This window comes from Mustelus asterias, chromosome 9 (assembly GCF_964213995.1).
Source record: "Mustelus asterias chromosome 9, sMusAst1.hap1.1, whole genome shotgun sequence".
NCBI classification, from domain to species: domain Eukaryota; kingdom Metazoa; phylum Chordata; class Chondrichthyes; order Carcharhiniformes; family Triakidae; genus Mustelus; species Mustelus asterias.
In genome coordinates this window covers 110117334-110183381 of record NC_135809.1, presented here as the reverse complement: position 1 = coordinate 110183381, position 66048 = coordinate 110117334, and the positions used below count along the sequence as shown (strand labels likewise).

The 66048-nt window shown below is 47.5% G+C and overlaps 2 protein-coding genes across 13 annotated transcripts in view; one reads left to right on the top strand and one right to left on the bottom strand.

The window, feature by feature from the left end:
- Positions 1 to 6118: 6118 nt before the first annotated feature.
- LOC144498915 (chaperone Ric-8A-like) lies at positions 6119 to 49745 on the top strand. Of its 2 annotated transcripts, XM_078220816.1 has the most exons (11): positions 6120 to 6280; positions 13289 to 13336; positions 24443 to 25048; positions 28304 to 28398; positions 35893 to 36043; positions 36953 to 37048; positions 37509 to 37653; positions 39322 to 39466; positions 41159 to 41278; positions 42331 to 42480; positions 47155 to 49745. In XM_078220816.1, the coding sequence occupies exons 1-10, from the start codon at positions 6197 to 6199 to the stop codon at positions 42449 to 42451; spliced, it is 1611 nt and encodes a 536-aa protein (XP_078076942.1). In that variant the 5' UTR covers positions 6120 to 6196; the 3' UTR covers positions 42452 to 42480; positions 47155 to 49745. The 2 variants fall into 2 exon arrangements, with proteins under 2 accessions (XP_078076941.1, XP_078076942.1); XM_078220815.1 differs by lacking the exon at positions 47155 to 49745 and having other exon boundaries at positions 6119 to 6280; positions 42331 to 46808.
- A 4145-nt stretch (positions 49746 to 53890) lies between these two features.
- Positions 53891 to 66048, bottom strand: part of sirt3 (sirtuin 3) — a 23605-nt gene continuing 11447 nt past the window's right edge. For 7 of the 11 annotated variants that reach the window (XM_078220809.1, XM_078220806.1, XM_078220803.1 and 4 more), the window contains 5 exons: positions 62599 to 62831; positions 60581 to 60681; positions 58214 to 58375; positions 54447 to 54659; positions 53891 to 53994 (listed from right to left, as the gene is read on the bottom strand). In XM_078220809.1, coding sequence (XP_078076935.1) covers positions 53962 to 53994; positions 54447 to 54659; positions 58214 to 58375; positions 60581 to 60681; positions 62599 to 62831 — 742 coding nt within the window. In that variant the 3' untranslated portion in view covers positions 53891 to 53961. Of the gene's footprint in view, positions 53995 to 54446; positions 54660 to 58213; positions 58376 to 60580; positions 60682 to 62418; positions 62832 to 66048 lie in introns of all 11 variants that reach the window. The other 4 variants (XM_078220810.1, XM_078220812.1, XM_078220811.1 and 1 more) reach the window with 2 other exon arrangements.

Genomic DNA, 66048 nt, shown 5'->3' with positions numbered 1-66048 from the left:
AGCCATGGGGCGGGACCTCCTGCCACTGTGGGGTGGGGCGTCCTGTCAATCAAATTATGGGGCGGGGCCTCCTGTCAATCAATGTTCCATCACAGAAATAGCCCATTCACCCCATCAGGCCTGTGCTGGTATTTTACACTGCCTGAGTTTTTATTTTAGTTGATTTATTTAGTGTCACAAGTAGGCTTACATTAACAATTAAAGCTTGGATTAGTACATGGAACTATGATGTTCTGGCAATTACGGAGACTTGGATGAAAGACGACGGGCAGCTTAGCATTCCAGGATTCAGATGGTTTCAGGCGAGGTAGAGAGGGTGACAAAAGAGGAGGGGTGTTGCTTTCACTGGTTAGGGAGAATGTCATAGATATACAGAGGGAGGAGACCTTGGTGGGATCGTGCAGTGAGGCTATGTGTGTTGAACTCAGGAACAGGAGCAATGCAATTACACCGTTGAGGTCGTACTGCAGGCCTCCAACAGCCAGTGTGAAGTGGAGCAACTGATGTGTCAGCAGATTATGGGAAGATGTAAAAACAACAGGGTTGTTGTGATGGACGATTTTAACTTCCCCAACATAGAATGGGATTTCATTAACGTCAGGGGCTTGGATGGGGCAGAGTTTGTTCAGTGCGTCCAAGAGTGCTTCTTGAGGCAATATGTAGATAGTCCAACCCTGGAAGGGGCTATCTTAGACCTGGTTCTGGGAAACAAGCCCGGACAGGTGATTGGTGCCTCAGTTGGGGTCCATAGTGGGAACACTGATCACAAATCTATAAGTTTTAAGATACTTGTAGAAAAGGATAGAAGTAGTCCCAGAGTGAAAATACTAAACTGGGGGAAGGCTAACTACGACAGTATTAGGTAGGAGCTAGGGAATGTAGACTGGGGCGGTTGTTTGAGGGTAAATCCACATCCGACAGGTGGAAGTCTTTTAAAAATCAGTTGTTAACAATTCAGGAGAAGTATGTTCCTGTAAAAATGAAGGATAAAGGTGACAAATTTCAGGAACCTTGGATGACAAGAGAGATTGTGAGCTTAGTGAAAAAGGAGGCATACATAAATTTCAGGAAACTGAAAACGGATAAGGCTCTTGAGGAATACAAAGATAGCAGGAAAGAGCTTAAAACAGGGAATTTGGAGGGCAAAGGGGGCCATGAAATGTCCTTCGCAGGCAGGATTAATGAGAATCCCAAGGCTTTTTATACATATATAAGGAAGAAGGTAGCTAAGGAAAGGGTAGGTCTACTCAAGGACAGTGGAGGGAATTTGTGTGTGGAGCCAGATGAGGTCCTTAATGAGTACTTTGCATCTGTATTTACAAAAGAGAAGGATGTGGTGGATGGTGAGTGTAGAGAGGAGGATGTTGTTACTCTCGGACAAAAGGGAGGAGATATTGGATGTTTTGAAAAACATTAAGATGGACAAGTCCCCAGGACCAGATGGGGTCTATTCCAAAATATTGAGTGGCGAGGGAAGAAATTGCTGAGGCCTTGGCTAAAATCTTTGTATCCACTTTAGCTACGGAGGGGAGGGGGGGGGGGGGAAGGGGGAGGGGGGTGGTTACCAGAGGATTGGAGAGTAGCTAACATTGTTCCTCTGTTTAAGAAGGGCAGAACAGACAATCCGGGAAATTCCAGGGCTGTGAGCCTTACATCAGTGGTGGGGAAATTATTGGAGGAGATTCTAAGGGACAAGATGTACTCACATCTGGAAGAAAATAGTCTTATTAGTAATAGGCAGCATGGTTTTGTGAAGGGGACATTGTGTCTCACAAACTTGATTGAGTTCTTTAAGGAAGTGACAAGAAACATTGACCAGGGCAGGGCAGTGGATGCTGTATACATGGACTCTAGTAAAGCCTTCGTTAAGATTCCTCATGGCAGGCTGATTAGAGTCTGTAGACTGGTCAGTATTTAAAAACTCTGCGACCAGCCTGAACGAGTACGCCACTACAGTAACTGACTTCATTAGTAAATGTGTAGAAGACAGTGTGCCAAAGAAGCAAATCCATGTGTTTCCCAACCGGAAATCTTGGATGAACAGGGATATCCACTGCTTGCTGAAGTCTAGATCTGAGGTGTTCAAGTCAGGCGACCCTGACCTATATAAGAAAGTACAGTAAGAAGTTTAACAACACCAGGTTAAAGCCCAACAGGTTTATTTGGTAGCAAATGCCACTAGCTTTCGGAGCGCTGCCTCTTCGTCAGGTGGAGTGGAGAAATGCTCACAAACAGGGCATACAGAGACACAAACTCAATTTACAGAATAATGATTGGAATGCGATTCTTTACAGATGATCAAGTCTTAAAGGTACAAACAATGTGAGTGGAGAGAGCATTAAGCACAGGTTAAAGAGATCTCTTTAACCTGTGCTTAATGCTCTCTCCACTCACATTGTTTGTACCTTTAAGACTTGATTATCTGTAAAGACTGCATTCCAATCATTATTCTGTAAATTGAGTTTGTGTCTCTGTATGCCCTGTTTGTGAGCATTTCTCCACTCCACCTGACGAAGAGGCAGCGCTCCGAAAGCTAGTGGCATTTGCTACCAAATAAACCTGTTGGACTTTAACCTGGTGTTGTTTAACTTCTTACTGTGTTTACCCCAGTCCAACGCCGGCATCTCCACATCATGACTATATAAGAAAACCAGATATGATTAAAGGAGATCCATCAAAGATGCCAAAACACAGTACCGGACCAAACTAGAGTCCCAGGCTAGCCACACTGACTCCCGTCGACTACGGCTATGAACTTCCAAACTCACAGACCACAATCAGTAAGGATAGGCAACAATACCTCCTCCATGATGATCCTCAACACAAGCCCCACAAGGCTGTGTTCTCAACCCCCTACTATACTCCTTATACATCTATGACTGTGCAGCCAAATTCCCCTCCAATTCAATTTTCAAGTTTGCTGACGACACGATTGTAGTGGGTCGGATCTCAAACAATGACGCGACAGAGTACAGGAATGAGATAGAGAATCTGGTGAACTGGTGCGGCAACAATAATCTCTCCCTCAATGTCAACAAAACAAAGGAGATTGTCATCGACTTCAGGAAGCGTAAAGGAAAACATGCCCCTGTCTACATCAATGGGGACGAAGTAGAAAGGGTCGAGAGTTTCAAGTTTCTAGGTGTCCAAATCACCAACAACCTGTCCTGGTCCCCCCCATGCCAACACTATAGTTAAGAAAGCCCATCAACACCTCCACTTTCTCAGAAGACTAAGGAAATTTGGCATGTCAGCTACGATTCTCACCAACTTTTAGAGATGCACCATAGAAAGCATTCTTTCTGGTTGTATCACATCTTGGTATGGCTCCTGCTCTGCCCAAGACCGCAAGGAGCTACAAAAGGTCGTGAATGTAGCCCAATCCATCACGCAAACCAGCCTCCCATCCATTGACTCTGTCTACACTTCCCACTGCCTCAGCAAAGCAGCCAGCATAATTATGGACCCCACGCACCCCGGACATTCACTCTTCCACTTCTTCCTTTGGGAAAAAGATACAAAAGTCTGACTTCATGTACCAACCGACTCAAGAACAGCTTCTTCCCTGCTGCTGTTCGACTTTTGAATGGAGTTACCTTGCATTAAGTTGATCTTTCTCTACACCCTAGCTATGACTGTAACACTACATTCTGCACTCTCTCCTTTCCTTCTCTACAAACGGTATGTTTTGTCTGTATGGCGCGCAAGAAACAATACTTTTCACTGTATGTTAATACATGTGACAATAATAAATAAAATAAAATAAAATCAAGGTTTGCAAGACAAAACAGGCTAAAGATGAAGGCGTGTAAAATCTCCGGCTCCAACGCATCCCTCCCTGATGAGCTCAATGCATTCTACACCCGTTTTGAGCGAGAGGTCAGTGAATGTATGCCCTCCACCCTGGAAGCCCTGGATGAAGCTGTATCTGGGGTCACCATTGCAGATGTCAGAGCTAACTTTCTTGAAGGTCAACCTACAGAAAGCGACTGGCCCGGATGGGGTACCCGGACGTGCACTCAGATCCTGCACGGATCAGCTGGCGGAGGTATTCACAGACATCTTCGACCTCCCTTTACAACAATCTGAGGTCCCTGTCTGCTTCAAGAAGACGACCATCATCCCGGTACCTCAGAAAAACCAAGCAGCGTGCCTTAATGACTATCGGCCGGTGGCTGTGACATCCATCATTATGAAGTGCTTCGAAAGGTTAGTCATGGCACGAATCAATTCCAGCCTCCCGGACTACCTGATATCCACTACAGTTTGCCTACCGCCGCAACAGGTCCACAGCAGACGCCATCTCCCTGGCCCTGCACTCAACCCTGGAACACCTAGATAACAAGGACACCTATGTCAGACTCCGATTTATTGACTACAGCTCAGCCTTCAACACTATTATTCCCACAAAACTCATCTCCAGCGTGGTCTAGAAGAGAGGGTGTGGCCTTCTTGATAAAACTGAATGGTGGGCGAATGGATGGGGCCGGGTGGAGGGGGAGAAGCCAAGGGTGGGGCTTCTCTCTAGGGTGTCTTGGGGCCTGGGAGCGGGGCTTCGGGTTTGGGGCTCATCCCTGAGAGTGGGTCGGGGGGGGCAGAACCGCGTGGCTGAGGGCGGGGTCTCAGGCCCGGGGACTCTGCCCCGAAGGGAGCGGGGCCTGGGGGAGCAGGCTCAGGGGCTTGTTGCAGGGTCTGCATCTTGGGGCTCCCCCCTGAGAGGCGGGGTCTCAGGCCCAGGGGCGGAGTCTACGGGCCTGGGGGGGCGCTGTCTAGGGAGCGGGCCTGGGGGGCGGGGCCTGGGGGTGGGCTCAGGGCCTGGTCTGCGTCTTGGGGCTACAACCTGGGGGCGGGGTCTTGGGCCCGGGGGGTGGGGCTTCCCTCTGGGGGCGGGGAGTCGGGTCTGGGGGGCGGGGTCTCGGGCCCGGGGGCGGGGCCTGGTTGCCGGGTCTGCGTCTTGGGGCTCCTCACTGGGGGCGGGGTCTCGGGCCCGGGGGGCGGGGCTTCCCTCTGGGTGCGGGGAGTCGGGCCTGGGGGCGGGGCCTCGGGCCCGGGGGCGGGGCCTGGTTGCCAGGTTTGCGTCTTGGGGCTCCTCCCTGGGGGCGGGGCCTCGGGCCCGGGGGCGGGGCCTGGTTGCCAGGTTTGCGTCTTGGGGCTCCTCCCTGGGGGCGGGGTCACGGGTCCGGGGGGCGGGGTCACGGGTCCGGGGGGCGGGGTCCAAGAAGTGGCTGATGAAATTCAACGTGGGCAAGTGCGAGGTCGTACACTTTGGAAAAAAGAATAGAGGCATGGACTATTTTCTAAACGGTGACAAAATTCATAATGCTAAAGTGCAAAGGGACTTGGGAGTCCTAGTCCAGGATTCTCTAAAGGTAAACTTGCAGGTTGAGTCCGTAATTAGGAAAGCAAATGTAATGTTGTCATTTATCTCAAGAGGCTTGGAATACAAAAGCAGGGATGTACTTCTGAGGCTTTATAAAGCACTGGTTAGGCCCCATTTGGAGTACTGTGAGCAATTTTGGGCCCCACACCTCAGGAAGGACATACTGGCACTGGAGCGGGTCCAGCGGAGATTCACACGGATGATCCCAGGAATGGTAGGCCTGACATACGATGAACGTCTGAGGATCGTGGGATTATATTCATTGGAGTTTAGGAGGTTGAGGGGAGATCTGATAGAAACTTACAAGATAATGAACGGCTTAGATAGGATGGACGTAGGGAAGTTGTTTCCATTAACAGGGGAGACTAGGACGCGGGGGCACAGCCTTAGAATAAAAGGGAGTCACTTTAGAACAGAGATGAGGAGAAATTTCTTCAGCCAGAGAGTGGTGGGTCTGTGGAATTCATTGCCACAGAGGGCTGTGGAGGCCGAGACGTTGAGCGTCTTCAAGACAGAAATTGATAAATTCTTGATTTCTCGAGGAATTAAGGGCTATGGGGAGAGAGCGGGTAAATGGAGTTGAAATCAACCATGATTGAATGGTGGAGTGGACTCGATGGGCCGAATGGCCTTACTTCCGCTCCTATGTCTTATGGTCTTATGGGTCACGGGTCCGGGGGGCGGGGTCACGGGTCCGGGGGGCGGGGTCTCGGGCCCGGAGGCGGGGCTCCCCTCTGGGGGCGGGGTCTCGGGGGCGGGGCCTGCCCGCTCCCGCTCCGCTCGGCGCTGGGCTGTGCCGCTGTGAAGCGGGCGGGGATGGAGCTGAGCCGGGTTGTCGAGCGGCTGGAGAGCGAGGACCAGGACTCGGTACTGGCCGCGCTGCAGCTTTATAACGCGGAGGTGAGTGTGAACCGAGCCCGGAGGCGGATGGGTGGAAGCGGGACAGGTTCCGGGATTGAGCTGGAGGCTGGTTCACCACCGGGAGAAATGTCAGAGCCCAGCCGGGCCCGAGCCTGCGGGCGGAGAGCGGGGATCCCAGCGTTAAACCCGCACCCGGCCCTGGCCCGGGGTTCATCAATAAACACCAGGCAGCTGGGAGCCCCGCCCCCCCCACAGGCCCCGCCCCCTCCTGTCAGGGTCTTGTTGGGGTCCATGTGGGTTTGGGTTGGAGTTTCCTGAGTGTCAGGCTGGGTGCAGTGGGGGAGATGTTTGGGGAGTGCAGGGTGGGGGCTGGGGTCCGACCTGGGTGTCTGCATGTATTGTCAGTGTTGGTATTTGATACTGGGCGCCCTCACAGCGCCAGGGACCCGGGTTCAATTCCTGGCTCGGGTCCCTGCCTGTGTGCACATTCTCCCCGTGTCTGCGTGGGTTTCCTCCGGTTTGCTCCCACAGTCGGAAAGACGTGCTTGTTAGATGCATTGGCCATGCTAAATTATCCCTCAGTGTACCCGAACAGGCACCGGAGTGTGGCAACTAGGAGATTTTCACAGTAACTTCATTGCAGCGTTAATGCAAGCCTACTTGTGACGTTAATGAATAAAACTCAAATCAATAGGTTCACCATTCTGGCTTCTGATAGCCCCGGACTGAATGCTGGTTTGAGTGTCAGGATTGGTAGCTTCCTCTGAATTACAGCTATGGGGTGGGTTGGTGTCCAGGAGGTAGGTACCATGGAACTCTGACAGAGGCGTCTCGGGCTCTGGAGGGGTTCCCAGCATGTGATGGAGAAGCCTGCAGTCTACTCTGTCTGTAATGCCGCTTTTGGTCACTGTTGTGTTGAGTCCTGGATAGATCTGGGGGATGGATTACTGATCAGTGTATTTTCACACATGCTGAAGCCACACACTGGTCTTCAGATTTGTATTGGGAGTGAGGGTGAGTGGAATATTTGTGCAGAGGTTGCCCCTCTGGGATTGAAACATGAGATTAATTTTAGCTGTTCCTGTGATCTCACGTTTGTTTTCCTTCAAACTTCCAGCTGCTCGCACAGTTATTCACTGTATGAACTTCAGGCAATAGCAACATTTTACTCTGCATTAAATCTCCAACCCAAAACATGACTACAGCTGCAAAATCAATAGAAAATACATTTCTCTCCCTGTTTAATGGGAGCAGACAGAGGTTTGAGTGAAGATTGGGAGGGTGCTTGCAAAGGTGGAGGGGGAAGAGGTTGGTATAGAGATTCCGAGGTAATTGGGGAGAGGTGTGGGTGTAGAGGGACGACTGGAAGTTCTGGTCTAATACTAGGAACCCAAAGGTTCAGATTCCATCCTGGCAAATTGTAAAATCAAATCCAACATATTTGGTAATCCCAGAAAAATAATGACCATGAATCTGTTGGACTATTTAAAAATCCAAATGGTTCATTAATGTCCTTCAATGAAGGAAACATGTTTCTGACACAGATTGATTTATATGATGCTCTTTTCATACCATTGAATCATAGAAAAGTTGCAGCATAAAAGGAAGCCATTGGGCTCATCTTGTCCATGCCAGCCCAAGGACACCCAGGTGCCCATTCTAATTCCCACCTTCCTGCACTCGGCCCATTGCTCTGTAGTTTACAGCACTTAAGGTGTAGATCCAGGTACTTTTTAAAAGAGATTAGGGTTTCTGCTTCCACTACGAACTTGGGCAGCGACTTCCAGACCACCCACCACCCTCTGCGTAAAATAAAGTTCTTCCTCGTGTTCCCTCTACACCTACTGCCACTTATCTTGAATCTGTGTCTCCTGGTTCTAGAATTCTCCACCAAGGCAAACAATTTTATCCTGTTTTAACCGTCGAAAGGCTCTGCTCTGGCCAGTGCCACTTTCTTGGACCTGGCAATGAATATGGTTCTGCAGAGTTGCTCACAAATGAGGGACAGAGGACCATCTAAGCATTGCTGGTTGATATAAGGTGGCAAAGTTTGAACATGAAGTATAACTTGGAAATATCTTCCTGGGCAGATACACATCAGCTCCTCATCCACCAATTAAAATCCTCATTTTCAAGCCCCCTCCACAGCCTTGTCTTTTTTCCCTAACACAAAAACAGAAAATGCTGGAAAATCTCAGCAGGTTTGACAGCATCTGTGGGTAGTGATTAGAGCCAACGTTTTGAGTCTGGGTGATCCTTCATCAGAGCTTTGAGACTTTCCAGCATTTTCTGTCCTTGTTTCCGATTCCAGCATCCGCAGTATTTTGCTTTTCTCTCATCGTTCCCTAGCTCTGTGATCCTTTTTGGCCTCACAACCTCAGAGATCTCTGCGCCCCTCTAATTCTGGCCTCTTACAATCCCTGATTTTAATTGCTTTACTCTTGGTGGCTGCACCTTCAGTTGCCTGAATCCTAGGCTCTGGAACTCCTTCTCTAAACTTCTTGACCATTCTCTCCTCCCTCCTGGTATGGCCCTGCTGATGAGCTGAATGGCCTCCTTCTCTACAGTCAGGACTCCATGAATCCTCCTTTAAGATGTTTCTTAAAACCATCTCTCTAACAGGTTTTTTGGTCACCAGTCCTAATATCTCCTCCTGCTGCTTGGTGTGAATTTTTAGTTGACAATACTCCTGTGAAGCACCTTAAAGCTACTTTGGAAATGTTCTTGCTCAGTACTAGCGATTAGATTTTCTTCAGGTGCTTGGCTTTCAATTGCTTTCCAAAGGTCTGAGGTTCAGAACTGAATCCATAGATCATAGCGTGTATTCCCTATGGTATGTGAGGTGCTGCGGCCCCTGTGCTGTTATTCTCAGTTCCAGTGAGGTGCTGGTAAATCTACATTACAACAGTCCTACTGAAACTGGTGTAATGTAGATTACATTAATCCCAATTGCCCACGTTTGGCCCATATCCCTCAAAGCCCATCTTACCCATGTAACTGTCTAAATGCTTTTTAAAAGACAAAATTGTACCCGCCTTTGCTACTGCATCTGGCAGCTTGTTCCAGACACTCAACACCTCTGTGTGAAAAACATTGCTCCTCTGGTCCCTTTTGTATCTCTCCCCTCTCACCTTAAACCTACGCCCCCTAGTTTTAGACTCCCCTACCTTTGGGAAACAATGTTGACTATCTAGCTGATCTATGCCCCTCATTATTTTATAGACCTCCATAAGATCACTCCTAAGCCTCCTATGCTCCAGGGAAAAAAGTCCCAGTCTATCCAGCCTCTCCTTGTAACTCTTTGTGGAGCCTGATGCCAGGAGAGTTAGGACAGGGATGTATTTTTTCCAGATTTCCACAATCTTTAACCTAGGCAGGATGAAAATAAAGAAGCATAGTACTTAGAGACACAACAACATATCCAAACTGATAACTGGGGAATGCAGTGGACCATGTACAGTCTTGTGAGTCATCCTGGAATCCTTATACCCATTCAAGTTGTGCATTTAAAATAAGTTGTGTTTTTATTCAACTATTTTTCAAGATGTGGGCATTGATGGCAAGGCTGGCATTTATTGCCCAACCCTAGTTGACCCGCTAAGTGAAGTGAGCCGCCTTTTTGAACCACCGGTTCCTTGCTAGGCCACCTCGAAGATCAGCTAGCAGTCACCCCCGGTTGTGTGGGTCTGTGCTCTCATACAGGCCCAGTTTGGGTAAATATGGCAAGGTGGCACAGTGGTTAGCACCACTGCCTCACAGCGCCAGGGACCCAGGTTCAATTCCGGCCTCAGGTGACTATCTGTGTGGAGTCTGCACATTCTCCCCATGTCTGCGTGGGTTTCCTCTGGGTGCTCCGGTTTCCTCCCGCATTCCATAGGTGTGCAGGTTAGGTAGATTGGCTATGCTAAATTGCCCCTTAGTGTCCCAAGCTGTAGAATAGGGGGGGTTAGCGGGGTAAATACTTGGGGTTACGGGGAATAGGTCTGGGTGGGATTGCCCCTTAGTTTCAGGTGGATTACGTGGGGTTACGAGGATGGGGCCTGGGTGGGATTATTGTCAGTGCAGACTCGATGGGCCAAATGGCCTCCTTTTGCACTGTAGGGATTCTCTGATTCTTCTATGATTTCCTTTCCGAAGGGGCATTAGGGAATCAGATAGGTTTTTATGATAAACTGACGGCTTCATGGTCATTGTCCTTGGGCCGGCTTTATTTTGGGGTGAAGAGGGTTGTGGCTGATGTCATTCCCCCTGCCCTCTGCCCCCGCCCGTCCTCTGCCCCCGCCCGTCCTCTGCCCCCGCCCGTCCTCTGCCCCCGCCCGTCCTCTGCCCCCGCCCGTCCTCTGCCCCCGCCCGTCCTCTGCCCCCGCCCGTCCTCTGCCCCCGCCCGTCCTCTGCCCCCGCCCGTCCTCTGCCCCCGCCCGTCCTCTGCCCCCGCCCGTCCTCTGCCCCCGCCCGTCCTCTGCCCCCGCCCGTCCTCTGCCCCCGCCCGTCCTCTGCCCCCGCCCGTCCTCTGCCCCCGCCCGCCCTCTGCCCCCGCCCACCCTCTGCCCCCGCCCGTCCTCTGCCCCCGCCCGTCCTCTGCCCCCGCCCGTCCTCTGCCCCCGCCCGTCCTCTGCCCCCGCCCGTCCTCTGCCCCCGCCCGTCCTCTGCCCCGCCCGTCCTCTGCCCCCGCCCGCCCTCTGCCCCGGCCCGCCCTCTGCCCCCGCCCACACTTCACTCCTTTGATTTGCTCCTGCCTAATATTGAAATCTGACCAGAACAAAACTGCAAACTTGAATTTTTCAACACTTCACATTTGAATTTTCAGAGGAAGTTCATTTATAATCCAAAAGCAAAAAATTGCTGGAAATCTGAAATCTTACCAAAACAATCTGGGAAAGCTCAGCAGGTGAGGCCGCGGAGAGAGAAACAGAGCTGCTGTTTCAGATCAGGACCTTTCATCAGAACTGAAGAAAGATAGAAATGTATGAGTTTTTGAGACGGTTCAAGGGGGGAGTAGCAAAAAAACCCCCCAAAAAAGTAAAATACTGCAGACTCTGGGAACCTGAATTAAAAACAAAAAATGCTGCAACAACTCAGCAGGGCCGAGAGAGAGAGAAACAGAGTTAACGTTTCAGGTACTTGTGACTTCTTTCAAAGAGAGGGTGATGTGATGGATTTTACAGTGTTTAAGAGAGGGTAGAGCAGGTGGTGCGAAGGTCAGGAATAGGTGGGAGCGCAGGAGAGACTTGACAAAGATGTCATGGAACACAAGACAAAGGGAGTGTAAACAAAAACAAAAGTGGTGGCACAGTGGTTTAGCACTGCTGCCTCACAGCGTCAGGGACCCGGGTTCGATTCCCAGCTTGGGTCACTGTCTGTGCGCAGTCTGCACGTGTCTGCATGAGTTTCCTCCGGGTGCTCCGGTTTCCTCCTACAGTCCGAAAGACATGCTGCTTGGGTGCATTGGCCATGCTAAATTCTCCCTCAGTGTATCCAAACAGGCGCTGAAGTGTGGCGACAAGGGGATTTTTATAGTAACTTCATTGCAGTGTTAATCTAAGTCTACTTGTGACACTAATAAATAAACTTAAACTTAACTTAGGTGTGTGGCAGGGTGGAAGTCAGGAGAGATTAAATGTCAAAAGGTTACATGGTGCAAAAGCCAAAGAGAGTGGCAATGGGTTTGGAAAATAAACGAAAGATGTCCAGATGAGGTGTGAATGGCCTTCATTGTTTCTTTTGTAGTTCTGATGATAGGTCACCTTAACCTGAAATGTCATCTCTGTGTCTCCACAGATGCTGCCTGACCTCCTGAGCTTTTCCAGTATTTTTTTGTTTTTTATTTCTACCCCGGCTGTTAGTAAATGTTGGAACTGATCTGCGGTGTTCCTGCTCTGACTGTTACTCTGTGACCCTGTCCTCCAGCAGGGAAACTCTTTGTCATTGTATCTCTGAGGATGTGTCTCAGAGGGTTGTGGATCTTTGGAATTCTATATCGCACAGAGTTGTGGATGCTCAGTCGTTGAGTATATCCAATACAGGGACCAACATATTTTTGCTATTGAGGGAAATGGGGTCTGTGTGGGAAAGTATAGCTGTGGTATAAGATTTGCCTTAACCCTGTTCTATTGCTGAACAGGTGTGAGGGGCCAAATGGTTTACTCCTAATCCTCCTCCTTGTGTTCTTATTTGATTTGGCATTCGCTCCAGCCCCTACAGGACGTTGAAGGTGGGGATGTGATTGTATGGTATTGATTGCCAAAGGGAGGTGAGACCCTCTCTTGTGAGAAGTGGTCATTGCCTGGTGCGACTGTTACTTCCCACCCATTAACCCAAGCCTGAACATTGTCGAGGTAAAGTTCCTTACTAACAATCTATGGGCAAGAAGACCTGTTATTTCACTTGCCATTGACTTTTATTCATAGCTGAATCATTTCATACAATGAAATGTATGTACATTTCATACAATACAAGGCGATGGCCTAGTGCTGTTATCGCTAGACTATTAATCCAGAAACTCAAATAATGTTCTGGGGACCGGGTTCGAATCCAGCCATGGCAGATGATGGAATTTGAATTCAATAAAAAAAAACCTGGAATTAAGAATCTACTGGTGACCGTGAAACCATTGTCGATTGTCGGAAAAACCCATCTGGCTCATTAATGTCCTTTAGGAAAGGAAATCTGCCGTCCTTGCCTGTCTGGCCTACATGTGACTCCAGATCCACAGCAATGTGGTTGTCTCTTAAATGCCCTCTGAAATGGCCGAGCAAGCCATTCATTTCAAGGGCAACTCGGGATGGGTAATAAATGCTGGCCAGTCAGCGATGTCCATGTCCCACGAATGAATTTTTAAAAAATCCTTAATTCTGACTGGAAATGAACAAAGTACCGAATGGTTTGTGAACCAGGTCAACATTGATTGGACAATGGAGCTGCAATCTTCTCAGCATGTTCACCTGTACATTCAATTCTGTTCATCATTTATTAGTATTTTTGTAGAAGTAATCACAAGAAGTTGTTTCTGCTCCATTGCAATTTCTATTTCTCATTCATCTCTTTCAGAATTCCCAACGTTTCCTGTTTGATGCGGAGGACAGAGAGTTAAGACAGGTAAGGTGTTGAAGAGAGCGGGGACAGTGGGATGGTTGGGAGGGCAAAGGGACGGGACAGGCAGAGGCACAGGGGAATGGAGAGAGACGGGGATAGGAGGAGGGTTCAGAGGGATAGGGGTGCAGAGAGATGGGGACAGTGTCACGAGACGGCAGAGGACTGAGGGAGATGCGGTGGCTGGGGAGTTTTGTACAATTAGGATTACTGCGACAGTTTAGAAAAAAAAGAGTAATTGTGAGGCCCATGCGGAGTTGTTTCAAAGATGATGAACAGCTTTTATTGAAGTTCATAATCCACAGGATCCCAAAGCAAATTGAAGATAATATCAGACAGCTTCTCCCTTCAGGCTTCACCATGGGTGCCTCATTAATATTTCAGTATCCTTTACAGCAGAACTCTGGTTAGGGAAGTTGGTTCTCAATGGAAGCAACAAGGCAAGCTTTGAAATCTAGTCATTTGCGTATTCTGTCCAACTTTTCCCCACCAGCAGAGACGCAATAAGCCTCCACTTTTGTCCATTTAAACAGTCACATTTTCACAGTGGCCTTTCGGTGAGTTTTTGTACCTTTTCAGAGAATAGTGAGATTAATTTGAAGATGTTTTATTTTTTGTCAGTCTGCTAACTGTTTAGAGTGCTGGTGATATGCTCAGGGAAATTGGTTTGAAGGAGGGCGTGTGCTCGGGACAACATCACTGGCCAGAAAAGGCTTGTCAATCGTCAGTTTAACCGAGCTTGTCTCTTCAAATCCCTCACTGTTAGTCAGGTATCCACGTACGATCCAGCCCCAGTTACAACACTTGCTGTTTAAAGGTACAGTATTCTGGACGTCAGCGTTTTGCCTTCATTTAGTACTACAACATGATGGCTTACTCTCCAAAACAAGTTCACTCAGCCAAGATCATCATTAGTCAAACCAACACCATGAATGATTGGGTGAGGGGAGAGACTTCCAGCTGGTTTCCTGTTTTAATATATTAAACGAGAAGCAAGTGAAAAGAAAATAAAAAGCAGAGAAAAGATTGTCATGATAATGGCCACAAATGGGAACAGCTTCCCCCAACATTCTCAACCCCTATCCCTGTCATCCCACATCCTCAAACCCGGCTACTGTATTTATAATCCCTCAAGCCAACCAACTCCCCTCTCCCCAATCCCGCTATCTTTCTACCTACCCTATTCCCAATCCCCCAAACCCCAAAAACCTACACTCTGTCCAATCCCTCAACTCCATGGACTCACCCTCTCCCCATTCCCTCAATCCTATCAACCCACCTTTTTCTCAATCCCTGAACCCCATCAATCCATCCTCTCTCCAATCCCTCAACCCCATCGATCCACTCTCTGCCAATTCCCTCAACCCTATCGACTCAAACTCTCCCAAACTCTTCAACTTCATTGACTCAACCTCTGCCCAATCTCTCAACCCCATCGACTCAACGTCTCCCCCAATCTCTCAACCCCATCGACTCAACCTCTCCCCAACCCCTCAACCCCATCGACTCAACCTCTCTCCAACCCCTCAGCTCAATTCACCCGCCCTTTCCCCAATCCCTCAACCCAACTCACCCATCCTCTCCCCAATTCCTCAACACCATTGATCTACCCTCTCTCCAATCCCTCGATCCATCGATATACCAGTTCTCTCATCTCTCATCCCTCATTCCCGTCGATTCACCGGTTCTCCAATCCCTCAATCCCATTTACTCACCCTCTCGCCAATTCCTCAAGCCCATCGACCCACCCTTTCCCCAATCCCTCAGCCCAACTGACCCCCCTCCTCCCCATCCCTCAACCTTTCCACCCACTCTCTCCCCAATCCCTGAACCCTATAGACTCACCCTCTCCCCAATCCCTCAACTCAATTGACCTGCCCACTCCCCACTCCCTCAGTGCCATCGACCTTTCCTGTCTCCAATCCCTCAACCCCATCAACCCACCTCTCCTTGACTTCTCAACCCCATCGACCCACCCTCTCCCCAATCCCTTATTGCATTTAATACCGATCAGTTCATTGGCAGGTTAGAGGGATTTCTTTCAAAGAACAATATAAGTTTTATAAGTAAATGAGATGCAATGTATATCAAGTTTGGCAAGCTTGGGAGGAACTGGTGACAATGGACCGATGGTTCCCAAAGTTGTCCACCAGTGGGGGTTTTCCTCACCTCTTGTCCACACCTGTTGTAGACTCATTGATAGTGATTGTTCTCTGTGATTAGTCAACAACTCCATTATCATTGATTCATGTTGAAAATGTCAGTTGTCGAAAACCTTCTACAAGTCTGTAAGTCATTAGCTGGTGTAAGAGATGGTCGCAACAATAGCAAAGAAGGTGTTTAGAGACACGAGGCAAGACTAGAATGCTAAATGAGTTCTTTGCACCAGTGTTTACTAAGGAAGAGCATGCTGACAAAATATTGGTAGATGCGGAGGTGGTAAAGGTAATGGATAGGGTGAAAATTGATAGGTAGCATGTACTGGAAAGGCCAGCTGTGCTTAAAGTGAATATGTCACCTGGTCCAGGTGGCTGGCATCCCATGTCACTAAGAGTGAAGATAGTGGAAAGGCTTGCTGTAATCTGCTTCGCTACATGTGGGAGAGATGCCAGAGGATTGGTGAGTGGCAAATGTGACACTGTTATTATTGCAATAGAGCATATGCTCGCAGAATGGGCAGGCAAGGGGCAGGTGGGATTTAGTACAGTGAGAGTGATGTAGTGCAATTATTGCAGGGGCAGATGGACCTAAGGGTTCTGTTGCATGAATCTTTGAAGCTGGACGGTCATACTGAAAGAGTTGTTACGGGGAGCTGGCGCTTCATGGATCGAGTTTTTGAGTGTAAAAATAGAAACGTTATTCTGAACCCCAGTGAAGGGTAGACTACATTTAGAGTATTGTGTCCACTTCTGGTCACTACCATATTGGAAGGTTGTGAGGATCCTGAGATGTGACAGAGGAGATTTTTCAGAATGGCTCCAGGGATGAAGGATTTTACCTACAAGATTATGTTGGAAAGGTGGGAGTTATTCTTCTTATAACTAAGGAGATCGAGGGGAGATTTGATACAGGTGTACAAGATTATCACAGGCTTAGATAAGGTAGGCAAAAAAGAAGCTGTTCCCATTAGTTAATGTTACAAGGGCACATTTTTAAGGCTTTGAGCAAGAGATGCAGAGGGGAGGAGGGTGATAACTTACTTATGCATTTTTTTTCCCCTGAAACTCACTGCCTACAAGGGTGGTGGAAGCAGAGATGATGATTTCAAAAGAAATTTGATAAGCATTTGAGTGAAATAAACCTAGAGGGCTCTGGGAATAGAGCAGGGGAATGAGATGAACTGAATGAACTGTGCTTACAGAGGGCTGGCATGTACTCATTGGGCCGAATGGCCTCCTTATGTGTTGTATTGACTCTTTGGCAACCAGGATAGCAAAAGACAAACTGGTAAACATTGGTCTTTAATTCATTCAGGAATTGTTCAGTTCTCTCCGTTCCAATCTTTCGCTTCTTTACTCTCGTTAATCCAGCCCTATTCGAATATTCTCTTCCTCCCTTCTGAGTCTCCAACTCAAACTTAAAAGTTGCAGATCTGCTCACCTCTCCCAGTTCCCAGTCTCCGTCCATCACAGGGCTTTAACACCCAAACTTAGCAACTGTTGATGGCTGTTCCCTGATTTATCTCCCTGATCCTTCTCTACCTAGCTTTTAAATCTAAGCTTCTCTGCAAAATAAAGGCTCCTTACAGGATTGAGTAGCTCTTGGCAAATGTGGCAGCTCACTGATCCCTGAACAAGTGCTTCACACTGGGTCATTTATTCCAAGGTCAGATACACAGACATTGGACAGCACCTTCCAGGAATGTACCATGTTCTCCTTCAGAGAGTCAAATAAATTAGATTTACAAGAAGATTCGCACTGGCCCGTCGCTCAACAAATCACAAACAACAGAACTGAGCTCACGTAAAGGGCAACAGAGGCAGGAAAGGAGCAATTCAGTAGTGAGTATTGTGTGTCACTGATTCTACAGTGAGTGCAGTTTACTCCTGGTTCCAGTGAATCCAGTGTCAGCGCCCCCACAGGGCGGCACGGTGGCACAGTGGTTAGCACTGCTGCCTCACAGCTCCCGGGACCCAGGTTCGATTCCCGGCTTGGGTCACTGTCTTTGTGGAGTTTGCACGTTCTCCCTGTGTCTGCGTGGGTTTCCTCCGGGTGCTCTGGTTTTCTCCCACAGTCTGAAAGACGTGCTGGTTAGGCTGCATTGACCCGAACAGGTGCCAGAGTGTGGCGACCAGGAGATTTTCACAGTAACTTCATTGCAGTGTTAATGTAAGCCGACTTGTGACTAATAAATAAACTTTAGCTGATCTGCCAGGCTTCACCCTGGAGAGTCTTTCACCGACACTGGAACACTCCAGCTTCCTCTGGTTGTGTATTTGCAAATCTCTCTCCCAAGTTAGTGATGTCCCAGTCCAGAGGACTGCAAGCTGGGAAACAGTGTTTGACTTCTGGCTTGGATTGAAGGATCAGAGCCTTGGTTCTCTTGGGTCCATTGGGAGAATTACTGTGCCCACCTAAAGAACCCTCAGCAATGCTTCCTTTCCCAGCCTTTAGCCCTGATCCTCAGGTATCATAGAAATCATAGAAACCCGACAGTACAGAAAGAGGCCATTCGGCCCATCGAGTCTGCACCGACCACAATCCCACCCAGGCCCTATCCCCATATCCCTACATATTTTACCCACTAATCCCTCTAATCTACGCATCCCAGGACACTAAGGGCAATTTTAGCATGGCCAATCAACCTAACCCGCACATCTTTGGACTGTGGGAGGAAACCGGAGCACCCGGAGGAAACCCATGCAGACACGAGGAGAATGTGCAAACTCCACACAGACAGTGACCCAAGCCGGGAATCGAACCCAGGTCCCTGGAGCTGTGAAGCAGCAGTGCTAACCACTGTGCTACCGTGCCGCTACCGTACCGTATCTGGAACTAGTTCAGGGTTTGATTTGATTTGATTTGTATTGGGATACAGTGAAAAGTATTGTTTCTTGGGTGCTATACCGACAAAAACATACCACTCATAGACTACACAGGGGAGAAGGAAAGGATAGGATGCAGAATATAATGTTACAGTCATAGCTGAGGTGTAGAGAAAGATCAGTTGAATAGGTTGATTAGGTTGATTGGCCATGCTAAATTAACCCTCTTGTCAGGGTGATTAGCAGGGTAAATGTAAGGGGTTGGGGGAATAGGGTCTGGGTGGGATTGTGGTTGGTGCAGACTCGATGGGCTGAATGGTCTCCTTCTGCACTGTAGGGATTCCATGAATATATGGTAGGTTCATTCAAAAGTCTGATGGCAGCAGAGAAAAAGCTGTTCTTGAGTCAGTTGGTAGGTGATCTCAGTCTTTTGTATCTTTTTCTCGACTGAAGAAGGTGGAAGAGAGAATGTCCGGGGTGCGTGGGGGTCCTTAATTATGCTGGCTGCTTTGCCGAGGCAGCGGGAAGTGTAGACAGAGTCAATGGATGATGGGTTAATTGCATTGAATCCTCTGGAATACCAGGGGATTTATCTTTGGCTCCTTGTACGTCTACACAGTAACACTGTCGAGGCAGCTTGATCTGTTAATGATTGCCTTTCAACAGCAACGGAGCAGTGAAATATCATTCACTCTTAATAGGTTCAGAGTAAATAAGCTGATGTGGAGTGAATCAGGATTGGAATATCTGATGGTGAACAGATGGATATTTGCCTTTCTCTGGCACATCACAAATAGGAAAAACCTGCGTTTTGACATTAATCTCCACCTTGCGACATATAGTCAGGCATCTCGGAGGCATTATAGACAATCTCTGCTGCTGGTAACATTTACAACAGAGCTAATAGATTACATCTTGAAGGAATTGACATAGATAGATATAAAGAAAGATTTACATTTATATAGCACCTTTCACCTCCTCAGGAGGGGCTGACGTTCTTTAAAACTAATGAAGCAGTTTTTTGAAGTGTCACCGCTGTTGTAATGAAGGAAACACAGCAGCCAAAGCAAGCTCCCACAAACAGCAATGTGATAATAACCAGATCATGTGCTTTTTCTGATGTTGGTAGAGATATAACTGTTGACCAAGACACTGGGGGGAACTCCCTAGCTGCTCCACAAATAGTGCATTTGGATCTTTTATGTCCAGACTCACCCTGGAAGTCGTCCCCTCTGACAGCACAGCAGCCCCTCATCCTGCCCTCTCAACAATGCAGCACCCCCTCAGTACTGTCCCCCCAACAATGCAACATTCCTTCAGCGATGCCCCTCCGATAGTGCAGGACTTCCTCAGTACAGCCCCTCCGGCAGTACAGGGTCCCTCAACTCCAGTCCCTCCGACAGTGCAGTGCTCCCTCAGTATTGATGCTCAGTGCAGCGCTCCCTCAGTACTGATGCTCGGACAGTGCAGCGCTCCCTCAGTACTGATGCTCAGACAGTGCAGTGCTCCCTCAGTACTGATGCTCAGACAGTGCAGTGCTCCCTCAGTACTGATGCTCGGACAGTGCAGCGCTCCCTCAGTACTGATGCTCAGACAGTGCAGTGCTCCCTCAGTACTGATGCTCAGACAGTGCAGTGCTCCCTCAGTACTGATGCTCAGACAGTGCAGTGCTCCCTCAGTACTGATGCTCAGACAGTGAGATGTTCCCTCAGGACAAACCATCTCTGAATTTGTCATTCTCTCCCCATCCTCTCCTCCCCACTCCTCAAACCTGTCCCCTGACTCATCAACAGGACTTGACTGTTCTCTAAAGCTATTTAACCATAATAGGCTTCACCTTGTTCATAATAGGCTGACCTCGTGTTGGAGAAGTTGACCTCGCAGTAGAGAAAACATGTAGAAAGCGGATGCCCCTGCCAATTAATCCCCTCCCCACAAATGTATAATCCCTCTATCTAAATCATCTCCCAATATACATCTCCCCTAATCAATCCCCTTCCATGGGCAGCACGGTGCTAGAGTGGCTAGCACTGCTGTTTCACAGCATTAGGGACCTGGGTTCAATTCCAGCCTCGGGTTACTGTCTGTGTGGAGTTTGTGCGTTCTCCCCGTGTCTGCATGGATTCCTCCGGGTGCTCTAGCTTCCTCCCATAATCCAAAGGTGTGCGGGTTAGGTTGATTGGCCATGCTAAATTGCCCCTTAGTGTCAGGGGGACTAACAGCGTAAATACGTGGGGTTACGGGGATAGGGCCTGGGTGGGATTGTTGTTGGTGGAGGCTCGATGGGCTGAATGGCCTCCTTCTGCACTGCAGGGATTCTATTATAGCATCTGCTCCCCCACAGATGATAGAAGAAACATTTCTCACTGAAATGATGAGAAAGGATTGGGATAGTCTCTGGATGTGAGTGATTGAAGATCGGAGAAGCTGGAACTCGGTTACTGGGTGGTGTGATCCATTGCTCCGACAACATCTTTCTGAATGCTGAATATCAATTGATTTTGGAGCTGACTGTCTGGACAGTGCCTCCCTGGGAGCTGTACCGCCTCCAGGCTCGCTCTGATCAAACACACAAACCCCAACATCTCCACTGGCTGAGAGTCAAATTTTATAGCTTCAGAGTTTCTTCACCAGTGACCACCCCCCCCCTCCACACTCAACCACCGTGGTTATCTTCCGCTCCACCACCCCTTCCGCCACCATTTCCTGCTATCCCTCCACAGTTACGTTCGGCCACTTCTGATTATATTGCAGCGTTGAATCTGTATGTAAGGCTGAAAAGTAAGCTGGGAACCACAAACACAGCAATCTGAACAAAATGAGAGGTTATTTGGAACAGGAGGAGGCCATTCAGCCCCTCAGGCCCATTACACAGAAACATATTATATTTTCAAGAAGGAGTTACATAAGAACATAAGAAATAGGAGCAGGAGTAGGCCATCTGGCCCTACGAGCCTGCCCCGCCATTCAACAAGATCATGGCTGATCTGAAGCGAATCAGTTCCACTTACCCGCCTGCTCCCCATAACCCCTAATTCCCTTATCGATCAGAAAACTATCTATCCGTGATTTAAACATATTCAACGAGGAAGCCTCCACCACTTCAATGGGCAGAGAATTCCAGAGATTCACTACCCTCTGAGAGAAGAAGTTCCCCCTCAACTCTGTTCTGAACCGGCCCCCCCTTATTTTGAGGCTGTGCCCTCTGGTTCTGGTTTCCCTTCATCAGTTAGATGTAGCTCTTGTGGGCTAAAGGGATCAAATGTTATGGGAGAAAGAGGGGACAGGTTGCTGAGTTGGATGATCCGCCATGATAATAATGAATGGTGCAGCAGGCTCGAAGGGCCAAATGAACTACTGCTGCTCCTATTTTTCTATCAGGTGAGTGATGGGCAGCGCTCCGAAAGCTCATGCTATCAAATAAACCTGTTGGACTTTAACCTGGTATTGTGAGACTTCTTACTGTGCTCATCCCAGTCCAACGCTGGCATCTCCACCTCATGCCAATCAGTTAGGTCATGGCTGGTCTGTATCCTTTCCTCCATATTCTTTAACAAGCATGGTCAACATTGAGCAAAACATCTGTCGAACTGGAAAGCTCTGACTGAATCCCAGGGCCTGGTGTTTTCTGGGGATAAGGTTCCAGATTTCCACTCTCCTTTGGGTGAAACCCTTACATCACCCTGAACTGCCTGGTTGTAATTTTCAAATTTCATCCCCACCTTCTGGATACCCTCCAACAACCCCCGTGGTCATTTTAATCAGCTCACTCGTCATTATTGTGAGAATTAATGAGGATTCTCCATCTTTCCTGAGGTAAATTCCACACAGCCTCAGTATTGAGGATGGGGAGGAATACACAACTTTATGTTCAGAAGCTTGCTCCACTGTGTGTCTGCTTTGAGAACAGCAACATATTTTGTTTACATCTGCTGACGGGTCCGTGGAGAGAGAGAGAGACAGAGTTGTTTGTTGTGAACCTATTTCTGGCTGCAGGCTCTCAGGAGTTCCCATCCATTTCTAACCTGTTTGTGTGATGTCAGGTACAGTGGCACCTGGACTCGATATAATCTGTTTTGTGGGAGAGGGACTGTCAGGTACAGCTGTAATAATGTGTGTTAATTCAATAACATCTCCCTACGTTCGCACAACTACCTTCACTGAGCTCCTGCTGTCACTGAACCTCCCACAGAAATACAGGTCGACACTTTGTCAGTACGATTCCAGTTCCAATTAACTTGTTAATTGTTAGGCACCGGAATCAGAGGAACTGGATCAAACAAAGCTCCTCCGTATAAACCAGCGTTAGCTCAGATTTGACAGCAACGTTCCTTTGACAACATCTTATAAACTTCCAACCTCTATCACTTAGAATGTATGGATTTGATTTATTATTTGGGATACAGTGAAAAATATTGTTTCTTGTGCGCTATGCAGACAGAACATATCGTTCATAGACGACATATGGGAGAAGGAAAGGACAAGGTGCAGAATATAATGTTGCAGTTACAGGTAGGGTGAAGAGAAAGATCAGCTTAATACATGATAGCACCATACAAAAGTCTGATGACAGCAGGGAAGAAGCTGTTCTCGAGTCGGTTGGGATGTGTTTCCAGACTTTTGTAACTTTTTCCCGACAGAAGAAGGTGGAAGAGAAAATGTCCGGGGTGGGTGGGATTCTTAATTATGCCGGCTGCTTTCCCGTGGCAGCGGGAAGTGTGGACGGAATCAATGGATAGGAGGCTGGTTTGTGTGACGGACTGGGCTATGCTCACAACCCTTTGTAGTTTCTTGCGGTCTTGGTCAGAGGAGCCACACACACACACACGCCACAGCAGCCTCGGGGGCCAAGTGGCCTACTGCTCCTATTTCATATGTTTATATAACACTGCTAAATTCCTCTCCAAATGATACACCATCCTGACTTGGAAATATATTGCTGTTCCGTCACTGTTGCTGGGTCAAAATCCTGGAAATGTCTCACTAACAGCACTGTGGGTGTACCTACACCAAATAGACTGTAGCGGTTCAAGAAGGTGGCTCAGCCTCATCTGTGGGGAATCTAAAGATGCCCAATAAATGCTCGCCTTGCTGAAGAAATAGAAAATGGGAATTGGACAGATAATTCTTTGCAGGGTTCTGGGGACGAGTTAGGAGTTGGATAGCTCTTTTAAAGAACTGACACAGGAATGATGGACTAAATGTCACCCCCTGGGATGCACAATTGGACCATTCTAAGAATGAAGAGATTTGGGTTAAATGTTTTTACAGCAAGAATGCTTTCTCAAAGGGAAAACAGAAGTAGAGGCGGAAAGACTGTTGATACAGGAATTAGATAAGGATTGGAAAGGCAAATGTTTAAATAGATGCAGGAAAAGGGAATTGGGAGTTAGAATCATAGAATCCTACAGTGCAGAAGAAGGCCATTCGGCCCATCAAGTCTAAACCGACCACAATCCCACCCAGGCCCTACCCCCATAACCCCACGCATTCACCTTAGCTAGTCCCCCTGACACTAAGGGGCAATTTAGCATGGCCAATCCACCTAACCCACACATCTTTGGACCAGAACAGGTGCGATGGGCTGATTGGCCTCTTGCCCTGCTGTATTTTGTGAATCTGAGGTGTGACAAAGCATCTCAATTTTAATCCAGATAATGTTCACGGAAGTAGAAAGGCGAGGTCACCTGTCCCCTATTGCAGACACTCTTCATTACGAGCTGCTTTGTGATGGCCACAATGAGTACGTGATTATGAAGACATGAAAGGGGTGGCACGGTGGGACAGCAGTTAGCACTGCTGCCTCACAGTGCTAGGAACCCAAGTTCAATTCTGGCCTTGTGTGGAGTTTGCATGTTCTCCCTGTGTCTGTGTGGGTTGAGTGTTCTGGTTTCCTCCCACAGACCAAAGATGTGCAGTTTAGATTGATTGGCCATGCTAAATTGTCCCTTAGTGTCAGGGGGATTAGTTGGGTAAATACACGGAGTTACAGGGACAGGACCTGAGTGGGATTGTTGTGGTGTGGGCTCAATGGGCCAAATGGCCTCCTTCTGTACTGCAGGATTCTATGATTCTATGAATAACTTCAGTTGTGAGCTGTTTCCTCACGTGATTCTTTTGTTTCCAGAAACTTGGCAAGTTGGTGATCCGGTTTCTGGAGCGGGATTTACAGCCAGCATGCCAGGTGGCCTGTTTGGGAACAGTGCGCATTCTATCCCGGGACAAGAACAACCTGAGGCCATTCACCACTAGGGGAGCCATGGGGACCCTGGCCAGACACGCTGGAATTGATTATAGTGAAGAATGCGTGGATGGGATGCCTGACTTTGATGTGATAGTCGAGGCTCTGAAATGCCTCTGTAATGTGGTGTTCAACAGCCCCGCAGCGCAGGCCATCGGTGCGGAAAGCTGCATGGTGCTCGGTCTCGCCGAGCGACTCAAACTTTACAACGGGCGGAACCTAACGCACGACATCAAATTCTTTGACTGCCGCCTGCTCTTCCTCCTCACCGCTCTGAGGCTGGACATCCGCAGGCAGCTGGGTCACGAGCTGCGCGGTGTGAGTCTGCTGACCGACGCTCTGGAGAGCACACTGAGTGTCAGGTGGTCAGACATGTACGAGGTGGCCACTGATGGACCCCCTCTGGCCCGTCAGCAAACTGACTGCGCAATGGAAATCCTGAAGATCCTCTTCAACATCACTTTTGACTTGAACAAGAGAGAAGTGGATGAGGTGACTAACTCTTTTTGTTCCTCTCACTCCAATCGTTCCTTCCTAGAAGGTGCTGGAGACTGAGATAAGGGCGAAAATGAATAGTTAAGTAAATTAATACCAGCCAATATAGCTTTATAAAGGCAAGGAAGGGAAGTGGTGTTCCCTAGGCTCAGTATCGGGGACATTGTTCCTCACCATTTACAGAAACCATTTGAATTGGGTGTGAGGATTACAATTTCAAAATGTATGGGAATGCAGTTAATGCAGAGGAGGACCATGACAAAATATAGGAAGATCTTGCAGAATAGCATGTAATTATTAAATGTTTCCAATATGCGTTGGAACGAGCTGGCACATTTTAGCAAGAAGACTAAAGAGACAATGTCTTCTTCAGGAAATAAGAATTTGAGTGGGGTAGAAGAAGCAAAGGATCCAGGGATACAGATACAGAGATCACGAAAAGTAGCAACGCAGGTTAATAAGACCATTTGAACAAGTCAAACCAAGCTCTGGGGTTCATTAACAGAGAAAAAGAATTGAAAGCAGAATTATGTTAAACTTGTATCGAACCTTGGTTAGATCACACTTGTAGTACTGTCCATGGGTGGTGGCACAGTGGTTAGCACTGCTGCCTCACAGCGCCAGGGACCCGAGTTCAATTCCTGGCTTGGGTCATTGTCTGCGTGGAGTTTGCGTGTTCTCCCCATGTCTGTGTGGGTTTCCTCCGGGTGCTCCGGTTTCCTCCCACAGTCCGAAAGACGTGCTGGTTAGGTGCATTGGCTATGCTGCATTCTCACTCAATGTACCTGAACAGAGTGTGGCGACTCGGGGATTTTCACAGTAACCTCATTGCAGTGTTAAAGTAAACCTACTTATGACTCAGAAATAAACTTCTAACTTTAACTTATGGTTCAGGCCTTCAGATTATAAAAGATACATTGGAATTGGAGAAGATGCAAAAAAGGTGTCAGGATGAGACCAGAACTCGGTGATTACACCCATCAGGGATAAAATGAGCAAGTTGATGTTCTTTTCTCTAGAAAAGAGAAGGCTGAGAGGTTACCTAATAGAGACTTTAAAAACTATGAAGATATGTAATTAGCTTGGCACAGAGATGGTGTATCCACTTGTGGCTAAGACCAATATTAGGACGTCATAAGGGAGCATCGATATATGATGGTCACTAATCGGCCTTTTGGCTAAGATCAAGTGTAGAATAAGCATCAGACCAATATCGCAATGCCTTTTCTTATCAGCTTGGATCTTGTTTATCTCTCTTCAGGGACCATGAATTGGTTTCACTGTGAATTTGATTTGGTTTTTGGAGAAAGCAGTGAATGGACTAAAGGTTTTACCCGGTCCATTCTGCACATTAACTTTGTAACTTTAAGAATGGAGTAAAATTTTTTTTAAAATGAGGTCACTAATAAATCCAATCAGCAGTTTGGGAGAAACTTCTTTATTCAGACAATGTGAGAGTGAGGAGCTCATTACCAGAAGGAGTGGTTGAGGTGAATAGTATAGATACATTTTAAGAGGAAGCTAGATAACAAGAGGGAGAAACGAATGAAGGAGAGAGGCTGCTCTTGAGGAGCACAACATGGAGATGAACTTGTTACCTGTTTCTGTGATGTTACATTCTATGTAAATCATGTCTGATGTTGTCCACACAGGGAAGAACTCTCTTGCAATTCCTTGATTTACCTGAATACGCACATAGGACCTTGGTTTAACATCTCATTAAAAGACAGCACTTCAACCGTCCAATGCTCCTTTGGTGCTGACCCTCTGACAGTGCAGCACTCCCTCAGTACTGACCCTCTGACAGTGCAGCACTCCCTCAGTACGGCCCCTCTGACAGTGCAGCACTCCCTCAGTACTGACCCTCTGACCATGCTGTGCTCCCTCAGTACTGACCCTCGGACAGTGCAGCACTCCCTCAGTACTGACCCTCTGACAGCGCAGCACTCCCTCAGTACTGACCCTCTGACAGTGCAGCGCTCCCTCAGTACTGACCCTCTGACAGCGCAGCACTCCCTCAGTACTGACCCTCTGACAGTGCAGCGCTCCCTCAGTACTGACCCTCTGACAGTGCAGCGCTCCCTCAGTACTGCCCCTCTGACAGTGCAGCACTCACTCAGTACTGCCCCTCTGACAGTGCAGCGCTCCCTCAGTACTGACCCTCTGACAGTGCAACGCTCCCTCAGTACTGACCCTCTGACAGTGCAGCGCTCCCTCAGTACTGACCCTCTGACAGTGCAGCGCTCCCTCAGTACTGCCCCTCTGACAGTGCAGCGCTCCCTCAGTACTGACCCTCTGACAGTGCAGCGCTCCCTCAGTACTGACCCTCTGACAGCGCAGCGCTCCCTCAGTACTGCCCCTCTGACAGTGCAGCACTCCCTCACTACTGCCCCTCTGACAGTGCAGCGCTCCCTCTGTACTGTCCCTCTGACAGTGCAGCGCTCCCTCAGTACTGACCCTCTGACAGTGCAGCACCCCCTTAGTACTGACCCTCTGACAGTGCAGCGCTCCCTCAGTACTGACTCTCTGACAGTGCAGCACCCCCTTAGTACTGACCCTCTGACAGTGCAGCGCTCCCTCAGTACTGACCTTCTGACAGTGCAGCGCTCCCTCAGTACTGACCCTCTGACAGTGCAGCGCTCCCTCAGTACTGACCCTCTGACAGTGCAGCGCTCCCTCAGTACTGACCCTCTGACAGCGCAGCGCTCCCTCAGTACTGCCCCTCTGACAGTGCAGCACTCCCTCACTACTGCCCCTCTGACAGTGCAGCGCTCCCTCTGTACTGTCCCTCTGACAGTGCAGCGCTCCCTCAGTACTGACCCTCTGACAGTGCAGCACCCCCTTAGTACTGACCCTCTGACAGTGCAGCGCTCCCTCAGTACTGACTCTCTGACAGTGCAGCACCCCCTTAGTACTGACCCTCTGACAGTGCAGCGCTCCCTCAGTACTGACCTTCTGACAGTGCAGCGCTCCCTCAGTACTGACCCTCTGACAGTGCAGCGCTCCCTCAGTACTGACCCTCTGACAGTGCAGCACTCCCTCAGTACGGCTCCTGCGACCATTCAGCCTATCCAATCCACTGTTCTTTCAATGATTCCCAGGTTTTGAGGCTCCCTCTGGAGATCACTCTACCTGAAGCAGGATCTTTTGACATGGGTCAACCCTTATAGAAGGAGACTGTAATATTTAGAGAGGTGTCGGTTTGGATTGCCGATGTTTGGCTGTGATATAACACATTCCTTGTACTGACAGGAAGATGCTGCTCTCTATCGCCATCTTGTCGCCATCTTGCGACATTGCCTCCTGGTCAAAGCAGATGGCGAGGACAAAACGGAGGAACTGCACAGGTAGGATCAATGATGTGGGGGTCACTGCACTCCCAATCTCCCCCTCCAGCTTGTGACCTTCTGCTGTGTTTACCCTTTTCTGAAACCTCATTGTTATTTTCAAAAAGGGATTCTATGTTTCCTTCAGGCTTTTTTTGTTCATGGAATGTGGGCATCGTTGGCTAGGCCAGCATTTATTGCCCTTTGGGAATGTGGTGGTGAGCTGCCTTTTTGAACCGCTGCAGTCCATGTGGTGTAGGCACACCCACAGTACTGTTAGGGAGGAATTCGAGGATTTTTGACCCAGCAACAGTGAAGGAATGGGGGGGGGGGGGGGGGGGGGGCGGCAGCTTCCAGGTGTTTCCATGCAACTGCTGCCCTTGTCCTTCTTGGTAGTAGCGGTCGTGGGTTTGGAAGGTGCAGTTAACGAACGGAGCATTGGTGAGTTGTTGCAGTGCATCTTGTAGATGGTACACAGTCCTAACCACTGTTCACCGGTGCTGGAGGCACTGAATGTTTTAGTTGGTGGATGGGATGCCAATCAAGCAGGCTGCTTTGTCCTGGATGATGTCAAACCTCTTGAGTGTTGCTGGAGTTGCTCTTGTCCAGGCTGTCAGAGAGTATTCCATCACACTTGTGCCTTTTGATGGTGGCCAGAGTTGGGGAGTTCGGCTGGTGAGATACTCGTAGCAGAACCTCTGATCTGCTCATGTAGCCACAGTGTTTATGTGGCTGGTCCAGTTTAATTTTTGGTCAATGGTAATTTCAGAATGTTGATAGTGGGGGATTTAGCGATGGTAATGCCATAGAATGTCAAGGGGAGATGGTTGGATTCTCTAGTTAGAGATGGTCATTTCCTGGGATTTGTTTGGCATGAATGTTGCTTACCACTTATCAGGCCAAGCCTGAATGTGATGTTGGGGACCTTGGGAGGCTGAGATGGATCATCAGCTTGGCATTTCTGGCAGAAGATTGTTGCGAATGCTTCAGCCTTTTCTTTTGCACAGATGCTCTGGGGTCTCCCATCATTGAGGATGGGGATTTTTGTGGAGCCTCTTCCTCTTGGTAGTTGTTTAATTGTCCACCGTCATTCAGAGCTGGATGTGGCAGAGTTTAGATCTGATCCATTGTTTGTGGGATTGCTTAGTTCTATCTGTTGAATGCTGCTTCTACTGTTTGGCATGCAAGTAGTCCTGTGTTGTGGCTTCACCAGGTTGACACCTCATTTTTAGATATGCCTGGTGCTGCTCCTGGCATGCCCTCCTGCACTCTCCATTGAACCAGGGTTGATCCCCTGGCTTGATGGTAATGGTAGAGTGGGGGATATGCTGGGCCATGAGGTTATGAACTGTGGTTGAAAACAATTCTGCTGCTGATGATAGCCCACCAGCACCTTGTGAATGTCCAGTTTTGAGTTGCTAGAAATCTATTCCATTCAGCACAGTGGTAGTGCCACACAACACAATGAGGGCATTCTTAATGTGAAGATGGAGCTTCGTCCCCAGGAGGACTGTGTAGTGGTTATGCCTACAAATGCTGTCAAGGATAGATGCATCTGCAACAGATAGTACGATGAGGACAAGGTCAAGTGGAATTTATTTCTTTATTCTTTCATGGGATGTGGACATCACTGGCAAGATCAACATTTTGTTGCCCATCCCAATTGCCCTCATTCTGAGTGGCTTGCCTGGCCATTCAGAGGACAGTTAAGACTCACATTGCAGTTGGTCCGAAGTCACCTGTGGGATAGATGAGGTAAGGACAGCCGATTTCCTACCCTAAAGGGGAAGGCATTGATGATAGTTGTCATGGTCACCATTACGAAGACGAGCTTTACAATTCTGGATTTATTAATTCAGCTAAAATTCCACCAGCTGCCTTGGTGAGATTTGAACCCATGTCCCCAGAGCATTATCCTGGGTCTCAGGATTACAAATCCAGTAACGTTACCACAACGCTACCATCCATCCCTCTTTTTCCATCTCTCATTGGTTTCCTCACCACCTGCCTATGGACTTTCTAAAGGTTATTGTTAAGGTGCCATACAATAAACTTGTGATGAGGGTTAGAGTGCATGGGATCAGGGGGCAGGTACCGGAACGATTTGAAAGATGCATGTCAAACAGAAAAACTGTGAATGTCAGTCTTGAAAGCTTCAATTGAGTCCCAGGACCCACAACATTGTGTGAAGAGGTGCTTCCTGACATCACCTCTGAATGACCTAGCTGTAATTTTAAGGTTTTTCCCCCTTTTGTCTGGGATCCCTCACCAGAGAGAATAGTTTCCCTCTATCTACCCCGATTGAACCTCCTTTTAATTTTAAACACATTGATCAATCGCCTACTCAACTTTTTAACCTGATGTAATACAAGCCAGCTTATTTATACAAGCAGACCTCCGTTAAGCTGCACCACAACATCCTTCCCGTTTTAATTCCAGATTTGCTGAGATGAAGGCCTAGAATCTCTTTGTCTTTTTAATTATTTTTGGAACCTGTCTCCTAGTTTTTAATAATTTGTTTACCTGGCACCCTGAGACTTTCTGCTAATCCACAGTCTCTAGTCTCCTACCATGGAAAATACTCCAATCTGTCTTTTTCCGATCCAAACAGGATCCACTTCCCCACATTGAACTCCATCAAGCACTGTTTCACCCACTTATTTAATCTATCAATGTCCCTTTGCAACGTTTTGCTCCAATCTATACCAGTTAATGTGCTCCTAACTTAGTGTCATCAGCAAATTTGAATAAACACCTCTCTGTTCCTTCAACTATGTCACTAATACAGCTGAGGCTACAGTACAGATACCTGTGGGGCCACCTCTGGTCACATCTCAGCAATCAGAGAATATTCACTTTATTCCCACTTTACATCTTCCACTCAGTTACCGACCCATTTCACTATTCCATACACTTTAATTATACCTAATAATCTCTTCGAACCTGTTGAAGGGAGAGATGAACAAACCAGGTAGATCAGTTTATGAAAATTCTGGAAATTGTAGAATCCAAAATCCATGATCAAAGTGTTTAGAAGTGGATCAGCTACTCGGACAGCTGCTATGGATAGACTTTTCAAAATTCCTTCAGGGGATGTCAATTAAGATGTCAGGTCGTGAATGTAGCCCAACCCATCACGCAAACCAGCCTCCCATCCATTAACTCTGTCTACACTTCCCGCTGCCTCGAAAAAGCAGCCAGCATAATTAAGGACCCCACGCACCCCAAACATACTCGCTTCCACCTTCTTCCTTTGGGAAAAAGATACAAAAGTCTGAGGTCACGTACCAACCGGCTCAAGAACAGCTTCTTCCCTGCTGCCATCAGACTTTTGAATGGACTTATCTTGCATTAAGTTGATCGAGCTTACACCCTAGCTATGATTGTAACACTACATTCTGCACTTTCTCGTTTCCTTGTCAGTATAGTGTGCAAGAAACGATACTTTTCACTGTATACTAACGCATGTGACAATAATAAATCAAATCAAAATCAATGTCACCAGCAAAGATAGCATTTATTGCCCATCCTGAATTGCCCTTGCGAAGGTGGTGCCTTGAACCACTGTTCACAGGTTTGATACAACAGAGTGCCTCCAGCCACTTTGGTGCCAGTTAAGTGGTCACCATGTTGCAGAAGGACATCAGTGAACCATTTCTCAAACTGCTAAAACTCCTGTTGTCTGGATTATTAGTCTAGTAACAGAACAACTGCACCACTGGACGCCGATTTATTGAAGTTAAGTTATGTCTGATAAATTTGAGTTTTTTTCAGTTGTGAGCAGTGCCAGGACACAGGAAGGGAAAAGGGTGCAGTATCTATGTGTTTTCAGATTGTTAGGGCGTGATATATAAACTTCTAGAAAAACTCTGGCATGTGAGGAGAATGTTAGCGATGAACAGGAAGCAAGAGTTAGGATAAGGAGGTGTTGCTCATACTAGAGAAGGGTTCAAAATGATGAATCCCCATGGTCAGTGCTAGGAGGGGTGAACCTCCCACCTGTTCCTTCCCCAGCGTCACTGCTGGGATGGGTGAGCCTTATCCCTCACTCCCCTGTGTCAGTGCTGGGATGTTGGAACCTTCCCCCTCACTCCCCTGTGTCAATGCTGGGATGGTGGAACCTTACCCCTCATTCCCCTGTGTCAATGCTGGGATGGGTGAGCTTTATCCCTCACTCCCTTGTGTCAGTGCTGGGATGGGTGAACTGTACTCCTCACTCCCCTGTGTCAGTGCTGGGATGGTGGAATGTTCCCCCTCACTCCCCTGTGTCAGTGCTGGGATGGTGGAACTGTACCCCTCACTCCCCTGTGTCAGTGCTGGGATGGTGGAACTGTACCCCTCACTCCCCTGTGTCAGTGCTGGGATGGTGGAACGTTCCCCCTCACTCCCCTGTGTCAGTGCTGGGATGGTGGAACTGTACCCCTCACTCCCCTGTGTCAGTGCCGGGATGGTGGAACTGTACCCCTCACTCCCCTGTGTCAGTGCCGGGATGGTGGAACCTTCCCCCTCACTCCCCTGTGTCAGTGCCGGGATGGTGGAACTGTACCCCTCACTCCCCTGTGTCAGTGCCGGGATGGTGGAACCTTCCCCCTCATTCCCCCGTGTCAGTGCCGGGATGGTGGAACTGTACCCCTCACTCCCCTGTGTCAGTGCCGGGATGGTGGAACCTTCCCCCTCATTCCCCTGTGTCAGTGCCGGGATGGTGGAACTGTACCCCTTACTCCCCTGTGTCAGTGCTGGGATGGTGGAACCTTCCCCCTCATTCCCCTGTGTCAGTGCCGGGATGGTGGAACTGTACCCCTCACTCCCCTGTGTCAGTGCCGGGATGGTGGAACTGTACCCCTCACTCCCCTGTGTCAGTGCTGGGATGGTGGAACCTTACCCCTCACTCCCCTGTGTCAGTGCCGGGATGGTGGAACCTTCCCCCTCATTCCCCTGTGTCAGTGCCGGGATGGTGGAACTGTACCCCTCACTCCCCTGTGTCAGTGCTGGGATGGTGCAACCTTCCCCCTCATTCCCCTGTGTCAGTGCCGGGATGGTGGAACTGTACCCCTCACTCCCCTGTGTCAGTGCTGGGATGGTGCAACCTTCCCCCTCATTCCCCTGTGTCAGTGCCGGGATGGTGGAACCTTCCCCCTCATTCCCCTGTGTCAGTGCCGGGATGGTGGAACTGTACCCCTCACTCCCCTGTGTCAGTGCTGGGATGGTGGAACCTTCCCCCTCATTCCCCTGTGTCAGTGCCGGGATGGTGGAACTGTACCCCTCACTCCCCTGTGTCAGTGCTGAGCTTATTTTAATTCTTGGTATAAATCAGTGCTTATTTGGTATTTGGCGCTGGGAGAACATTCTCTGAATTTGCGAACAACACGTAAAAAGCAAGTTTGATGGCGAAGAAAAGTGTAAAACGCTGCAGAAAAATACAGCGAATTGGTGGAACGTAGGTGCCAGATTATGTTTAATGTTGAAGTGTTAAATTTTGAGAAGAATAATAAATACTGGGAGAGAAGCAATCAATAGAAAAGACACCGCAGGCTGAAGATGAAAGAGAAACCTAGGGTTCAAGTAGAGAATTCCCTGAAAGTGTAATTGCTGATGGATAAAGTTATAAAGAATGTTGGGCTCTCTGAGTAAGGGCATGGTGCACACGAGGTAATTATGAATTTGTATATGACTCTATGTGACTCGGCCCGGTGGCACAGTGGTTAGCACTGCTGCCTCACAGCGCCAGGGAACTGGGTTCGATTCCCGGATTGGGTCACTGTCTGTGTGGAGTTTGCACATTCACCCCGTGTCTGCGTGGGTTTCCTCCGGGTGCTCCAGTTTCCTCCCAAGTTCTGAAAGACGTGCTGGTTAGGGTGCATTGGCCATGCTAAATTCTCCCTCAGTGCACCCGAACAGGCGCCTGAGTGTGGCGACAAGGGGATTTTCACAGTAACTTCATTGCAGTGTTAATGTAAGCCTACTTGTGACACCAATAAATAAACTTTAAAACTTTACTTTAACTATGACTATTAAATGGGATTAGTATAGATTGGTATTTGATGGTGGGCACAGATATGGTGCTGTATGACTCTATATATAAGGCAATGTTTGGGCCGCTGTTGGACAGTGGATACGGGTTTGAGCCCCGTTATAGAAACCAGGTTGAAGCCAGGGAGTGGGATCAGTGTAGATTCAACAGGATGATGATATCTTGAAGTTAGATGGAACCTCAGACTCCTGACTCTGGGAAATCAAGGATGAACTATCATTGAGTGTGGTGTTAAAGTGCGCAACATGTCTGTCCATATCTGTGTGTTATAAAATAGTAGGAATTCCATGCGACTTCATTTATGAGTTAAGAACAAAGAAAATGACAGCACAGGATCAGGCCCTTCGGCCCTCCAAGCCTGCACCGACCATGCTGCCCCGACTGAACGAAGTTCTGCAATCTCATTGGTCAGGATGAATTGACTCCTGCTCATGTGCTTGTTTTTAAACTGCCTGCAATTTTTCTAACTTTAGAGAATCCCAGGGTAATGAACGGAGATGCTGCAGTTTATTCCAGGAGTCGCATTGCTCCCTCGGTGGCAGGTTTCAGGCAGTTGATATTTCTCTCAGTCCCAGGGTGATGTAACCGGGTCTCTCCCTTAGGCATTCGGCACATGAATATACTTTCCTCTGAAACTTTGCAGCCAAATATGTTTGTGTTGTGTTCCTATTATTAGATTATTTTAACCTGTTGCAAACCAGTTCTAAAATGAATGGGTAAAAACTTGCTAAGTAACAGTGACCAGTGTACAAGTACGGGTATGAGAGTGAGGAACGTGCAAGATTATGCCACTGGTCAAATATAGATCCTTTGATGATTACTGCTACCTAGAATCGAACAGAACAATGGAGGCCATTCAGCCCACTGTGCCTGTGCCATCGCTTTGAAATTCATCCCAATCCCTCTGCACTTTCCCTATATCGCTGTAAACAATGCTTCCTGCAAGTAACCTGACGATCAGTCCTACTGAAAGCTAATCATAGGGTCATTTCTCACCACATCCACACAGGGTATTGTTTACAATAATCCTGCAAAGAAAGTCCACCCTTCAAAACACCTTGAGATGCAAACTGCACACTTGGAAAGGGCCAAGCTGGGGTGATGATAAATTGGGTAGATACTAATCCGAGTGTATGTGAGAAAGGGGCATGCGGGCGAGTGTGTGTAATGAGTGTAGTGTGTAGTGTGCACTGGGTATGTGTGCGCGTACATGTGTGTTGAGAGTGGCCGCACGTGAGAACCAGGTATGCAACCGTGTGCCGGAGCTGGGTGCACCCGTGTGTGCTCGCAAGAGAAGCGTGTGCACATGCACGTGACATCTGGGTGTGCAACAGTGTGTGTGTGTGTGCATGAGTCTGTGTGCGAGAGCAGGCTCCAAGCTGGGCTTGTGCACACGAGAGTGTGTGTTTGTTGGGCTTGTGGGTGAAAGCAGGGTTTGAGCTGAGTGTGCAGTCCTCCCACCTGTTTCCTGTTTATTTCGACAGTCACACGGTGAACCTGCTGGGGAATCTGCCACTGATGTGTTTGGATGTCCTGCTCACTCCCAGAGTGCAGCTGGGTTCCGTCGAGTATCTGGGGATGAACATGGATGCTGTCAATGTGCTCCTGGAATTCTTGGAGAAAAGATTGGATCGGGTGAGCCTCGGAATGTCGAGATAATCGAAACCTTGGTAGTAAGAAAAAGTAGAACATCTTTTAAAAGTTGTGAAACTGTTGATGTGAAGGGAGACTTGCGTGCACTTGTAGAAGGAATACAAAATGTTGTTATTCTGGTACAAGCAAGCAATTGGGAAAGCAAATGGGATATTGGCCTTTATTGCAGGTACATTGGAGTACAAGAATAAAGAATTCTGGCTGTAGTTGAACAGAGTTTGTTGAGATCACATCTGGAATACTGAGTGCAGTTTGGTCTCCATATTTAAGGAAGGATATACTTACATTGGAAGGGTGCAGCGAAAGCTCTCTGGTTTGGTCCCTGTGATGAGAGGGTTATCCTATGTAAATTGGGTCTGAATTCTCTGGAGTTTAGAATAATGAGAGCTGACCTCATTGAAACCTGCAAGATTCTCGCGATCACAGGGAGGTGAGTAGCATAGATGGATTTAAGGGAAACTAGATAAACACATAAGGGATGAACACTAGCATGGACCAGTTGGACCAAGTAGCCTCTTTCTGCGCAGTAGGCTGTGTAAATTACTGGCAAGAACAGCAATTCCTAAAAGAATTCTCAAGCCTGAAACAGTCAGAGTCCAGTTTGAATAGGCAAGTGGCAAAGGGATAGTTTCTGAGGTGACCCCCACAAGCTCTCGCTACCTTGTGAATCTTAGCAAGAGGCAAGCACTTCAGGAGGGAAGAGCAGTGAGGTGGAAGGACGGATATTTTATCAGGAGCTGCAAGGTGTAGAGAGAGCTCAGACATAAGGCAAAGCTTCACCTGAATAGCTGATATTGGGAGTTGGTCAGACAATCCCTGATGGTGGTGAATCTCTCAGTGAGTGTGAACAACATTCCTCCCTGAATCACCAAGGATTTCTCTTCCCTACAGGGTCACAAGCTGAGGGAGACACTGACCCCTGCTCTCAACCTGCTCACAGAGAGTGCCCGGGTACACCGCGAAACCAGAAAATTCCTCCGCATGCGGGTAAGATTTCCTTTGGACAGTAAATTCATGACGCGGTTGCTGTTTGTGACCCTGCCGCGACTCTCACCCTGCCGCGTCCTGACCCTGCCGTGCCCGCGCTTTCACAGCCACCATCTGACCACACATGCCCTGACGTCAGTACACTTTGACCCTGACTGCGACCTGCACTGTCACTTCATGCTGCTCCATAAACAGAAGCCTCGTTAAAAAGACTCCATTTATGTCATTCAGGGCAAAGGTTTCTGTTGTTGTTACACAAACGTGTGCGTGTGTCATTTATGTGCACAACCCATGTTGTGTGTGACCCTTGCATGGCATGTGGCATGTATATAATGTGTTGCATGTGTGTGTTTGCTGCTGACTGATGCAGTTCCCTTCTGGCTCGGTTGCTGACTGGGTGGCCTGTGTAATTTGTGCTCTGAGCATTTACAGCTGGGATTTTCTTTGACCCCCCCTCCAGGTCCTCCCTCCGCTCCGTGATGTTCAAACACGACCTGAGGTGGGGAACTTACTCCGGAACAAACTGGTCCGACTGATGACTCACATCGACACGGATCTCAAACACTGTGCTGCTGAGTTTCTCTTTGTCCTGTGTAAGGAAAGTGGTAAGAGTCGCAGTGCCTCTGATTTTCCTCATGTACTTGCCTAGGCTGGTTTACAAGATTAAGCATGATCTATTTGACTAAAGTATTTGATCAGGCAGTTAGACAGAAACTATTCCCTTTGGTCAATGAATCCAGACAAAAGGGGGCATAACCTTAATTGGAGCCTGGCCCTTCAGAAGTGATGTTGTGTAGCATTTTGTCACACACAGGGTAGTGGAAATCTGGAACACTCTCCGAAAAAGCTGTAGGTGACTGGGGGCTCAATAGAGCTTCCAAGACTGAGATTGATAGATATTTCTCTGGTTAGGGTATTATAGAATGGTTGCAATATAGAGATTCAGCCCACTGTGACTCTGCTGGCCCTCTGTAAGAGCTACTCAACTGGTCCCATTCCCCCAACCTCTCCGATAGCCCTGCAAATCTTCTCCCTTTTGAAAGCCATGATTGAATTTGCCTCCACGACACTCTCAGGCAGTGCGTTCCAAATCCTAACCACTTGCTGTGCAAAGATGTTGTCCTAAGTTCTTTGGCCATTCACCTTGTAATCGGTGTCCTCTGGAATGGTTTCTCCCCATCCACTCCATCCAGACCCCTCATGGCTTTTCAACATTGTTACCAAATCTCCTCTCAACCTTCTCTAAGGAGAACAGCCCAGCTTTGCCAATCTATCCATGTAACTGAACTCCCCTTATCTCTGGAATTATCCTCATAAATTTTCTTGTCACCTCTCTCTAATGTCTTCTTATCCTTCCTGAAGCGCGGTGCCCAGAATTGGACACTATACTCTAGTTGAGGCTGAACCAGTGATTTATGAAGGTTCACTTGCTTTTGTACACTATGCCTTTGTTAATTAATCACTTTCTTCACCCGCTGTACAACTGACAAGCAAGCAGGTGAGGAGCGGACCATGGAAATGTCCATTGACCTTGGGTGGAATTTTACGGTTTCGGGACGAGTCTTAGGATAAGGGGTGGCAAATTTAAAGCAGAGTTGAGGAGAAACCACTTCTCCCGAAGGGTTGTGAATCTGTGGAATTCGCTACCCCAAAGTGCGGTGGATGCTGGGACAGTGAGTAAATTTAAGGAGCAGTTAGACAGATTTTTAATTGGTAATGGGTTGAAGGGTTATGGGGAGAAGGCAGGAAAATGGGGATGAGGAGCAAATCAGACATGATCGAATAGCGGAGCGGACTTGATGGGCCAAATGGCCAATTGTGCTCTTGTATCTTATGAACTTATGAGTGAGACTGTAAAATCCTGCCCAGCATCCCCTGCACATTGTATTCTTTGTTTTATATTACTTCCTCTCACTTTCCCCAGCCAGGACTGCTCACAACATCCTCTTTTATCCCTTTCACTCAAGTTCAACTCCAATAAATGTTTGAGACCTTTTCCTGTTTGAAGTTAATTAAAAAGCTTCTTAACGGTTTATTACTGAATGCATTGTGCAATATGAGTGGTTTAACAGGTTGCCTGCCCAGAGGTCGATCTGCGACCCCTGTTGGGTTAGTGGCTGGCTGACCTGTTTCCATGACGACACTCGGGCTAGCAGAGCTGGAGTTGGGACAAGGCTGGACAATGGTGAGGTTATCCCAGCTCCATGCACTGACTCACCTTGTGTCTGAGTGCACTCTTTCACTGCTCCCTGTTTCTTTATATTCTCATTTAGTGGCGAGATTTGTTAAATACACTGGCTATGGAAATGCAGCTGGCTTGCTTGCTGCCCGAGGACTGATGGGAGGCCGGACAGCGGAGGGAATGTATTCAGAGGATGAAGACACTGACACCGAAGAATATAAAGAAGCCAAACCCAAGTGAGTCAATGTCAATGTAATACCACCAACTTGCATTTATATAGCAGCTATAGTGTAATAATACGTCACAAGTGCTTCACAGGACTGATGATCAGATAGAATTTCACACCGAGTCACACATGAAGATGCTAGGGACAGGTCCAAGAGATTTAAGGGGGAGGGCAATAGAGATGTGTAGAGTGAATTCCAGAGCTTTTGGGCCTAAGCAACTGGAGGCACAGCACCCCCCCAATGGCAGAGCGATTAAAATCAGAGATGCTTAATTGGCCAGAATTGGGGAGCGCAGAGATCTCCTAGGGTTATGGGGCTAGAGAAGATAACAGACATAGGAAGGGGCAAGACCATGATGGGATTTGAAAACGAGGCAGAGAATTTTTAGTTTTCCAATGGTATATTCTTCATAACGTGGGTGTGAAGGCTGGAAATAACTCGTTAAATTCACAAGCACAGGCCGGAAACACAACTGGAGTCTCAACTTAATTCCAGGATCTTCCTCCTACTCCCTAATCTGTCATTGCCTAGTGACCTGGAACAAAGTTTCATCAGAGGTTTGGATGTTTATTCCTAATAGGGGTGGGAATAAATGGCGACCTTGCTGGAGAATGTTATACAGAGTGATTTAATTAAGTGTGAAACTAAGGTCTTAAATCTAAACAAGTAGAACAAAAGGTATGATGGTAGACGAGCAATGGAAGAATTAATACATAATTTCTTATCAATGGAAATTCCTTTCAGGTGCAAAACCTCCACAGAAAAATGGTCCAATTGTGGCTATCAAGAGGAGTTAAAGATAATGGGTGAAAATGGAAAAGTGTCAGGATCTGACTGCAAACTGGCGTGTTTCTCTCCAGAGAAACAGGCAGGTTTTCTCTCCAGACACTTGGTCAAAAAAAAAAGCAGGGGGGCATTTTTCACACTGTCATTTTGAGGGGCTTGGGGATAAAGATGGCAGCAAAGCCGGCTCCACAAAAATCAGGCCCCCATTTTTAGGGTCAAGGCAAAATACTGCAGATGCTGGAATCTGAAACAAAAACAAAAAATGCTGGAGAAACTCAGCAGGTCTGACAGCATCTGTAGAGGGAGAATAGAGCCAACGTTTCAAGTCGGGATGACCCTTCACCAGATAAAAGCAAATTACTGCGGATGCTGGAATCTGAAACCAAAAGAGAAAATGCTGGAAAATCTCAGCAGGTCTGGCAGCATCTGTAAGGAGAGAAAAGAGCTGACGTCTCGAGTCCAGATGACCCTTTGTCAAAGCTTTGGTGACCCTTCATCAGAGCTCCCAGCTCAGCCTCTGATGGAATTGGGGAACAATAAGTCAGTTAGCTAAAATCAGTAGAAAGCAAAATATGAGAATCTATTATAGGTGTGTGGTAACAGGGCAATTAGAATATCATCATACGATTAAGTAGAGTCAATATTGATTTGTAAAAGGGAAAAGCATGTTTAAGTATTTTACTTTTTTGAGGATGTACCTGGCAGGATGGATAAGGGGAGCAAGTGGGTGTAGTGTATTTGGATTTTCAAACTGCGTCTAATAAATTGCCACACAATATGTTATTACACAAAATTAGGACTCATGGTATTGGAGGTAACACTAGCACGGATTGAGGATTGGTTAATGGACAGAAAACAGAGTAGGAATAAGCGGGTCCCTGAAACCTTTCCCCTCATGAACTGCGTGTTTTGCAGCATCAATCCTGTGACGGGTCGAGTGGAGGAGAGAGCGGTGAACCCCATGGATGCAATGACAGATGAACAGAAAGAATACGAAGCCATGAAACTGTTTAACATGTTCGACAAGCTGTCCAGGTAAGATTGACTCAGTGCCAAGCTGTGGAGCAACTTTTTTTGATCCGCCTGTGTTAATGCTGCAGGCAATTTTACACAACTGAAATTAAACCCAGTCGTGGGATTAAAGTGCCCAGCAACAGCAAAACCTCGAGAACCCCAAAACAGAGAGAGACAAGGCAGTAGAATGGGCTGTGAATAGAATTTGTGTTCAACTGTCCTGTACTTCATAAAATCTGATCCAGCCTTTCTCAGAATAATAAAACTCCTTTAGTCCCTTAAAGATGGAAATAAAAAGCCATCCGATTCTTACCATTTCCTAACTTAAGAAGGAGCGTTCAAAATTAACCTGGGAGATATTAACAAGAAATTTGACACAAACTCAATCTGTTTGAATAGAATTCCAATCATGATGTTTCAAATAAACAGACTCTGTCCAGTCACAGAGAATTTGATCCACTGAGTTAATATCGCGGGTGAGACTTGAACTGACGATTTCTGGGCTGCTTTCATTCTGACTTTCAGCACATTTCTGTCTTCATGTCAGATTTATGGGGTTGCGACATGGGGTGGCAATTATTCATTTCCAGTTGTCGCTTTCCCGCTTTTAAGTTTCCTGATATCAAATTGAAATAACAACACTGGAGAGCCTCGGGGTGGGGGACCCGGCCCCGCCCCGGGTGGGGGACCCGGCCCCGCCCCGGGTGGGGGACCCGGCCCCGCCCCGGGTGGGGGACCCGGCCCCGCCCCGGGTGGGGGACCCGGCCCCGCCCCGGGTGGGGGACCCGGCCCCGCCCCGGGTGGGGGACCCGGCCCCGCCCCGGGTGGGGGACCCGGCCCCACCCCGGGTGGGGGACCCGGCCCCGCCCCGGGTGGGGGTCCCGGCCCCGCCCCGGGTGGGGGTCCCGGCCTCGCCCCGGGGCAGGACAGATAACATTGGCATTTGCGTTGATCCTCACGTCCAATGAGAGCACTGACTGACCAGTTGCGGGTTTCCTGAGTTCAACCTTCTCTTATTTTGCTCCCTTTCTGAGCAGAACTTTGCTGTTAACGCTGTTTTCTTTGATGCACAGGGAACAGATAATTCAGCCAATGGGAGTGACTCCAGATGGGAAACTCGCTCCACTGGAAGAGATGGTGCAGCACATTGTGGAAGTGCAAGAGACGTCAGACTCTGACTCTGATTCAGACTGAAAGATTGGAGTGCGAGGATGCCTGTGGAGGTGACTCACTGCTCGATGAGTTTGTTACTGATAGTTCCACACTGGTAGATACATGGCAGGTAGTTTAGTGTAGTCTGTTGTCCCAGTAAAGGGTCTGGGGAGTCATGGACAGACCTGAAGCCTGAGATGTTTTGTTGGCAGAATACTGAGGTGCCTCCAAATATTACACTTCTCCTAACAAATTGCTGAGGTGACTCCTCCATTGGAGCAATAAAAATGCACTCGATATGGTGAATATTTATAATTGTTTTGTTGAAGGTACAAGAACAAACATTGAGAGGTTATCTATGTTGGGCAAAGAATACTTCCTGCTGGGCCCTCACCATTAGCATCAGAAAGCCCTGCTGCCAGTGTCATGAGGCTGTGGTGGGACACACTAGAACTGTCAGTGACAGTGTGAGCCCTTCCCTCGGGATGCAGTGTTAGCTCCTTCACTCTGGATCCAGTGTTAGCTCCTTTACTCTGGATCCAGTGTTAGCTCCTTTACTCTGGATCCAGTGTTAGCTCCTTCACTCTGGATCCAGTGTTAGCTCCTTCACTCTGGATCCAGTGTTAGCTCCTTCACTCTGGATTCAGTGTTAGCTCCTTCACTCTGGATCCAGTGTTAGCTCCTTCACTCTGGATCCAGTGTTAGCTCCTTCACTCTGGATCCCGTGTTAGCTCCTTCACTCTGGATCCAATGTGCACCATTTGCTATGGTTGCAGTTCAGGCCCTTTGCTATCAATCCACCAAGAGTCTTTTGACCCAGTGCTATCCCTTTGACATCAATCCCGTGTGAGCCCCTCACTGTCAATACAGTGCAATCTCCCAGCTGTCGATCTAGTGTCAGTCCTTTATTGAAGATCATAGAATCACTACAGTGCAGAAGGAGACCATTTTGGCCATCGAGTCTTCACCGACCCTCCAAAGAGTATTCCACTTAGGCGCACCCCCCGCCCCATCCCCACAAACCAGCACATCCATCATAGCTAATCCACCTAATGAATCATTGCTTTTTATTGTGATGTTAAAGAAATGGGAGGACACTAATTTCGCTATGAGCTAGTACAGGTGCTAGAGGCCAAATGGCCACCACCAGTGCTGTCACAGACCTCTGGTAAAACATGGGCAAATGAAATCAATGGGCAGGAAAATCCCCAACTGGTCCATCAAGTGGCCCCAAAGAGGAGGTGGAGCATGGTGACTAAACACTCCCTCTTCCGCCCAGCAGCAGCCGTCCCTCCTCCACTCCCTCTCATTGCCAAGTGGGAACCTGGGTGAGGTGAAAGCAGTCAGCAATTTTAAAAACTCAACAAGAGGTGCCCTGGAAAATTCCTCTCCAGCTTCCTCAGGAGATGGAAATGCAGTTCAGTTCAGGCGATTGCAAGGACCGAGTGATCACTGTAAAGATATTCTCTCAACCAGGAAACATTCAAACTCCCAAATGAAGGCAAAGAATCATCACCCAACATAGCAGACAGCAACACACCCTGGGGAAAAGATACCCAGACTATTCTTACACAGTTCAATCTCGCATCTCCTGGTCTTACCCAATCTATGAAACTGGAATAATCCATCAACAGGGTCGCTATCCAGCTTTTTCATTATTTTATTCACCTCTATCAGGCCTATGTTGCACTGGAATAAATAGGCAAAACCCTTGAGCCTGTCTGTCACAATTGCTCCACCCCTGTGCTGAGCATGTGACTCAGGTTGGATGAATCAACCTGTAGCATTTGTCTGAGTAACTTCTCCAAGATCCACGTAGATTTTTACAAATAAAGACATTTCCGTTTTTATATTTGGGATGCAGGTACTTGGACATTAAGAGTCAATCTCATTGCTGTGGGTCAGGGGGCCATATATCAGAGAGGGTAAGGGTGGAAGGTTTTCCCCTTCTAAAGATGGGGGTTTAATGGCGATTAACAATTTTCTTTTTGAGCTTAATTTCACAACTTAGTGAGAACATGATAGGCGCAGAAGTAGACCACCATTAATCCTGCTCTGCTATTCAATATGATCATTGTTGATTTGGGCTTCAACTCCACTTTCCCGTCTCATATCCCTTGATTTCCTGAGAAACCAAAAACCTGTCTGTCTCAGATGTAACTATATTCAATGATGGAACATCCACATACTTTGGGATAGAGAATTCCAAAGATTCCAAAATACCTCAGTGAAGAAACTTTTCCTCATCTTAGTCCTAAATGATTGATCCCTTATCCTAAGACTGTGCCCCCTTGTTCTAGATTCACCAGCCAGGAAAAACAACCTCAGTGTCTATCCTGTCAGGCCCCTAAAGAATCTTGAACGTTTTAATGAGATCACCCCTCACCATAGAATCCCGACAGAGCAGAAAGTGGCCATTCAGTCCGTCAAGTCTGCACTGAATCTGCGAGGATCATCTTACCCAGGCCCACCCCTCCACCTTATCCCTGCAACCCTGCACATCCTCCAAGGCCAAACTAACCAACACATAAAGGGCAACTTAACATGGCCGATCCATCTAACCGCCACCTCTTTGGTATGTGGGAGGAAACCGGAGCACCCGGAGGAAACCCATGCAAACACTGGGAGAATGTGCAAACTCCACACAAACAGTCACCCAAGACCGGAATCAAACCCTGGCCTCTGGCAGCAGTGCTAACCACTGTGCCACCGTTCTGCCATCCTTCTAATATCCAGAGAATGTAAGCCCATTAACTCAGTCTCTCATCATAGGAAAACTCTCTCATCCCAGGGACCAATTTAGTGAAACTTCACTGCACTGCCTCCAATACAAGTATATCCTTCTTGGAATATGGAGACCAAGAATGCGCACAGTATTGCAGGTGTGGTCTCACCAAAGCCATGTACAATTATAAAAAAATACTTATTTATTGTTGTACTCCAATCCCCTTGCAATAAAGGTCAACATGCCAGTTGCCTTTCTAATTGTTTGCTGTGCTGGTATGCTAACGTTTTGTCTTTTATGAGTATGCCAAGTTTCTCTGAGCATCAACATTTATAAGTTCTGTGCCTTTCTAAAAATATTCTGCTTTTCTATTCTTATGACCAAAGTGAATAATCTCACACCACATTATATTCCATCTGGCACTTTGTTGCCTATTCATTTTATTTCTATATCTCTTTGAAGCCTATTTTTGTCATCCTCACATCGTGCATTCCTAACTAGTTTTGTATCATCAGCAAACATAGATGCATTACTCCCTGTTGCTTTGTCTAAGTCATTAATATAGATTGTAAATTGCTAAGGCCCCAACACTGTTCCTTGAAGCACTCCACTGGTTACAACCTGCCAATGTTGAAATAGCCCATTTATGTCTACTCTCTGCTTCCTGTTCATTAACTAAATCCCCATCCATGCTAATATATCACTTCCAACTCCATGCACCCTTATTTTGTATATTAACCTTTTGTGTGGTGCCACATTCAAATGCCTTTTGAAATCCAAGTATACCACATCTACTGATTCCCCTTTATCTACCCTACTAGTTCCATCTGCAAAAAAAACTCTAATGTATTTGTCAAACAGGAATTCCCTTTCATAAAACCACGTTGACTTTTTCTAATCATACCATGCTTTTCTAAGTCGATTGTTTAGATTTCCTTAATAGATTTCAGCATTTTTCCATTGATGGATGTCAAGCAAACTGGCCTGCAGTTGTGTTTTTTCTCTCTCTCTTGAATAGCGGTATTCCATCTTTCAATACACTAGGACTGTTCCAAAATCTAGGGAATTTTGGAGAATCATAGCCAGTGCCTCCATTGTTGTGATGAGATTTGAACTCAATGTTAATTCTGTAACTTCGAGGCTATCTCTATATGGATGATGGTGTTTAACGTGAGAAAGTGTAACCTTTATGTTTAGAGGTGAAATCTTAATTCTATCCAAATACACTCAAGCTAGATGGAGGTTCACAGTGTCCCACGGGGTAAGTGTCTTATTTTGTCACTGAGGAATGCTGAGGTGAGGATCAGCCGGGAAGATAAACTCTGATAGACTTGGAGTGCCTTTAGGTTGCAGGATTAACTCCTGCATCCATCATTGAGACATTTTCCACTCCCCACACCCTCAGCCCCAGCTGCGGTGCACTCAAACAGAATGCTTGTATCTAGTGATTGAGTGGACATCACTAAATTCCGTCCCAAGATCTTTGAGTCGCATGCCCTTCCACGGAGTTACGTTCTAATCTTGGCAATAAAATATCTGACAAAATCATTGAGAGTAAGGAAATTGCAATGGATGTCATTTACATGGATTTTTAGAAATCATTTGGGAACGTTCCCATAAGAGATGGATGGCAAAGATATTGGCACCTGGAATTAAGGGAAATGTGGTTCCTGGTCAGTGATAATGGGGCGGGGGGCGGGGGGGGGGGGGGGGGGCGGGGGGGGGGGGGGGGGCGGGGGGGGGGGGGGGGGGGGGCGGGGGGGGGGGGGGGGGGGCGGGGGGGGGCGGGGGGGGCGGGGGGCGGGGGGGGGGGGGGGGGGGCGGGGGGGCGGGGGGGGGGCGGGGGGGGGGCGGGGGGCGGAGTGGGTGTGGTGGATTTGGAATAAAAGGAAGATTCTTGGCTGGAGAGAGAGTGAATGATGCCCCAGGGTTAGAAGTGTTGTTATTTCATATCAACAATGATTCAGTCTTGGAAATCGAGCAAATAATTGCCAATGACACTAAATGTGAATGATTACAGGAGGGCACAGGCTTGCAGTGGAGGCAGGAGGCTGGCAGGATGGGCAAGTGGGGCACGTAAGCAATTCAAGTTGGAAGCATGGAAAATTTAAAATTTGGAAGGAAGAATACGGTAAGAAAATGTGAGGCTTTATACGGAACAGTGACCTCAGTGAGAGGATGCAGACCATTAAAAGGACAGAACAGGTAGATAAAGTCAAGAAAAAGCAAAAGGAATCCGTACAGAGGGGACATAACAAATGAATCACAAAGTTCATCTCCGGTGGAAGCAACAAAATAGCTGAAAATCTGAAATTTGGACAGAAAATTCTGTAAATACTCTACGGGTCAAGCAACACCTCTGAGGAATGGTCCCTCCATAGACATTGTGTGACCTGCAGAGTATACCCAGCATTTTCTGTTTCCGTATCTAGTCCTGGAGATTGGCCCAGTGCTACCCTCCGGAAAAAGATGCTGGTTATTCTGAATGTAATAAATCAACAGGTTTGAAATCATCCGACTTGCTAAGTGTTATTAACAAAAGAAAACCACCCCTGTTGCTCCTGTGACAAGTTAAGGTTTCAAGAGAATTGGAATTGAATGTCTGTTATTTCTGTAGATCATTGCCCTTTTTACATGTTTAGTGTCTTGTTTCATATCTACTGTCCAGAGGTTTAAAAATGCATTAATTTTATGTAAAGTTATTGCAGGTGTTGGATAATTTAACCCTAAAACTAAACCTCCCTGACCTCAACTGACCCTGAACACGGATCCAACCCCTCCACTGATTCCAACTGACCTCTGACACTGACCCTGTCTAATGCTGACCCCCATCTGATCCCATGTGACCCTAACCCTGTTGTAAGATGACCCCCATCTGACCCAGCTGTCTCTGATCCTAAACCTGACCCTAATGCAGAGTCTCATCCTGTTTTGTTTGCCCTGGTGCAATGTTTCCAGGAACACCTTTGATGAATTAGAGTGAGTACGGACAGAACGGGAACATTTTTATCTGTCAGTCTGCGAATTGTTCACGGGTTTGTTCCCCATTCAACACAACAAATAACGAGGATCAATTTTTAACATAATAAATAAGAAAGATGAAATGAGATTCTGTTTCTGATGTCTTTTTGCTGCAGATATGTACAACAGATACCTGTTTAAGGAATCTTTTATCACATGAAAAATGTACAAAATATCAATTGCGTGATTGGAGGTAGTACTTCCTGAGGAGATGGGAGTTGAGCAGGGGAGAGCAATCCCTCACCTTCCCAGAGCGGGCGAGACATCCTTCACCTTCCTGTATTTTGGTGGGTGGGGAGAACAGTCCCTTTTGCCAATTTGGAGGAGAGAGCCCCTCTCATCTTTCTAGAGTCGGGAGAGATACCCGCTCACCATTATGGGCAGCACGGTGGCACAGTGGTTAGCACTGCTGCCTCAAAGCTCCTGGGATCTGGGTTCAATTCCCGGCTTGGGTCGCTGTCTGTGTGGAGTTTGCGCACTCATCACGTGTCTGCGTGGGCTTCCTCCGGGTGCTCCAGTTTCCTCCCACAGTCCAAAGATGTGCAGGTTAGGTTGACTGCCTATGCCAAAGTGCCCCTTAGTGTCCTGGGATGTGTAAATTAGAGGGATTAGCAGGGTAAATATGTGGGATTATGGGGATAGGGCTTGGATGGGATTGTTGTTGGTGCAGACACGATGGGCCGAATGGCCTCCTTCTGCACTGGAGGGAGTGTATGTATGATTGTACCTTACTGAAGTCGGGAGAGATACCCCCTCATCTTCATGAGGTTGGGGAAGAGAGGGACCCCCCTCAACTTCATGAGGTTGGGGAAGAGAGTGCCCCCCTCGCCTTTGTGAGGTTGGGGAAGAGAGGGACCCCCCTCACCTTCATGAGGTTGGGGAAGAGAGGGACCCTCTCGCCTTTATGAGGTTGGGGAAGAGAGGGACCCCCTCGCCTTTATGAGGTTGGGGAAGAGAGGGACCCCCTCGCCTTCCTGAGGTTGGGGAAGAGAGGGACCCCCTCGCCTTCCTGAGGTTGGGGAAAGACACCATCACCTTCTTGAGGATGGGGAAAGACACCATCACCTTCCTGAGGTCAGGGGAGAAATATCCCCTCATTTTCCTGGAGTTGGGGGAGAGACCCCTCACATGCCTGAAGTTGGGGGCAGAAAGACCCCTTCACTTTTCTGAAGTTGGGGGAGAATCCTCCTTACCTTCCGGGCATCCGGGGGGAGAGAGAGACTCCCTCATCTTCCAGGAGTCAGGAGAGAGACCCCTTCACTTTCCGGGAGTCGGGCGAGACAGAGACCTCTCACCTTCCTGGAGTCGGGGATATCATGTCAAGATGACAAAGAAAATATATGTATATCTATATCACCCGTATTACTTTATAATTTAAAAAAAATGAACGAAGACTTTACCCTGATGCCATGACTGGCCATGACTCCCACAAAAGGACTTTCTAGCCTTCAAAAAACAGCAGCATTTCTTTTCCCTTCTTTCTCTCTCCCTTCCAAATGTAAGTTTATTAAATTATTGCTGTAGTGTCAGCTACTTTCTGTACTGCTATTCATAATGATTGTTGTTGAAACTTAATAAACAGTAATTTTTAAAAAAAACTTTGGAACCTCTGGTAAACTTACTATTGCATGAAACATTACCCATCTCAAGAATCCAGATCAGGAATATACATCCTTTGTCCAAACAAAGGGAGTGAAGTGGGAGTTATGTCACACAACCCCTCCCAAGCTGCAAGAACCTGTAATGTTGCCATTGTGAAGCTAAAGGAGGCAGTCCGTCAACAAAACAGAACCAGAGCTGTATCCAGGTTTAAATGACCGGGCCCTCATCTACACTGTTTCTCAGACTCTAGAACTCACCTGAATCAATATTAATTTTGTCTGTTGTCCTTACTTTATATAACCTTTTTCTCTATCCCTCCTGTGAGGATGGATGTTATTAAAATTTGAAATTAACCACTATGCCACCCATCCTGATCTTCAGTGCCTCACTACAGCACTCATCCCACCCTTTACTGACAAAGCTACACCACCTCCTTTTCCTTTCTGTCTATCCTTCTGAAACACTGAGCACTCTTGGATATTCAAATCCCAGACCTGGTCTCCTTGTAACTATGTCTCAGTAATTGCCACAAATCATACCCTGTTGTCTCTATTTGCACCGTTAACTCATTAATTTTATTCAGAATGCTTACGCGCATTCAGACGCAAAGTTTTTAGGTTTGTCTTATTATTAATTTTCCCTACCCTTGTACGATTCCCTGAAGTGACATGACATTCACACGCTCTGTCCCTTCCTTTCATTATCTGGTATAAATTAACCTTATCTTTAACCTTTACTCCTACCTGCTCCTTACGCTTCGATTTTAAAAAATTTCCATGCAACTGAGTCCACCCAACCCCCCCACCTCCCACTATTTAGTTTAATGCCCTATCTACAGCCCTAGTTATTTGATTTACCAGGACAGTGGTCCTAGCTTGAATTACGTGGAGCCCGTCCCAATAGAACAGTTCTTTCGGGGCAGACTTGATGGGCCAAATGGCCTCTTCTGCACAGTAGGGATTTTACAATCCCTGTTTATATTGTTAGGGGCCCTTTGTAGACAGAGTAAACTCTGGAGAACCCCTGTAAACACTGCACAACACCGGTACATGCCCTGGATACTCCCTGTTAATACTGACACACTCCCACAGATCCCCTGCACATCTAAGGGAAGATAAGCTAATAAACTAAGTTAGCACTAAGACTCTTTATAGATAATGTTTATTATGAGAATACAGGAACAATTGGTGGAAAAGTGTCTGTGGACAGCATCTAGGGATCTACTGGAATCCCCTCACAGAGATGGGACGTCAAGTTTAAAACCTATTGATTAAAGAGCTTGTCATCCTGCTTTAGGAGGATGAATCAGGTTTGAACTATCCACTATTCTGTTAACTCTACATCCGAAAATTGGACTAAAATCATTCACAGTCGTTGTGGCCTGATCAGATGGAATTTAATGGTTTGCTTAACACATTTTGTTTTCCTTTTCAGTTGATTTGAGGTTAAAATATGAGAAAAAGATCTTGGTCCCAGGGAGCCACTTCCTGCCTCACTGGTCTTGGCCTGAAACTTTCAAATTGTTCAGCCAAGGCTGAAGGGTTTCAGTCAGATCTCTGCTGTGTTTATGGAAAATATCCACTCGTAGACAATTTCCAGATCTTTTTCTGTGAAGAGAAGCTGAATCTAGAAAAACAATTAGGAAAATGATTAAAATCGACCATTATTTAAAAAGAATTTGTATTTCACATGCCTATCTCTCCCAAATATCACTCGGCTTGGAGGAGGCAAGTCCATCATTAACCTGGAGCCTGAAATTTACCTGTCATTACAATTACTCCCTGATGGACCTCGGCAATCTAACAGCAACTATCCGTATCTGGATCTGTCCATTTATTGGACCTCTCCAGATGTGTGCAACCACCCCTGTCCTCCCCTATTACACATACACACAACCCGAGCAAGAGTCTTCTACACAGATAAGTATTGTGAACTGTGAGGGGCATAGTGATAGATTCAAGAGGAAATAGAAGGCTAATGAAATGAGCAGACAGGTGGCAGGCGAATTTAATGCAGAGAAGTGTGAAGTGACACATTTTGGGATGAAGTTTGAGAAGAGGTAATATAAAATAAAGGGCAAAACTCTAAAGTGGGTGCAGAAGTGGAGAGAACTGGGAGTAAACTGTAGACAAATTGTTGACGATGGCAGATAGATTGAGAAAGTAGTTAATAAGACATACAGGATCCTTGGCTCTGTAAATAGACGGATGGAGTACAAGATCAAGAAAGTTATAATGAACCTTTACAAAACACTACTTGGCCTTGACTGGAGTGTTGTGTCCAGTATCACTGTATTTGCCCAATTATCCATACTACTGCCATTAAAAATCCTTGTGACATTATCTGTATTTATCCCAATATTTGTAGTTGCCCCATTAAATGCACTTAATGTGGTATTTGGTATTATAATGGTATTTACCCCAGTATCCCTACTTGCCTCATTAAGTGTTCTTATCCCATTATTGGTATTTACCCCAATGTCGCTTCTTGCCCCTCATCAGTACTTGCTACATTAGCTGTTGCCTTTGGCCAATAATTCAGGAGAAAGTCTATTGGGACCCGACTTCCTGACATAGGAACAGGAGGCCATTTAGCCCCTCGGGTCAGCTGCACCATTTAAACAGATCATAATTAATCCAGGGTGAAGTAGCCAATTGGACACACAATTGGCTTGACAACAGAAACAGAGGGTGATTGTAGAGGGTTGTTTTTCAGACTGGAGGCCTGTGACCAGCTGTGTGCCTCAGGAATCAGTGCTGGTTCCACTGTTATTTGTTATTTATATTAATAATGAGAATTTAGGAGGCATGGTTAGCAAGTTTGCAGATGACACCAAGATTGGTGGAAAAGTGCACAGTGAAGAAGGTTATCTAGGATTGCAACAGGATCTTGATCAATTGGGCCAGTGGGCTGATGAATGGCAGATGGAGTTTAATTTAGATAAATATGAGGTGATGCATTTTGGTAGATCGAATCGGGGCAGGACCTACGCAGTTAATGGTAGGGCGTTGGGGAGAGTTATAGAACAAAGAGATCTAGGGGTATATGTTCATAGCTCCTTGAAAGTGGAGTCACAGGTGGACAGAGTGGTGAAGAAGGCATTCAGCATGCTTGGTTTAATTGGTCAGAACATTGAATACAGGAGATAGAACGTCTTGTTGAAATTGTACAAGACATTAGTAAGGCCACACTTGGAATACTGTGTACAGTTCTGGTCACCCTATTATAGAAAGGATATTATTAAACTAGAAAGAGTGCAGAAAAGATTTACTAGGATGCTACCGGGACTTGATGGTTTGAGTTAAAAGGAGAGGCTGGATAGACTGGGACTTTTTTCCCTGAAGCGTAGGAGGCTTAGGGGTGATCTTATAGAGGTCTATAAAATAATGAGGGGCATAGGTAAGGTAGAGAGTGAATATCTTTTCCCAAAAGTAGGGGAGTCTAAAACTAGAGGGCATAGGTTTAAGGTGAGAGGGGAGAGATACAAAAGAGTCCAGAGGGGCATTTCTTTCACTCAGAGAGTGGTGAGTGTCTGGAACAAGCTGCCAGACGTTCTATCTCCTGTATTCAATGTTCTGACCAATTAAACCAAGCATGCTGAATGCCTTCTTCACCACTCTGTCCACCTGTGACTCCACTTTCAAGGAGCTATGAACCTGTACCCCTAGATCTCTTTGTTCTATAACTCTCCCCAACACCCTACCATAAACTGAGTAGGTCCTGCCCCGATTCAATCGACCAAAATGCATAGAGTATAATTTTGTCTTTTAAAAAGCATTTAGATAGTTACATGGGTAAGATGGGTATAGAGGGATATGGGCCAAATGCAGTAAATTGGGACTAGCTTAGAGGTAAAAACTGGGCGGCATGGACAAGTTGGACCGAAGGGCCTGTTTCCATGCTGTAAACCTCTTTGACTCTATAGCACAACTCCATTTACTATCCCTTACCTCCAAACCTCCTTTGCCCCAGTGGGAGAGGGGAATCACCGACAGGGTTCATGACTCCTTATCCAAGTGAGAGAGAGCTAATATAATCTGCAGAACTCAAATTGCAAATGTTTTCCAAAAAGTGGTGCAAAATCTAAAACGGTCTTCTGTTTTTTTCCAAATTATGATTACTCACTTATAATAAAAGCTTCAAAATTCCAGGAATATTTTATTTCAAACATGTTGCGAGAGAAGCTAGTTCACAGGACATCAACTCATTTCGAGCGTTCAATGTTAGCCCTTTCCAACTGTGGAGAGAAAGCAAGACCTTAAACACAACCAATCAGTGCCTGCATTCTGTGTTTCTGTGTGCCCCAGGTCTGTCTGTCTGCACGTGATGTCTGTCTGCACGTGATGTCTGTCTGTGCCCTGTGTCCATCTGCACCTGATGTCCGTCTGTGTCCCTTATCTGTCTGTGCCCTGTGTTCATCCTCACCTAATATCCCTCTGTGCCTTGAGACCGTCTGTGCCTTGTATGCGTCTGTATCCCACGTCAGCCTGTGTCTAATGTCTGGCTGCACCCTGGGTCTGTCTGCATCCAGGTGTCAGTGACCCCATGTCTGTCTGAAGGTGCGTGCTGGGGCAGTGGTGGGAGCAAATGAGTCAGATCCTTTTTTGTGGTCACCCTGCTGGCCTCCTGTTCCCCTTTCCCCCCAGGCAGATGTGCCTTGCTGTCTGTGATTGGACAATGGGTCGGTACCTTCTCATGCTCTCTGTTTAGCAGGTTATTAATTTCTTCGTTCCATCCCAACATCTTGGAAAATTTCTTCACTCCCTCGACAATATCCCCCAGTTCCACAACATCATTGACCCTCAGTGGATTCCGAGTGACTGATCCCACCAGATCCTGGTTGAAGAGGACTCGAGGCACAGATTTCTTCACCATCTCTGACAAACTTGCAAATGGCTCCACCTGAAAGATTCTTACTGGTGTAAATGATCCACAAATTCAACCGGCTTCAATTATTCATTATCACTCCCAGCTCCTTGCTTAACCCTCACCCAAACTACTCACCTCTCAACCCGCACCCCTGACACCTCACTACTTACCCCTGACCTCCCCCACTTCCTCATCCCTGACCGCACACTGCTGACTCTTCCACACCCGTGGCACAATGGTTAGTCTGCTGCCTCACAGCGCCAGGGACCCGGGTTCAATTCCTGGCTTGGGTCGCTGTCTGTGTGGAGTTTGTACATTCTCCCCGTGTCTGGGTGGGTTTCCTCCGGATGCTCCAGTTTCTTCACACAGTCCGAAAGACGTGCTGGTTAGGTGCACTGGCCGTGCTAAATTCTCCCTCAGTGTTACCCGAACAGGCGTTGGAGTGTGGCGACTGGGGGGATTTTCACAGTAACTTTATTGCAGTGTTAACACCTTAAACACCCGATCTTGATCTAACACCCAACTCCTCAGTCCTCATCCTTCATCTCGCACCCCCAATCTCTTTACCCCCGCAATTCATCCTCTCTCACCCTCCCACCTATCCTCTCTCACCCAACTTCTCTCACTAACCCCCCCTCCCCCACCCGACCTATCCTATTAACCAAGCTGTGAGCTCATTGTTGTTCAAGATTTCACCTTTACCTATAATTTACTGCATTTCCCAAACCACAGCTTCATGACAGAAGGACAGGTTTTTACCCCTGCATCCACTGTCCCAGTCTGGGAACCCCTGCGAATGTCCCCTCCCCCTCCTTCCCTGCCAACCACACCCTCCCACCCCAACCGCAAGGCCCCTGATCTCCCAACATTGAGGCCACCCTTCCCACTCCACCACCCCAGGACATGGGGATTGATGGTGTCCCTCAGGATCAATGCCCATCGCCTGACTGACGCTGAGATCAATCGGCCTATCAACTCTAATCCCCACGACAAATGACCCCCATCCCAAACAAGCACTGTCGCCTTCCCCTCCCCTGGACACCTACCTTGTCATTCGACCTCCACCAACCAGTTTCCAAACCCAAGTGGAGACCATAGAATAGAATCATGGAATTCTTACAGTGAGAAGAAAGACCTGAACCGACAACAATCCCACCCAGGCCCTATCCCAGTAACCCCACATATTTACCCCGCTAATCCCCTTGGCACAAAGGCGCAATTTAGCATGGCCAATCCACTTAAACTGCACATCTTTGGACTGTGGGAGGAAACTGGAGCATCCGGAGTGATGCGCTATCAATAAGGCGAAAGACTACCGATACGCCAATATAAGTGTAGGCTTTTATTCACAACAGAATCAGGAGCAGATCCCAACATATAACCAACCTGGACTGAACAAGGGGGAGGAGACAGCCACCTTTATACTAGGTGCTGAGGGGAGGACCCAAACTGGAAGGGGATGTGTCCAGGTATGACAAGCACACACAACGGTGGTCCATATAGGACAAAGGCACAACTGAGGTCCACCACACGGAGGAAACACTCACAGACACGGGGAGAACATGCAAATTCCACACGGACACCTGAGGCTGCAACTGAACCTGGGTCCCTGGCGCGGTGAGGCAGCAGTGCTAACCACTGTGCCACGCTGCCGCCCGAGCCCAACGCTGTTGATCATTCTGGTTCCAGGTGGGGAACCTCTCACACTGTGGGGTTAAAATACCTGGTGGATTCAGGTCAGTTAAAATCTGGGCCTGCTCATTGCAGCCAAACAGACTCACCCCCAGAGATTGGGAGAATCACAGGGCAGCCAACTGTAGTTTGAATTTGGAAGGTGAGTAAATGCCCATTCTGACAGGATGGGCTGAATGGCCTCTTTCCCTGTTATAACTCCAACATGTTTCTATAAATTGGCTGCTGTGACCAGAGGATAAAGAAGGTTAGGGGAAGGGGATTTAGGGACAGTGGGTATGGAATAGGATCTGCGGTATAGGAGGAAGTGGGCCTGAAGTAGGGTCAGGGAATACAGGGTCAGGGAGCGAGATATAGGCTCAGGGAGGAGGGGAATAGAATCTGGCATATAGGATTAGAGGCCAAATTCTGCACATGCTCACTTTTCCACAGGGTCATTGGGCTGGAACCTGGACTTGTGTTCCTCCCCCACCTCCTGGGATCTCAGTTGAGTCCAGCTCACTCACTAAAGACTCCATCTTCTGAGAAATGTTGAAGACCCAAAGATATTCCCCCATCACCTTTGTCCTCGGTGACATTGCTTCCCAATGGATTCCAGTTCAAATTCTCACCCTCATCAACAAAATCCTCCAAAATCCCACCCGAAATCTTGATCTGGATTTTGTGCTGAAGTCTCTGGTGTGGGATTTGAACTCATGACTCAGAGAGTGCTGTCCACTGAGCCACAGCTGGTCAGTGAGATTAGGACAATAAGATTCAACACACAAACAAGTGAAGTCACTTCACCAGAAAAGATGGGAGAAACTCCCAACTATCTCCCAGCTCCAATCACAGCTACTGTCTGGTCAGTGAATAGTCAGTGTCTTATCAGTGTCCAGTCAGTGTCTGGTCAGTACCAAGTCAGTGTCCAGTCAGTGTCTGGTCAGCATCCAGTTAGGGTCTGGTCAGTATCAAGTCAGCGTCCAGTCAGTGTCTGGTTAGTGTCTGGTCAATATCAGGTCAGCATCCAGTCAGTGTCCAGTTAGTGTCTGGTCAGTGTCCGGTTAGTGTCTGGTCAGTATTGTCAGTGTCCAGTCAGTGTCTGGTCAGTATCAGGTTAGTGTCTGGTCAGTATCAGGTTAGTGTCTGGTCAGTATCAGGTTCGTGTCTGGTCAGTATTGTCAGTGTCCAGTCAGTGTCTGGTCAGTATCAGGTTAGTGTCTGGTCAGTATCAGGTCAGCACCCAGTCAATGTCCAGTTAGTTCTTGTCAGTGTCCAGTTAGTGTCTGGTCAGTATTAAGTCAGTGTCTGATCCATTCCGGTTAGTGTCTGATCAGTATTAAGTCAGTGTCTGGTCCATTTCAGTGTCTGGTCCATTCCGGTTAGTGTCTGGTCAGCATCAGATCAATGCCTCGTCAGATTCTGGCCAGCTCAGTGTACGGTGAGCTTATACACTTGTCCAGTCAATGTGAGAGTGTCCGGTCATTCTTGGGTCAATGTCCAGTCAGTGTATGATCAATGAATGGTCACTGTGACTGTGTCTGATCTGTGTCTGGTCCATGTCTGGCCAGTTTCTGGTCACTGTCCACTTGGTATTGGGTCAATGTCCAGTCAGCTTTTGGTCTATGTCCACTTGGTATGTTAGGTCAGTGTTGGGTCAGTGCCAGGTTAGTGTCCTGTAACTGTCCAGTTCATGCTGGTCAGTGTCTGGTCAGTGTTTGGTCAAAATCCAGTCAACAAATGGTCAATGTCAGCACGGTGAGCCTGCAGTTAGTGTTTAGTCAGTGTGGCAGTGTCTAGTCAGTCTTGGGTCTATGTCCAGTCAGTGTGACTGTGACTAGTTAGTGTCTGGTGCATGTCTGGTCGTTCTGACTATGTCTGGTGGATATCCCAGCCATGTCTGCTCAGTATCTCACCTCGAGTGATGTCCCCAGGATGATGAGCAGGTCTGCGGAAGGCAAGTCAATGATGTACCGGTAGAAGTTTGCTGGCAACTGTTCCCCAAAAAAGATAATGTTGGGTTTGATTACCCCAGAACAGGAGGGACAGTGAGGTACCTTCTTCTTCATGACATCTCCCTGCAATCGAACCCAGGGTAGAGAGAGGATTAGGAACACATGGACACGCAGAACATAACGCAATTCAGCCTCCTCAGTGATCAGGTCAAATCTCCCCTTCTCACCCTCCCATCTCGTCCCTCCCCACCCCACTCCATCATTCTCTTTATTCCATCATCCCTCCCCCATCTTACCCCTTATCCTTCATCCCATCACCTATTCTCCCCTTACTCCACCATCCCTGCCCCTCATGCCATTACTCCTCACCCTATAACCACACACCCCTAAACCGCTATACCCAATCATCATTCTCTCAGGGTTAATGTGCAGGTTCAGTCGGCAGTTAGGAAGGCAAATGCAATGTTAGCATTCATGTCGAGAGGACTAGAATACAAGAGCAGGGATGTACTTCTGAGGCTGTATAAGGCTCTGCTCAGACACCATTTGGAGTATTGTGAGCAATTTTGGGCCCCGTATCTAAGGAAGGATATGCTGGCCTTGGAAAGGCTCCAGAGGAGATTCACAAGAATGATCCCTGGAATGAAGAGCTTGTTGTATGAGGAACAGTTGAGGACTCTGGGTCTGTACTCATTGGAGTTTAGAAGGATGAGGGGGAAATCTTATTGAAACTTACAGCATACTGCGAGGCCTGGATAGAGTGAATGTGGAGAGGATGTTTCCACTAGTAGGAAAAACTAGAAGCAGAGGGCACAACCTCAGGCTAAAGGGACGATCCTTTAAAACAGAGATGAGGAGGAATTTCTTCAGACAGAAAGTGGTGAATCTGTGGAACTCACTGCTGCAGAAGGCATTCAAGGTCATTGAGTGTCTTTAAGACAGAGATAGATAGGTTCTTGATTCATAAGAGGATCAGGGGTTATGGGGAAAAGGCAGGAGAATGGGGATGAGAAAAATATCAGCCATGATTGAATGGCGGAGCAGATTCGATGGGCTGAGTGGCCTAATTATCCTCCTGTGTCTTATGGTCTTATCCCACACCCCTGCCCCATAACACCCTTTACTCTCCCCCTCTCGCTTTATTCCCCATTCCCTGAATCCCATCGTCCCTCAGCTGTTAACACTCATCACTTTCAACTCCGCATTTCTGCCCTCATTCCCTCACTACCTTTCCCCACCCCATCCAAAACCCATTCATCCTCAGCCCCTTCCCCTAACCCTCTCCCCTTCTCTTCATTCTCTCCCCAGAGCTTCTCTCTCCCACTCAACTTGCCCCATCCCTACTAATACTCTCCCCCTCCATTCTTGCATATCCCTCCCTCTCTGACACAGGGTCATCCAGACTCAAGGGGCTCTATTCTCTCTTCACAGATGCTGACAGACCTGCTGAGATTTTCCAGCATTTTCTGTCAGTGCCCGGGGGCGATTGGACTCAGTGTCCGGGGGCGATTGGACTCAGTGCCCGGGGGCAATTGGACTCAGTGCCCGGGGGCAATTGGACTCAGTGCCCGGGGGCAATTGGACTCAGTGCCCGGGGGCGATTGGACTCAGTGCCCGGAGGCGATTGGACTCAGTGTCCGGGGGCGATTGGACTCAGTGTCCGGGGGCAATTGGACTCAGTGCCCGGGGGCAATTGGACTCAGTGCCCGGGGGCAATTGGACTCAGTGTCCGGGGGCGATTGGACTCAGTGTTCGGGGGCGATTGGACTCAGTGCCCGGGGGCGATTGGATTCAGTGTCCGTGGTGGTGTGGGTTCAGTGTCCAGTGGGGGAATTGGGCTCAGTGTCCGTGGTGGTCTGGGATCAGTGTCCGTGGTGGTCTGGGATCAGTGTCCGTGGTGGTCTGGGATCAGTGTCCGTGGTGGTCTGGGATCAGTGTCCGTGGTGGTCTGGGATCAGTGTCCGTGGTGGTCTGGGATCAGTGTCCGTGGTGGTCTGGGCTCAGTGTCCGTGGTGGACTGGGTTCAGTGTCCGTGGTGGTCTGGGTTCAGTGTCCGTGGTGGTCTGGGCTCAGTGTCCGTGGTGGTCTGGGATCAGTGTCCGTGGTGGTCTGGGTTCAGTGTCCGTGGTGGACTGGGTTCAGTGTCCGTGGTGGTCTGGGCTCAGTGTCCGTGGTGGTCTGGGTTCAGTGTCCGGGTGGTCTGGATTCAGTGTCCGTGGTGGACTGGGCTCAGTGTCCGTGAAGGTCTGGGTTCAGTGTGGACCTGGCTTCGTGTCTGAGGCTTTGTGGTATGTCAGGCTCAGTAATGTTCAGCTAATGTTGACTTACCCTCAGCTGTTCCCAGGAGAAGTTCTCCAGGCAGACAGTGCAGGTTGCAGTGGCAAATGTTCCGTGAGCTTCCACTAATTTGTCCGGTGGGATTCCAGCCACTGAAAGACAGTTAGGGATTGTGGTCAGTGACTGGATGATTAGAATCACTACATCCTTACCTGTCTCTCCTGAGTTCCACAGATTTGGACTCTCCCAAGAACCCACTCAACAACCATCTAATGAAATTGGCCAGGAGACTATTCAACTGTGAGTAGCATTGCAACCAAATTCTTGTTCACACTCAGTGGCACAGTGGTTAGCACTGCTGCCTCATAGCGCCAGGGACCTGGGTTCGATTCCCGGCTTGGGTCACTGTTTGTGCGGAGTCTGCATGTTCTCCCCGTGTCTGCATGGGTTTCCTCCGTGTGCTCCGGTTTCCTCCCACAGCCCAAAGATGTGTAGGTTAGGTGGATTAGCCATGGGAAATGTGTAGGGTGATGGGGATAGGGCCTTCGTGGGATGCTCTTTCGGAAAGTTGGTGCAGACTTTATGGGCCGGAAGGCCTCTTTCTTCACTGTAGAGATTCTATGAAGGTCCAAACACAAGCAGAGTGTCTGCGGACAGTATTCAGCACAGACTCTATGGTCAGTGGTCAGCACAGACTCTATGGTCAGTGGTCAGCAGAGACTCTATGGACAGCGGTGTGCAGAAACGTTACGGACAACGGTCAGCACAAACTGTCCTGACAGTGGTCAGTCGAAACTCTATGGACAATGGTCAGCAGAGACTTTATGGACAGTGGTCAGCACAGACTCTATGAACAATGGTCAGCAGAGACTCTGCGGACAATGGTCAGAAGAGACTCTATGGTCAGCGGCCACCACAAGGTCAAGGGACTCTGCTCAGCAGGGACCCTACAGACGGTGGTCAGCAGGGGATATTCGGACGGAGGTCCGCAGATTCAATAATGAATTTCAAAAGGCAATTGGATAAATACTCGAAGAAGGGAAACTTTCAGAACTTGGGGAAAGAGTGAAAGGAGTGAGACTACTTGGATCAGTCTTTCACAGAGCCAACACAGACACTGGGCAAAATAGTCTCTTTGTGTGCTGTATCATTGTCTGATTCACTGACCCACCAGAGAACCAGCACAAGGATGAAACCTCCAACAAAATCACAAAACTGCTCACTCCCTCATTCGGGGGCTCCCAGTTACTGCAAAAAAAGTGGGCATCAATTAATTCCAACATGGGCATCCCCGCACTACCTAGTGCCAGGAGAAGGTCATTCGCACTAAGTTGATCTTTCTCTACACCCTAGCTATGACTGTAACACTACATTCTGCACTCTCTCCTTTCCTTCTCTATGAACGGTATGTTTTTGTCTGTATAGCACTTAGGAAACAATACTTTTAACTGTATACTAATACATGTGACAATAATAAATCAAATCAAAATCAAATTCAACCTCTGATGCACCATCAATCAAGCAAAGGCTAGTTTGTATGCAAGAACAAATAGGCTTTTATTAGCCAAAGACTTGGAGCACACCCATGCCGATGAACTGGTCCAGACTGAGGCGGGGGGGGGGGGGGGGGTGGGGAGCAGTCGCCTTTATACCTGGACCAGGGGGGGGAGGAGTCCCAGGCAGGGCCGGCAGGGGCATGTCCAGGCATGTCACACACACAGGCAATAAGCTAACAGTGGTTTACCACAACCTCTTGAGCTATTTAAATCAGAACAAGAGGAGACCATTCAGCCCTTTAAGCCTGTTACAAAATAACAGGAGAAAGCCACTCAGTCCTCGGGGTTCCTCTGCCATTGTATAAGATTTGCACCTCAACTATATTTACCCACCGTCACTCCCTGATACCCCTTGCTATCATTCTCAGTCTTGGAAGCTCCAATTGTACACGGCATCCGCCACCATTCGCATGTTCTACGTTTCCCCAATCCTTTGGGAAACATCCTTCCTGATTTCACTCCGAACTTCCTGAGTTCTATTTCCTTATTCCACCAACACTTAAAGTTGCTTACTGCGTTCCAGGCCATCAATGTTCTGAGTGTACATTCGTAGCAGTAACTCCTTCTGGTGTAAAAATCTGACAAAGTAATGGGTGAAGTTGGGTTTGCAGGTTTCAGGATAGAGCTGCTTGGCCAGAGCAAAGAAAGGTTTTGGATTGTGGAAGAAGTAATTAATTTCAAAGATGGCTTCGGGGTACGGGATGTCATATTTCTGTAGATTATCGTACAGCCCGCTCCCTGGTGACCTGAATAGGAAAGAACGGAAATTAACATTAAAGCAGCTAAAGAGTGAACTGGGATCACTTACACACAACTTGTCACTTTATCTACCTAGATAGGATGGCAGAACAACAAATCAGAACACAACAATCTTAAACAAACATTTCCAAAAGTGAGGCAAAATTCAGTCATCTGCTGCTGTTCATTCTAACCCGGAGACTATGTTGGAGAACAACAATAACTGGTTCACATTAAACTCGGTCACCTTTTTTAGACCAGTCCCTTCCAGAGATACCTGAGCAGTTAAGTCTTGTGCTCAGGACCTTGATATCACTTGGAGATACAAAGGGGCGGCATGGTGGCACAGTGGTCAGCACTGCTGCTTCACAGCGCCAGGGACCCGGGTTCATTTCCTGGCTTGGGTCACTGTCAATGTGGAGTCTGCACGCTCTCCCCGTGTTTGCGTGGGTTTCCGCCGGGGGCTCCGGTTTCCTCCCACAGTCCAAAGATGTGCAAGTTAGGTGAATTGGCCATGCTAAATTGTCCCTCAGTGTACCCGAACAGGCAACTAGGGGTTTTTCCACAGTAAATTCATTTCAGTGTGAATGTAAGCCTACTTGTGACTAATAAATAAACTTTAACTTTAAATACTTCAGCCTTCCTGGGATAGAAACTTTCTCTCTTCACAAGCTGTCAGGAGAATCTCGGAGCACCAATAGAGGGCAGCATTGAACCAACTTTGGGCCAAAATCCATTGAATTTATAGAGGGGGAGAGAGTTACCAGGAAAGTGGTGCAGGGAGGGGCCAGAGTTACCACGGCCAGAAAACATTCACTGAAAATCACGATCTGAAAATGATGACAAAGATCTAAACCCTAAACCACAAATCTGAGATAAATAAAGTGTCTTTTCGGTTACTTTTATGTTGAGGAGCAAGGAGATAGGTTTTACATAGAAACAGAGAAACTAGAAGCAGGAGTGGACCATTTGGCCCTTCGAACCTGCTCCGCCATTCATTCTGATCGTGACTGATCATCAAAATCAATATCCTGATCCCACCTTTCCCCCATATCCCTTGATCTCTTTAGCCCCAAAAGCTCCCATCCATTGACTCTGTCTACACTTCCCGCTGCCTCGGCAAAGCAGCCAGCATAATTAAGGACCCCACGCACCCCGGACGTTCTCTCTTCCACCTTCTTCCTTCAGGAAAAAGATACAAGTCTGAGGACATATCAACCGACTCAAGAACAGCTTCTTCCCTGCTGCCATCAGACTTTTGAATGGGCCTACCCCGCATTAAGTTGATCTTTCTCTACACCCTAGCTACGACTGTAACATTAAATTCTGCACTCTCTCCTTTCCTTCTCTATGAATGGTATGCTCTGTCAGTATAGCGCACAAGAAACAATACTTTTCACTGTATGCTAATACATGTGACAATGATAAATCAAATCAAAAATCAAAAGCTATATCTAATGTCTTCTTGAAATCACAACATTTTGGCCCCAACTACATTCTGTGGTAGTGAATTCCACAGATTCACCACTCTCTGGGTGAAGAAATTTCTCCTCACCTGAGTCCTAAAAGGTTTACCCCTTATCCTCAAACTATGAACACCCCAAGTTCTGGATTCCCCCACCATCAGGAACATTCTTTCTGAATTTACCCTGTCTAACCCTGTTAGAATTTTATAAGTTTCGATGAGAATTTTCTGTTAAGTTTGTTCAGATTAAGAACAGCCAAAGGAACATGAGAAACACTCACAATGGATGTGACAAAACAGCAGATTCAGGAGAAGATCTCAGTTTGAGAAGGCGAAAAAGAGCGGAAGTTGTGTCGGAGAAGGATGAGATAGGAGAGAGGAAAGGCGAAGGGTTGAGAAAGCTAGGGAACAGGTAGAAACATGATGAAGCAAGCAGCAAAGCTGATCAGCTTGTTCAAGGTACAAACTTGAATAAGCGGGGATAATTTCAAAGTTTTCAGATGACACAATACTCAGAAATATAGTAAAACGAGGAGGATAGTAACACATTTCAGGAGGACATAGACATGCTGGTGAAAGGGGCAGACACATAGCAAAATGTAATTCAGCAGAGAAGTATGAGGTGATACCTTATGGTAGTAAAACTGAGAAGCGACAAAAAGCCGGGGTTGGAGGTAGGGTGTACTTATTGCAATAGAACCAGGGTTGAGAAACTTCAGCTGTGTGGAGAGACTGGAGAAACTGGGATTGTTCTCGTTAGAGCAGAGATGGTTAAAGGGAAATTTAATAGAAGTATTCAAAATTAAAATGATGTTCATAGAGTAAATTGGGCGGCACGGTAGCACAGTGGTTAGCACTGCTGCTTCACAGCTCCAGGGACCTGGGTTTGATTCCCAGCTTGGGTCTGTGTGGAGTTTGCACATTCTCCTCGTGTTTGCGTGGGTTTCCTCCGGGTGCTCCGGTTTCCTCCCACAGTCCAAAGATGTGCGGGTTAGGTTGATTGGCCATGCTAAAAAATTACCCTTAGTGTCCTGGGGTGCAGGGTTAGAGGGATTAGTGGGTAAATATGTAAGGATATGGGGATAGGGCCTGGGTGGGATTGTGGTCGGTGTAGACTCGATGGGCCGAATGGCCTCTTTCTGGGCTGTAGGGTTTCTAAGATTCTAAGATTCTAAATGAGAAGTCATTTCCAGTGGCAGGAGGGTCAGTATGCAGAGGACACAGATTTAAAATGATTGGCAAAAGAATCAGAGGGGAGATGAGAGTTGTTTTGCACAGAGAGTTGTGGTTGTCTGGAACGCACTGTCTGAAAGGGCGGTAGAAACAGGTTCAATAATAACTTTCAAAAGGAAATTGAATAAAACTTGAAGTGGAAAAATTATGTTCAGTTCCGAAAGCAAGGACATAAATCTCTGGTTTCCCTCCAAAGTTTTGTGTCATCTGAAAACTTTGAAATTATCCCCGCTTATTCAAGTTTGTACCTTGTACCTTGAACAAGTTGATCAACTTTGCTGCTTGCTTTATTATGTTTCTACCTGTTCCCTAGCTTTCTCAACCCTTCACCTTTCCTCTCTCCTATCTCATCCACACCTTCTCTGGCACAACTTCCACTCTTTTCCACCTTCTCAAGCTGGGATCTTCTCCTGATCTGCTGTTTTGTCACATCCATTATGTCGTGCCGAACATTATGTTTCCAAATTTGGTCATCAGGGCCTTGAATGAGAAAAATTTTGAAATGTGGCTCTCAACAGGAAAAGGTT

Bases quoted from the DNA above. Each gene is read 5' to 3' on its own strand.
- LOC144498915 (XM_078220816.1), top strand. From the start codon at position 6,197: ATGGAGCTGAGCCGGGTTGTCGAGCGGCTGGAGAGCGAGGACCAGGAC. The intron at 6,281-13,288 runs GTGAGTGTGAAC...CATCTCTTTCAG, and splicing joins TGCAGCTTTATAACGCGGAG to AATTCCCAACGTTTCCTGTT. The intron at 37,049-37,508 runs GTAAGATTTCCT...CCCCCCCTCCAG, and splicing joins GAAAATTCCTCCGCATGCGG to GTCCTCCCTCCGCTCCGTGA.